This window comes from Adiantum capillus-veneris, chromosome 6 (assembly GCF_014529385.1).
Source record: "Adiantum capillus-veneris isolate H3 chromosome 6, ASM1452938v2, whole genome shotgun sequence".
Taxonomy (NCBI): domain Eukaryota; kingdom Viridiplantae; phylum Streptophyta; class Polypodiopsida; order Polypodiales; family Pteridaceae; genus Adiantum; species Adiantum capillus-veneris.
Window position 1 is genome coordinate 75,888,032 of NC_140936.1, and position 72,089 is coordinate 75,960,120.

General features: G+C 42.1%; 1 protein-coding gene across 2 annotated transcripts; it reads right to left on the reverse strand.

Moving 5' to 3' along the window:
- Window positions 1-8,367: 8,367 nt before the first annotated feature.
- LOC147455722 (histone acetyltransferase TAP1-like) lies at window positions 8,368-48,789 on the reverse strand. Of its 2 annotated transcripts, none has more exons than XM_086514420.1 (8): window positions 48,630-48,789; window positions 48,478-48,581; window positions 12,792-12,849; window positions 12,492-12,684; window positions 11,865-11,964; window positions 10,538-10,647; window positions 8,828-8,921; window positions 8,368-8,744 (listed from the first exon to the last, which is right to left on the reverse strand). In XM_086514420.1, the coding sequence occupies exons 1-8, from the start codon at window positions 48,671-48,673 to the stop codon at window positions 8,665-8,667; spliced, it is 783 nt and encodes a 260-aa protein (XP_086370546.1). In that variant the 5' UTR covers window positions 48,674-48,789; the 3' UTR covers window positions 8,368-8,664. The 2 variants fall into 2 exon arrangements, with proteins under 2 accessions (XP_086370546.1, XP_086370547.1); XM_086514421.1 differs by having other exon boundaries at window positions 48,478-48,563; window positions 48,630-48,787.
- Window positions 48,790-72,089: the final 23,300 nt, after the last annotated feature.

Consider the following 72,089-nt stretch of genomic DNA (forward strand, 5'->3'; position numbering starts at 1 on the left):
TAATCAGGCACATATTTTGAAATTCAAATTAAAATACATTAAGGGTACATCAAGTTATCCACAAAAGTGGTTCCTTAGTACATTGCCAATCACTATGTTACACACTCTTTGACTAGTTTGAATCAGTTAAATCATGTGAGACCTAAATTTTATATGTAAGATAGGGGTATGATGGTTTTCTTCATTGATTGTCATATAAGCGTAGAAAGGGGGGTCATATTCCCTAATATGAGTCGTATATAGGGGTTTTATCAAAGTTGTTTGCTCGAAGGTGGCGTCCCGTTTTGTATATAGAGTGAATCCCCTGGGATCGGGTGCTGAATGACCTACACGGCTAACGCGTTGGGGATTTTTCCTTGGCTTTGCCTAAACACCCGATGCTACGCATTGAAGAGACATGGTGCCTAAACTGGTATGGTTGGTGTTGATACCCTACCACCTACTACTACTTGGGATCCTTTCAGAGCTCGGGTTCATGGAGGGAGGCGAAGCGACCTCAGCTTAGGTAGGTTGGAGGTGTTCTGGCTCGCTCCCGACAAAGTGAAATTCTCTCTGTTCATAGTAGAGCGGATGTGGATGGGTGGACCGGTCGATCCCTACACAAGGTCCGGTGCTCTACTAGTTATTTTGTCATAAATTTTTGATGTTATGGTATACTCAGATTTTGTCATTGCATTAATACATGGTTGTGTGTTTCATTTAGATGGGGCATTTAAAGATTCTATGTTGTCATTCTCTCACGTCTCTATGCACTCTATTTCATCCTCCACTATACTCTCTCTCTCTCTCTCTCTCTCTCTCTCTCTCTCTCTCTCTTCGTATATATTCACCCTCCACAATGTTATATTTTCTTGAGTACGCTTTCATTCATAAAATCCATTCCAAGGGTAGCACTAGTCGCTAGGTGTCTCTGGATGCAGCTCAGCTCATGGCCTAAACTCCATGCTTGGTCAGGCGCTAAGAACTCCTCCCCTATGCAAACGCTTCCACAACTTTGATGTATATTCAAAATTGTATAAAGGTGTAAATTGTATATTTTATGCATAGACCCCCGGGGAGGGGTATCTTTGAGAGAGAGAGAGAGAGAGAGAGAGAGAGAGAGAGACCGAGGCCGATAGAGGATCAAAAGAGAGAAACAAGGAGCAAAAGCGATCATGAAGACAATGTGGGATCAAGGTGTGTTTGCCAAGGAAAAAATATGAGAGAGAGAGAGAGAGAGAGAGGGAGAGAGGGAGAGTGGGAGAGAGAGGCCGACTAACGATCAAGAGAGAGAATAAAGTTGAGAAGAGAGGAAAAGAATCTTTTTGAAACCTGCTCGCCAGATTCCAAAAAAGCGCTCGCCAAAAAAAAAAAACACCAAAAAATATTCCCCATCCTAACAGTTGTCTCTTCTGGACCATGAATTCTGACTTAAACAAATTCATACAAATCCTCCTCTCTACATCTCTCAAAATACCATTTCTAGAAATAGGAGATGTATATCTTCAGATGAGAAGATTGTGAAACCGTCCACAAATATTGCAAGAAACTTGTGTAAGAACTCAATGAAGATCTCTATCATACATCGTTGAAAGGTTGCTCGAGTGTTGTATTAACTAAATGGCATAACTAAAAACATGAAATCTCCCCACTCAATGATGTGAAATTTGTTTTCAAGCAATGTTATCTTCAATTGATTGTACCTATTTATTAAAGTGTACATTTCATGCTCAGCTACCTCATCAAACATCATGTCTGTGAATGGCAATGGAAATGGAACTTTAATTGCATTCAATTTCATGTAGTCCACATAAACCCTGAGTTTTTCATTCTTTTCCAAAAGTACACAATAGGAAACAACCGATCACTACTTGCTACTTCAGAGATTGTCGATGTCTTCTTAACCTTTTTTGCATAATTCAAATTGTACCTCTAGAGTCGTATTGGTCGTGCATCTTGTTTCAGTGGTATCCAATGCTAGCGCACCTCTGGGTCAATGCCTTTCACATCCGTATGTTCCCACGTGAAAACATCTCGACACTTCTAAAATAGTTACCTGAATTTATCTTTAATCTTTGATTTCACAATTTTATGGATCTTTACCATTTTAGGATCTGATCTTGAACCTAGATCTTAATCCTCTATTTCTTGATCCTTTGGTAATAACCTGTTGGGCGATCCACTCCCTGTTTGTCTTTCCATTGATTTAGCTTCTTCTTTTTTTTGTATACTTGTTGCATATTCATTATAAGAGTATCTATACTAGCTAAATATCCCTGTCAATATCAAGTGGTACCCTATTGCGCTTAGGTGTATGTCGATCATGTTGCCTATTTTCCATGTCTTCTTCCTCCGGTCTGGTTTCTCCAATAGTTTGGCTTTCATGTTCTCCTGAAGGCCTACCAATCAACTTCATTAGTCTTTCGTCCGTATTTCACACAGTGAAGTTGTCAAGGTATTGTTATCTTTGTTACTATGCCCTTTCTCAATCCAAAAGAACTGCATTTAGATCTATCATAGTTATGAGAAAGATGCTCATCGATGCCAATATCCTTTCAATCTTCAGTCCCATACTTTGTACATAAATCTTCTATGCGCTTTTGTCTTCTCCAGCTTCTGATATTGTTCGTTTTAATATGAATTCTTCTATTGAGTCCTTGTATTTTTAGTCTTTGGCCTGCATAATCATGCATGGTTCCTGCACTCTTGTGCCATTGCCTTCTTACGAGCATGTTGTATGCTGCTTGGAAATCCATGACCAAAAAAATGGTTTTAAACTTCTAAAATCCTACTTTGATGTGAAGATTCTCAATCAAACAATTGGCCTAAAAAATCCTCTGGTCTTACCGTTCTAAATCTGAAAGGAGGAGGTGTCATTTCTTACATTCCTACATTTCTTGAATTCTTCTATTGAGTCCTTATATTTTTAGTCTTTGGCCTGCATAATCATCCTGCACTCTTGTGCCATGGCCTTCTGGACATCTCGTAGTTGATGGATCCTTTTATGGGGAATAAGATTGTTACTGCTAAACATTTTCAGTCTCCAAATCCAATTTCTCAGCTTCGACCAAGTCCACCTCGACTTGCCGCATCTCTTTCTCCAGGTGCTTCTCTGAGCCTTTTGTTGGTTCCTTAATTTCTCTTCTAGCATTGTTCTTACCATTTTTGATATCTAGGATTTTCCTCTCTAGATCTTCTAAATGTTTTGGCAAAAGCCGTTGAATGGTTCTTGCATCTGAGTATTCTGACCTTTTTGGCATTCTCTTCTCCAGATGCTCAATGATCTAAGCCGCTAGTGCCCTCTACTCTTGCCACTCATCCTCTTATTTGGCCTTTCCCTTGGCCTTCCAGACAACTCTTTGTTTCTCCCATTTTTGAACCTCTTCACTTTGCTTCATTGTCCAAATGTAAGCGCGAAACATTTATGACCCGAAACATTTCACCTTAGAGACGTGGTGTCTCACCCCAAAATGTTTCACCCTCGGCTAAGGTCCCACTAAAACGTTTGATCGAAACATGAATTTTGTGTATGATGTATAGACAAACCACAGTAGTGCATATGTGCACACATTAATGCCCAATGATCAATCTCAATAAAGATATATGATATAAGCGTATATGAATGTCGGGTTTAACACGACTCTCTAAGTCTCTTGTCACATGTGACGAGAGAGAGAGAGAGAGAGAGAGAGAGAGAGAGAGAGAGAGAGAGAGAGAGGAGAGATACAAGAAATACTCTATTTTTGTTCACCCTCTTTATGACAAATGTATACGTGAATTCATGCGATGTGTGCACGAAAGAGAGCAAGTAAGGAAGAAAAGGACCAAGAATAGCCGCTAAGTAGAGACGCGTGCTATGTTAACCTTGAAATAGCATATACATAATAAATAAATGATTTTTTAATGGCCAAATTATTTTAAGAGAATTTTTTCAACTACAAGGTCAAAAATTGGGCAGATTAACCCGTTTCGCACTTCAGGCCTATTGAAACGCGTTTTGCGATAATGTTGTATTTGAGTGGATGGCTTAACTCTTTGATGACAAGTCCAACACTCCTAGTGATCATACACATTGGAACGGGCTCTGCCACCTTACCCTCGATCACTTCAGCTTTCTAATTATTTGGATAGTGAGATGCAAAGTGTCCGTATTTTCCACAGGTTTAGCAATTGAAGTTATGTCTATCAAAATCAACTCTACCTCTACCTCTATCAAAAAGATTCTGATATCGTCCTCTTCCAACCATGTTGGTACACTGACTTCATTGTCCATGTTCTCTGGCATCCTTTCTTGCTTAGTTGGCTCTAAATTCGTCAAAGCTATCATGGAAACATATTTTCCTTCCTTAAAATGATACACTCTGATTTTGTAATTATTCTATAAGTGCCCAAATTCTTTGCATTGAAAACACTCATCATACCTATGCTCTTTTGACTTAAATTTCGTGCATCATGTCTCTACCTTCCCTAAGAGGCCTTCCTATTGAAGGTCTGGTGTTGGATATCTCAAATACCTGCTTGACTATCGCCTCGATTTTTTTGGTCCATGGTCCTTTCTTCCTACTCTTGGACGTGTCCTCCAAATTAGCGTCCAAGGAGCTAGAGTTGATACTGGATCCTTCACTAGATGATTCACTATCACTGAAACTCTCCCTTCCTTTGCGGCCCTTCTCTTTGCCGGCCTATTGCTCTAACTGTAGAGCTCTTTGTACATATCATTAAACTTCCGAGTTGGTGTTGGTGTGTCTTGCTCTCTTAATTTCTTGCTTCTAAACCCACTCAAAAACCATGCACGCATTCATTTTTTTTATGGTTGTCCATTCAATTGCTTTATCAGTTCCTTAATCTTCTCCACATAACTCATGACATGCGGCTTACCCTGTTTGATTTTATCCGGTTTGCAAAGAATGTCTTCATCCCCACGGTTTTCACTATACTCTAGTAGTAATTCTTTCTTCAACGTATTATAAATTCGAAGCTTACATACTAGGTAGTGGTAGTGCCACTTCTTTATTGCGTCCTTCAGGGTTTATCGGAAGTATTATGCCCATTCATCTTCATCGACGTTCATATTAGCATATTTTCCAAAGGCTTGTATATGGAAACCTGGATCATCCCTTCTACTACCTTTGAAAGTTGAAAACGTAGTTTTCATATCATTGGATCGTTCACCATATTTGGATAATAATGATCTAGTTCTTTTTCTCTACGTCTGGACTTCTTGTGATTTGATTTCTTCTCTCGATGTATGTGCTTGCTATAATGATCTATGTTTGCTTCCATCTATCATGGTCATTATCATCAGTTAATGCAATCGTATCACATTGACTAGCTTTGATGTGTGACCCTACTCATCGACTATGCCTACTTATTGTAATCGTATCACATTGACTAGCATTTATGTGTGACCCTACTCGTCTACTATGCCTACTGGCATCACTAACATTAGTATGAACCTTCGCTTTGCCCCTTTGACCTAAATGCCGAGACCCATGTGGATGAGAAGGTCTCTCAACTCTCTCTGAATAGCACTTCACAGATGTACTGAATGTTGAGAAGCCCGATGCTCCTCACTCTCTCTTCTTCCTGAATGGCATCAATTTCTCATTCTAAGAGTGTGGTTGTCCATTAAAGCTTTGCTTTGATTCTTCCACGACTTTGCTGATGTGATCCTTGTTCTCAGCAAACGTTGTAATAGGTCTTCTTCCTCTCGCTAAACATTGTATCGCCATTGCGAATAGCTGATTAACTTTGAATTCCAAGTAGGAGAGTGATTCCTATCAAGAACTTTGGCTCACCACCGTGATCGCCAAAATGGAATGAGTTGGTCACTTGACAGCTATTCCAGATTTAGAACTTGAGAGTAGAATGTCAAATATCACATTAGATGGAATGAACAAATCAGACTTCAGACAACCAGATGGCAAAAGCGAGACAGACAACTTGACTGGACTAAAAGGATATAGTCAAATAATAAGAACTGAGACAAGTGGATATTAGATGGTCACAGTGATGAGTTCAAAAGTACAATCAATGTTGCTTGAGTGCCCAATTACAAGACAATACAAGAGTTCCAATGACTCATGAGTGATACAATCAAGCTCGATTAAAGACCTATAAGTCAGATCCCCAAAATGAGAGTAGTGGGTCACATTTACAAGCACCTTACTGGTTATGACTTACTATCTGATTGTACAATTACCGACTATGAATTACTGGAACTACTGATAAATCCACTATGTAGAAGCTATTGGTAAATCCACTATGTAGAAGCCACTCCCAAGGGCAAGTTTCCACTGTCTACAACATAATCCTTTTTTTTTGTCACATGACACCAAGTAGAGGCAAAAGTATGATAAGAATCTTGCAAAGCATCAAGAATTGTCTGCGCACAAGGAACTACTAAGAAAGAACTCACCGATGGTAGTTGATTTTTCCTTCAAATTTTTAATCTTCAAAAGAAATACACGCATCCTCCTTGTGCATAATGTTTAACTTCAACTCCTTTCTCAAGCACGCAATGTTTGCCTGATTAGGTCCAACATTCGAAGAAGCTAGTCTATTCCACGCCTGTTTTCCTAATGTGTGACGTAATGGAACACCTAATAAAACGTGTAATAAATCAATGAGCATGCACATCTTTAGCATCCCAACAAGTCTGCGCAATAGTATGAGCCATGGGCAAGCATCGGCCACCACAACTGTGTCAGCTACTGCATTGGCAACGTTGGTTGCTGATGCCATGGAGTCGACGTCAATTTGATGAGGTAGTGGCCATCATTGCAATAGAGGACTTGGGCAGTAGCAACCACCACCAGGAGGACGGAGCAACGCATATAGGAACTCTGGGCAGCCAGTTCAAACAGGTGCAGTTCCAATAGTAGGGTGACAAGTACAACAGTCAGAAGCATCCAAGACAACCTGAGGCAGCCGGTACAATGCACCTGCTACGCACATGCCGAACACGAACCAACTGAGAAAGAGCTACAGCGAGCTCATATCTGTTCTATTTCAGCATGTGCTATCAGTTTGACAGGGGTGAGGGTTCTCTCTCTCTCTCTCTCTCTCTCTCTCTCTCTCTCTACCCATGTCTTCCTGGTGTCTAGCTGAGTCAAGTCCTGGCAGATGAGCCTAGTGATCTCAGACTATGTAAGAGTCACAGAGGGTGCATCCAGTGAGTACTGGAAGGGAGGCAATTTGTCTATGCTGAACCCATGCGCCTAAAACCATGATGTCATCTCCCCATACCAGCATGTTGTATCTCCCTGCATGGCTAACTGTCGAGAGGTCAAGTGCAAGGCAGGCATATCTGTCTCTGGGAAGTTCCCACATGCGATGTATGAAGGAGACAGATCTGGTGAGCGCCTCAACCACTAGTGGGGGGGCAGCTAGCTTTGCTCGGACAATAGCACGTGGTACTGAAGCCTTGGCTCTAATGAGCCACGAGATCATAGAGACCAGAGGCTTCTCCATGTCCTCTCATCCATCATCACTACGGCCTGTCCTCCCATGATTATCCAATGAAGGTCCCCAAATCTCAGCTCCATAAAGCAATGCAAAAGCCACCAGAGTGTCAAAGAGCCAGAGCTTCGTCCGAGGCTCCTGAAACTGAACTTGTGAAGACATCCTTTCCAATCTACCCAATGCTGCATAGGCTCTGGTCAATCTAGTCTCTGCTGCCCTCCTCAATGAAAATGCTACCCACTAAAAACCACTCTGAGGTAAGTGTAAGCATCTGTATACTCCACTGTCTCCTGGCCGTATGTGAATGCTAGCACTAACCTCCTGATCCACTGTGGGGTGGTATTAAATACCATGACCTTGGTTTTACCAAGGTTGACGGACAAACTACTTTCCCGAGCAAACCTATGCAAAGCATCCAAGTGACGTTGCATCCCCCCCGGAGAGTCGGAGATCAACACAATATCATCAGCATATAACAATAGTGGAATCCATGTCCCTACCAATGACCGATGCTGGATCTCTTGTGATCTAGCTATCCCAACTAGTAGCTTAGTTCACACCTAGCAATTTAGGATTCCATAGTATTTTATTTTGTCATTCTGTCATTTCATTTTTGTCATCTTGTTACTCGGACTTTGTATCAAATCCACCACATTGTAACTTTTTGGTCTCATAGGTCACTTTGGCCTTTTGAAGACGTTAATATAACATTTCATTTCATTTCATCTCTCTCTCTCTCTCTCTCTCTCTCTCTCTCTCTCTCTGGCTATCTGGACAACCACAAAAGCCTAACTCTAAATAAAGAGTTTCCCATTATGCTTCCAAGTTCTTTTGTTACAAATGCCACCACTCCAATGTTAAGTAATTTGTTTAACAGCCATTAGCAAATACGACAACTGAAAAGCTGCACCCAAAAAAGGCCCAGGAACAATGGAAAACAATGCTAAACTGCACAATTACAGAAGAGAGTATTAATATACATGGAATAAGGAATGGCCTACACCTGAGCTCACGGAATGCCTCCATGCACACGCTTTGTGCAAGTATTTACAACAACAGACTCGACCTAAGCTCACGGTGATAGTTAAAAAGATCCTAGAGCGACCCTCAAACAAGCACTTCTGCTATTAAAGAATGATCTATCATGGTACACTGTCCCATTTGTCCTTCCTGCAGCAAAGTATGAACCTGAACACCTTGAAGATTCTTTGCTCCAACTTTTCAATATCTTGGATACCAAAACATGCCTTTGATGCCAAAAGGATCTGCTTCAAATCCTAGATTCTTGTAGAAATCCACTACTGCAAGACCACAGATTGCAGGGCAAGGTTAGAGCGAAAGGCATACATACTTCCAAAGATGGGGCATCTTCTGGACTTCCTACCTTTAGCATCTGCAAAAAGCGTTATGTTTCCAATGTCTCGTCTTAATAATGCACGTACCATCTGCTCTATGAGTGCCTTTCCAAGACCTTGTCCCTATGATACGACCAAAGTATGAAAAGTATTAGCTTAAACTGTCGCATTCGAAAAAAATTCTAAATGACTACCAGTGCGATGTTCAGAAGAGTTTAAACACAATCTTCTGGAAACTTCATGAAAAAAAGTTGAAGACAAAGTTCAAGGAAAATTCACTAGTTAATGGCAAAATAACTACAAACAAAGCCCCATACAGAGAAGGCCTTAGACCAAACCAAGTCCAGACAAAATAATCCAGAAAAAAATATATAGTACAATTGAAAAGGAGTCGTCACCTTCCTCACTCTTGGTTAGTTCACCAGCCTCCCAATCAGTAATGATAGGCTCTAGGTAATGTATGTCCTCATAAGCCTACTCCTAGGGCTTAGCCCCCCACGACAATACTACAGCGGAATCACTTAAGGCATCCTTTTCCTCTGATAATTGTAGCCCTTGCTCCTCACTATGTAGAAGGGTCTATCTTTTAAAGTTTAAGCACATTCCTGCAAAGAGTTTGCAAGTTAACGCTTCTTGTAAGCAATCTGGCTATATGCACTCCACATTGCTCCAAGCAAGAAAAGCTAACAGCCTAACTACAAATGTTTCATATCTCAAAATCCAAATGAACCTTATGATTCCTGTAAGCCTCTGGCAAGATCTTGATGGTGCATCAAGTCGCGAGTGGCTCCATACTGTTGTTGTGGTTGTTATTGTTGGCACTGCCTTTCGGCAGAAAGGGAGTGTAAATACAAGGGAATTTCAGCCCGTGTACAACGGAGCACCCTTCCAATTTTTGGAAGGTATGTTTTATTTTCTAGTCTCTCTTCTTCTTCGCTTCCTTCTCTCTCGCACGTCCTCACCTTCTCGCTCTCTTTCTTCAGTCGGAGTGAAAGGCAGTGCCAACGTCTGTCTTCAGACGCCTTGTTATCTTTGTCATCGTCCTCGTCATTCGTCGCCATCATCATCATCATATATTATTATGATGATGCCGATGATGGCAATGACAACGAGGACGTTGACATTATATTTTATCATGTTTACTAATATAAAATATACTGACATTGGATGGCCAATTTAAGGCGGAGGAACACGGAGATGGTAGCGTCTTCCCAGTTGCTCCTAAGCATGCTTGCAGCTCCAATTGCTCTAAACAGCCTCAGCCACAGAATACCCCAAGGACTTCACTTGCTGAGATGGTGGAGTTCAGCTTCAGATGCCAAACCCACTACTTAGCCTTTTCACTTCAGACATTGGAGTACCTAAGTTTTACACTCCTCTGAATTGTCATTTTGACATTTTTTCCACACTGTTCTCCTATGTTTTGAACATTTAAGCCGGTGAAAAAGATAATGTCATACCAGATCATAACATTTACCTGACTTGCGAGGCAGCTCAGCTCACCCTGTTGAATTATAACCTATCCTAGCTTAATACTGATTAACTTTGCTTGTAAGTTCTCATTCATGTTTACAGCCCCCTAACATCTTGACATTTCAATCAATCCTCCCAATATGCATGATCTAACGGCCTCGTTCTCATATTTAGCTACTAGTAAAGACATTACCTCTGATAATGACACACACAAATAGATGACTTAAAACAGAATAAACAAGCAGAAAAATTGGGCCTTCTCAAACCTGATAAAGTGGATCGACTATGACATCCCATATTGTTGCATTAAAGACATGGTCAGAGGTTGCACGAGCCATGCCAATAAGCTCCCTTTTGAGCATTTTTGTAGCCCCACCTGTTCCATCAACGACATGAACAAGGTAAAGAAACCTGATAAAGACCACCTACGATTAAAAATTCAGCTGCACAACTCTCCATCAAACACGGTATCTTCCTTGCTTGCTCTACATGAAGCACGAAAGTAAAAGTATTTTCTTAAGAAAGGATGTTAACATCTACAAAAGACACAGGAATTTGGAATAAAATGATATATCAAACAATGAATATAATATTATAGTGATAGCAAGACAGTTTGGTAAGTTTCCTCAGGTTTTGAAAGCAATGCTTCATTCTCTTTTCCAGAAGGAATATCCGAGCTATGCAGAAAACACGTCTACCCATCGAATGCAAACTCTCAGAAATCAAAAGAAGATTGGAGAGCCAGCAAGTTGGTTCATTAATGAGGAGAAAGGGACAATTCAATTTCTCAATTCTTTTCTGTTATTAGCTTTGTTGAGAAAAAGGGGGAAGAGTCCATGTGAGCCGTTGCGAGTAAGCAGAGCAGTAGTCAAAGAGAGCAAAATGAGCATTCAATATTCCACAAAGAGTTGAGATCAGAATTGCCGTTTGGGTTTGAATCCAGCAAGCTAAGCTCATAGATGAAGTCATTACAGACAGACAGACAGACAGGAGCATCTACAATTAGAGGTTGAGACTGGAACAGTGCCAAAAGTGCTGATGTGAGCTATCCCAAGAATGAATCATGGGAGCTAAAGCTTTCATGCTATGAGAAGTAGGAAAACACTCATGAATTACTAACCAGCGTTGCATCCCATGTCAACCCATACCATTCCATACCCACTATACCCAATTTGTTTTTGGAACCGTTGCACTCCTAAAAAAACACAAGAATTTTCAAAATATTCAAAAAAAGAACAAACCAAACAGTCCATCTTTGTCCCATTTGGCCTCCAAGTGCCTTCAAATAGCCGTAAAGTGCACACTATACTATTATTTTATTAATTGGCCGTACCAGTTCCTCTTTTTTGGTGCCTAGGAAACTTGTTACCTGGACATAAATAGTGCCATAGAAAATTTGTCCAACCTACACTGCTGTCACAGGCTGTGCAAACCTTGAATCAGCTCAACACATTTTGAATTCAATCTAATAGATGCTACAGTCAACTTTGGATATACTTCAAGCCACAAATTTACACGATAAGAAAAAGAAATGTGCTTTTACAATACCAGCAAGACATAGCAACAAAATCAGGTACAAAATGCAACCCAAACCTTCAAAAGGGACCTCTTTCTGCAGATGCAAAGAAGCCACCATGAAACTGTTTTTCAAAGCTGCTTCCACTTTCTCTGGAGGCCTCCTAGGCCATCCCACCTGCCCTAAGTGATCAAACAAAACACAAGCAATCACAACAATCAAAGTCACGACATGAGACCAACAAGGTACAGAGTGATTGATGAAAAGATGGGTGACCACATCTCTTGTAAAATGCAACGTGGTAGCCCTCAAGAAATATAAGATGCTTTACAGTTGTAGACATCAAGAAACATAGGTCAGTTTGCTCTCTTTCTCCAAAATTCCCTTACAATGCCAAAGTACACATTTAGGGGACTTGATTATTCTACCTGCTTTTGAAGGATTCATGAGGTAAGTGGCAACTTATTTAATTACAGCATGAACCTCAGCTCCTACCACCAAACAAAAACCGGTAGACTCAAAATCTTGAGTTCTAACCTCTCACATGCAGATTTCACTTCTCCTCGGATTTTTTTTAACTATTTGTAAGATAAGTTCACAAACATGAGTTTAGAAGCCAACATTCATGTACACTATAACACCCTGGTTTGGATAGAATGTATAGCATGACAATCTAAATTTTTCTGAGCTGAATCACATGGTACCTTGATGTAAAGAGCCTCTAGCTCATAAACATCTACTGCTTCACCTGAACCAAATATTATCTTCTCAACTGTGCCATCTGGCTGAGCTGTCTCCATCAGAACAACCGGTTCTTCATCATCAACATTTGGTTCTTCAACTCCATTCTCTTCTTGTATAGGTTCAGCAACTATGGTGGGAGGATCCTTCACAAAACTACACAAAATTTTTGAATTTTTTGGGAGAAGGCATAATATTCAGAAGTACTCATCCACATCCTTGCCATCTGGAAGCTATTCAAGTAAAGAGAAATGAACAATTACCCAGATTTCAAAGTGTCCCAAAACTTGACACTTGAAGTCAGCCTTCGTCTCGACTCACCTGTCATCAAGATGATAAGCCTATCTTAAGCAAAAATAAAAGATTAATTCAAAGAAGAAAAAGACACTGCTCAGAAACCTAACATTACATACACCAATGTTTGAAGTTTTTCCCATACGATGAATTTCATGAGGTACTTATTCATATGAAACACAATTATCTGGGCAGTTCAGCTGATGAGGAAAAGGAAACAAAGAAAATACATAATTCCAAACTAGGTGATGGGAGCTATGAAAACAATCATCTGGGCAGTTCAACAGGTGCAGAAGAGAAAACTAAATAAATAGATAAATCCAAACCAGATGATGCACCAGCTATAAAGTTCAAGACGACACAATGATTGGATGGCCATGAACTGCCAAACTCGAACCATTCTCCCTCACGACGTCTCTAGCAACTTTTGTTTGCTGGATTCTGCATAGATCCAAGATCAGAGAAGACGAGAGCTTCTTGATCACGGATACATCCCCAAGCCTTGCAAGGATCGGCAAAGGGATCATGTAATGGTGCTACAATCATGTCAGAAATGAGCCCAACTCAAGTGAAAAGGCCTCTTGTTGTTGTTGGGGTTCTTGGAAGTAGGTGGTCACTCCTTTCACCATCTTTTTCTAATAGTCATAGGATCTGCTTTTATCAATATGTGATAGACAGGAAAATATTTTATTTGTAAGCCAATAGTCCATACTTTTGTTTTGAGTGAATAAGATCCTTCTCTTACTTTTCTAAAACTGCTCAACCGGCTACAACTCCCCTCTCAAGAGAGTACGTGGTGCAAGAGCAAAAGGGGGGCGAGACTCCAATGATGAACAAATAAATAGAAAACGGCTAGATCACAAAATGGGAGAAGGAAAAAACCACGCAGGTCGGCCACTGAATGCCCTGGCCCACAGTGAAGAAAGGCCCAGACCGCCACAGCTCTATGAAAGCACAGCGCTCTCTCTCTCTACACTGTCATAGCTACCCGAAACCCCGTCATACTAGCCTTGGAGCATATGTATGAGCTCCAACCAGAAAGCATGCACCGTCCAAACCTCAAAATGCTGCCAAATTTGAATTTTCGACACCCAAAAGTGCCCTAGCTTGCAAATTTAAAGGAACGGAAGGCTCTCCTAAAAGGAACCCTTGAGCACAGTTCGGAGCACTCATCTTGAGCAAGTTCAACATTCACTTCCGATGCAACTTACATTGGTATCAGAGCTTTGGCACCAGAAATTTGTTTTGCTTGTTGCGGTCGCACGTAACCCAAGTTCACTTGGGCGTGTCGATTCCTAACCATGTTTTTGAAGAGTGACAGGAAACCCAAGAAAGAAGGGCTTGTCCAACCTCCCCTTGTTTCTCTTTTCACTCATTCAGAGCGGACCGTGCACTTAGCGGCCGGCCAATCGACGTGAGGTGGAAAAAAGCAACCTTGGTGTGAGCGCAAGGCCGCCAAGGGGTGCACCCGCGGGAAAGAGAAGAGCTCGGGTAAGAGAAGATCCTTCTCTGACACAGATTGCAAGCTAAAGAAGAACCTCAAGAACTCAAGACCCTCAAGAACCCAAGAACCCAAGAACCACAAGAACCCAAGTTCCTCGTTAACTTAAGAACCCAAGACATCAGTGTATGGTCATCACCCAAAGCGGAATGGATACTTCGCGTGGAAGTGATGAGCATGGAAGCGGCGAAGAAGAATTTTCCCCACCAGGAGGTTTTTCCGACCCTCCCCCTTCCCCATCTACGCCAAGGATTGCACGAAGTCCTATGGAGGCTTTGGTCAAGACGACGATGGACATGATGTTACAACAAGAAGCGCAACGCGCTGCCTTGGAGCGCGAGCGCAAAGAAAGAAAGGCAGACTTGGATCGCGAGCGCAAAGAAAGAAAAGCAGAATTGGATCGCGAGCGTAAAGAAAGAAAGGTCGACTTGGAGCGTGAACGCGAGCAAGCACGCTTGGTGGCCGAAGAGAAAAGGGTAGCCTTAGAGCGTGAGCATGAGCAAGCGCGCTTGACGGCCGAAGAAAGAAAGACAGCTATTGAGCTTGAGCATGAGCAAACACGTGAAGCTCAACAGGTAGCGGCCGAAGACAGACGAGCGGCCTTGGAGTTAGAGCGTGAGGCGCAAAGAGACCAACGCATGCAAGAGTTGGTCCTATAGGTACTTACCTCGGAACCCGAGCCGATCAAAGATGTTGGTAGTTCATCAAGTAGCAGAGCCTCGAACTCCAACCCCCCCGTCACAAAGAAGATCACATTCAGTGAGTATGATGGTAAGTTGGATGCTAGTGTTATTCATTCTTGGTTGCATCAATTTAATGCTTGTTTTGCGACAACTAAGAAGACAGGGAATAGCAAGGTTTTGACGGCAGCCATGTACCTTGCCGGTGATGCCATTAATTGGTACCACGCATGGCAAGAGGCACAGTTGGCCGTACACCTAGAGGAGCCCGACGAAGGCGCGCCCCTTTCCTTCAATTGGGCCGACTTCCAAGACAAGCTCAAGGCGCGGTTTATGCCACCACAATACCTAGCACGGTTAAAAAATGATTGGCACAGTCTCAAGCAAAACGGTTTGCCAGTTATGTCTTTTTCTAACCGTGTTTTGCAGCTCGGCACCCAATTACGCAAAATCGGATGATGAGCGCAAGGAGGCTTTCATTTTCGGGTTGGACGACTATATCAGGTTTGATGTCGAAGTCCTCAACCCCGTAGATCTCAACAAGGCGGTAGCGATTGCTCTCCCACAGGAGATGAAGCACAATAAGGGAAAGCCTAAGGAGAACAAGACTTCTCAAAGTACCTCTCAGACTTCTCAGAACCCTAAGAACGGTAAGAATGGTAAGAATGGTAACTCTTCTAACCAATCTTCCTCTAGTCTCTTGGAAAAGAACTCACACAATGAATCTAAGGGTAAAGCTAAACTTAAGCTCACCCCAGATGAAAAAGCAGCACAAGGAATTTTAGGAGGATACATCACTTCAGAAGAACAAAGCATTTATTATAAGGAAGGTCGATGTTATCATTGTCACGTCAAGGGTCACATAAAGAAAACATGTCCTAAGATTGAATCTAGCGAATCTAAAGAACCCACATCCTTTGTTAATGCCATAAATGAGAGTACGAGTGTGACCCAAGTTTCTCATGATCCTCCCATTGATGAGTCTCTCATTAAGTGTTATGGTCATGTGAAGGGTCAATGTTTTGTCATATTGTTTGATCCAAGCAATATGCATGATGTGATAAGTGACTCTCTTGTCGAAAGAGCCCGCTTGGAGGTTAGCAAGACATCTCCTTTCAAGGTGTCGGGCTTCGCTCCCGGTATGGACTCTCTCATCACGCAAGAGTGCCTTGATGTGTTGTTCACTGTTCAACAAGCGTCCTTCTGCAGAAAATTTGTAGTATCTCCTCTTTCAGGATGTGATATGCTTTTAGGCATTCGATGGTTTCGTGAGCATAACCCTCTCATTGATTGGGCAGCCAATACTTTCACTTTCAATGCCAAAAGTGACTCTCCCATTGTCATTCGTGGGGAGGAAGTTATTCATTCTTCATCTCTCATTTCTAATGTGCAGGAGAAGATTGAAAAGAATCAGGAGGAGGAGACTCTCTGAGTCTTGTCTTCTCAAAAGCATGACTCACACGATTTGCATGATAAAGATGTGATTATTCACAATAATGATGATTTGCAGGATAAAGATGTGATTGTTCACAAGGATGATGGTTTAGTTGATGCTTTTTCTAGTGAATCTAACCTCATTGCAGATTCGATCAATCACAAAGAACCGATCTTGGCTCTTGAGTCAAGATCTAAGGAACCCCCACAAGAAGTATTGTGTATGCACATGATTAGTCAGTACGCATTGTTCGAGACTAGAGTGTTTTATTCGTGACAGTTTCCTGTATTTTAGTCATTGTCTTTATGTGTTCCCTTTTCATAGGCATGCCATATTGTACGATGAACATGATTCACCCATGAGTGAGCACGGATATATACGGACTACTCATGAAAAGATGAAATGTTTGCATTCAAGGAATTCACATTCCATGTCTCTTCCTTGGCATGAACAGTATTCGACAGAGCACAAGAAGGATTGAGCATCAAGCATCGGCATTTCCATCGTAATTTGCCACAATTGTTAGATTTAGATCAAAAAGTCAAGATTCGATCTCATGGTTTGTGTGTGTTTGATGAACGGTTTGGCACTCCGTCACTTTGCTCATTTGCATTGCATGCACAATTTTTTTGAAAGAATAGTCTTTCTTCAGTCACTCTACATGGAATGGGTATGTTCATGTTTTTGTGTTGGAAGTGGTTTCAAGAATTTTCCTCCTCAGAGATTCTTGAAGAAGGTGAACCTACGTCCATAGACGCAGTTGCACCATTGAAGCAGCCTCAGATGACTTTGTGTCGCTTTCGGCGCGGCCCAAAGAAGCAAGCGTTGCAGACCTTTATGAAGTTCAAGTATCGAATGACCCACGCATCAGAGTGGGCCGGTGAAGAGTCCACAGGATTCCAGACACTGTTGGGGATCTCCCTCGACGCCATACATGTAAGGTGCAGCAAATGAATGCTGAACTTTGCTCAAGATGAGTGCTCCGAACTGTACTCAAGGTTCCTTTTACTTACGGAAGGGAGAGCCTTCCGTTCCTTTAGTGAGAGAGTGAAAAGGACACAAATAAAGTGGATAAACACTGTGAATGAAGGTGCATGAAACTGAGAGATAGAGAGAGAAGAATACGACACCAGAATGTTGTCAAACCCTCCTCCGAAGGCCCCCACTCTCTATGGCAAGAGCGGTCTACTTATGATTGCACAAATCTCTACAATGCTTGGACTTGCCGATGATGTCGACGACGATGAGGAGGACGACGAGACGGGCAGAAATCTGAAAACGCTAATGGCTGAAATCTGCAAATCTTTATCTGCTGAATTCTGACTCTATGTTGGTGAGCATGTCGATGACGACGATGCGACGATGACGCGCTGAAAACGCAGATGCTGAAATCTGCGTTTCCCGGGCTGAATCTGTAAACCTTGCGGAATCTGACCGTGCCACGAGGAACTGCTGCGAAAAGGTGAGATCTGCGAGGCTCGGGACTTGATCTGCAATGTTGAAGGGCTAAAACTGAAAACGCTGGTCCTATGGCCGATTCTGTCGCGATGATCTGCAAAAACGCTGAGGTTGTGCTGCAAACCAAAAACGCTAGGACTGAAATTGGTTCTGCTGTCGCCTTGTTCTGCAAATGCAAAACGTGCCAGGAATCAAGAAGAGTCTTCTTTCTGTTGGTCAGATAGATATGCATGGTTACAGCATCTTGTTTGAGAGAGGATCATGGAAAATGACTAAAGACTCAAGGCTGATTGTAAAGGGCACAAAGAAAGGGACACTTTACTGCATGCTTAGAAAGGCCCTGGTTGATGAGTGTGCAGCAATGTGTGCAAGTGATAGAGCACGAGGAGATGTGCAGGACTTGAGCCTTGGAGAGGAGGCGCTGTTATGCTGAGATGGGGCGTGAGAAATCGAAGTAGAAGAGAGAGAGAGAGAGAGAGAGAGAGAGAGAGAGAGAGAGAGAGAGTGCACGATTTCTTGAAAGGGGAATTAGTTGAGAGCAAATTGGGCTCTCATTCCCTTTATTAAAGTATAGGACCATTTTTAAGTTAGTGGCCAAGTTCAATGTGAACTAAGCCAAAGGTTAGTAACCTTTAAAAATATACACAAAAGGGGTCATTTGGGCTGGCCATTTGGGCCTTTAACCCAACAACCTCTCACTTAAAGGCATAAATGGCGCCTTTAAGCTACGTGACTCCCACCATCTGTATGCATAGCGGATGTTGTGCTTTGGGTAAGCACTTAGTGAGAGCATCTGCTGGATTTTGTGATATATGGACCTTAACCAATGTAATAAGGCCATCCTCAAGCACTTCTTGAATGAAGTGATACCGCACATCAATATGCTTTGTGCGTGCATGAAACATGGCATTCTTTGCCAGACATATGGCACTCTGGCTATCACAACCAAGCATAGGTGCCTTGTTAGGCAAACCAAAATCACTGCATAAACGTGCTAACCAAATGGCTTCTTTGGAAGCCTCAGTGGCTGAAATATATTCACCCTCTGTAGTAGACAATGCAACTATCTTTTGCAATCTAGAACACCATGAAACAGCTACTCCTGCAAGAGTACCCACATAACCACTTGTGGATTTCCGTGTATCCACATCAGCAGCCATGTCAGAGTCACAAAATCCCTTCAACTCCAATGGTCCTTTACCATAACAGAGGCATTTGTTTTTAGTCCCTTTCAAGTACCTCATAATGGACTTCACTGCATCCCAATGCAACCTGCCTGGATTAGACATAAATCGGCTCACAACTCCCACTGCATGGGCTATGTCAGGCCTAGTAGCAACCATAGCATACATAAGTGAACCACAAGCTGAAGCGTAAGGTACACTTTGCATGTCATTGGCTTCTTCCTTTGACTTGGGGCAATCATCCTTGGAGATTTTGACATATGGCTGTAATGGCACGCCAAGAGGCTTTGCTTCAGCCATGTTATATCTGTCCAGCACCTTTTCAATGTACTTTTCTTGCAACAAATACAATATGCGCTGGTCCCTTTGCCTTCTAACCCTCACTCCAAGTATATGTTCAGCTGCCCCAAGGCCTTTCATTGAAAATGCAGATTTCAGCTGCTCTCTAAGGGCATCAACAGTGCTTCTTTTCTTTGCAGCTATCAACATATCATCCACATAGAGCACAAGAATGATAGGGTTGCCATCCTCATCACGTTTTATATACAAACAATGGATTATGGTCTGCATGGCTTCTTTTGTAACCATGTTTGAGCATGAAGCGGTCAAACTTCTTGTACCATTGTCTACATGATTGTTTCAACCCATACAAGCTTCTATTGAGCATACATACCAAATGTTCCTTGCCAGGAATAACAAAACCCTCGGGTTGCTTCATGTAAAACTCTTCCTCCACATCACCATGCAAGAAAGCGGTATGTACATCCATTTGGTCCAATTCCAAATCAAGGACAGCCACTATGGCAAACAATACACGCAAAGTGGTCATCTTCACTACAAGAGAGAACACTTCTTGAAAGTCTATGCCCTTGGTTTGAACATATCCCTTTGCAACCAACCTTGACTTATACTTGGATTTTGCATCAACTGTCTTGAGTTTATACACCCATTTGTTAGGAATAGCCTTTGGGCAATTCCACCAAATCCCAAGTATGATTAGCATGCAAAGCTTTAATCTCTTCCTACATAGCAAGCTCCCACTTGTCGCTGTGCTCACATGTCTTTGCCTCTTTATACATAAGAGGCTCTCCCTCATATGTCAACATAAATCATATCTACTCACAGTCCGTCTTGGACGAATAGACCGCCTCACCCAATGATCCACATTATCCGGTAATGGGTCTACATCAGGTGGCATGATAAAATCATCAACAATGGGCTGTTGTACATCATTTTCAGCACCATTTTCAGCATTGTTTCGTGGCTGCAAATGCCCTTCAGGAGCCTCAATTTGCTACCCAACATCATCTGGCTCAAACACCACTGGATCATCTACATTTTCAGCCATATGTGGTGTATCCTGAGGGTCAAGAATATGCCTAACAGCTAGCTGGTCATGCTGAAATTTGACACTTTTATGGTCATGCTTTGAGGCAAAATTGTTTTGAAGCAGCCTTGCCTCATTAAAAACATCCCGACTGCGTACAACCCTTTTGAGCTGAGGTAACCAAATCCTGTAACCCATTTCGCCTTCTTCACCATATCCCATGAAGAGGCCTTTAATGGACTTGGTATCTAGTTTGCTTCTCAACTCAGGTCTTATATGCACAAAAGCATCGCAACAAAAAATGCGTAAGTGATCATATGAAGCAGGCTTGCCAAACCAAACCTCTTCAGGGATGTCACCTTTCAAAGACATGTGAGGGGATCGATTGCATATATACACTGCAGTTTTCAAAGCTTCTCCCCAAAATCCATGAGAGAGATTAGCTGTGGACAGCATGCATCTCACCCTCTCACAAAGTGTCCTATTGAATCTTTCAGCCACACCATTAGAAGAGGGACTGTATGGCACAGTAAGCTCCCTCTTAATGCCCAAATTTTCACAAAATTTGTTAAATTCAACACTTGTGAACTCCCCTCCATTGTCCGTACGCAAGCATTTCAGCTTTGTACATGTTTGGGTGGTCACAAATGCATGAAATTTCTTAAACGCAGCAAAGGCTTCATCCTTAGATTTAAGCAAATAAACCCAAATTTTCCTAGAATGATCATCAACAAAGAGGAAAAAATAGCATGCACCTCCGATAGACTAAGTAGGCATGCTACATATATCAGAATGTACAAGATCAAGCACACAAGATTTACGAGAGACATCGGAGTAATAATAACACTTTACTTGCTTGCCATATTGACATTCATTACAAAAGGCAAGCTTTGTGCCTTTAGCATCAAGCTTGTTCAAAGTACAAAGCTTAGAAAGGCCCTTTTGGCTCATATGGCCAAGCCTCTTGTGCCATAACTCCATGTGAGTTAATTTCAGCCAACGCAATAAACTTGCCCAACATGGCCTTTCCATGCATGCAGTAAAGTGTCCCTTTCTTTGTGCCCTTCACAATCAGCCTTGAGCCTTTAGTCATTTTCCATGATCCTCTCTCAAAAAAGATGCTGTAACCATGCATATCCATCTGACCAACAGAAAGCAAACTCTTCTTGATTCCTGGCACATATCTAACATCATGCAAGACAAGCTCATTTGTGCCATGTATGGAGAGATGCACAGTGCCAATACCCTCAATGGAACATGCATGATTGTTTCCAAGGTATACATGGCCATGCTTGCCTGCATCAAAAGTAGAGGAACACTCCTTGATAGGAGTCACATGAAATGAAGCACCAGAGTCAACTATCCAAGTCTGAGATAATGCACCATTGACAGTCAGCAAAGCATCAATAAGATCACCCTTGGTAATCTGCATGTCCTGTGAATGAACATTAAGAGAGGCATCAAGGTCATAAGCATCATCATCTGACAAAGTGGCACACAAGATGTCCTCTACATCTGACAGCTCCTCAATCACAACACTAGAAGACACATTGGCCTTCTCTTTGTCCTTTGAGCTGTCCTGTGCATCTGTCTTGACTTCCTTCTTCTCTTTCTTTTTGTCTCCGCCATTCTTTTTCCGTTCTAACTCGACTTTGTAGTACCTGCAATCGGGTTTCTTGTGACCTTTCCTGCCACACTGATAGCAAGTCACATCACCCTTGCCTTTGCTAGCATTTCCCCTTTCCTTACTCTTACTCTTACTCCTTTGTGCATAGACATTCTTCTTCTCTATCCTGCTTCTAACCATGTTGGTAGAGCTGCCTCCCTCTCCACCTGCTTTCCTTCTGATTTCCTCATTCAAGATAGAACCCCTAACACCATCAAAGGTCAAATTGGGGTTATTCGACAATGAAACCACCAATGTTTCCCATAAATCAGATAAGGTCATATGCAAGAAGAGAGCTTTCAGCTTATCATTGAAAGGAGGCAAACCTAAATCCTGTAACTGCGACAAAGTACCTGTAAACAACGACAAGTGCTCTGCAGCGCTCTTGGACTCATCTAGCTGCATGCCAACAAGTTTTCGCATCAAATGCACTTGGTTGACAGGCGTTGTATTCTCATACATCGCCTTTAACTTCTCCCACACATCAAAAGCATTTGTGAGACCTTTCAAATCAATGACTGTCTCATCTGTCATGGCCATTTTGATGTATGTAACTGCCTTCCTGTTCAGGCTAACCCATGCTTCATCCGTCATATTCTGTGGCTTTACCTGTTCAAGTGTCCCTTCACAATCCTTAAGAAATAGGATTCTCTGGATCCTGTCTTTCCAAAGGTCGAAACCTATTCCATCGAACCTCCTAATCTCGAAGAGATTCTTCACATCCGAAGAAGATGAGGCCATAGATGCACGAATAAGAGGGCTAACACGCTGAATTTTTGGGCAAAATGCACCAAAACCGAAGTATAACCTCACAAGAGTGTGCACTACAGCTCCAAATAGTCATAGGAGCAATTTGGGGCAAAATTGGTCAATTTAGGCGCAAAAAAACAATTTCTGAAATTTCTACGCAGGGAATTTCAGCGAGTGAATTTGTGCTCAAAAACAACAATTTTAGTTGTTTTTAGCCTCACAGGACATACATAAGGCTAATGCACAGCCTTTATAAGCATGTATGAGCAAAAGCCCCAATTTGTAGCATCAAATTGCAGAAAATTGAGCCACAAATGGTCATACATAGCCAAAACTTGTCAAATGTGTATAAATTGCATCAATTTGCACTTTCCTCAATGTAAATGCATAAAAAATACACTTGCAAAAACCTGCGTAAATCTAAAATTTGTTGAAAACACCTGTTTTGGGACTTGTTTTTCAGCAATTTCTTTGTTTTCGGGTAGCGGGGACCTAGTAAAGATGTTCCCTCACCTGAATACATGATTTGCAAAACCTGTATTTTCATGTTATAACCTGTAATTTGCTGATTTTGACCTAATTTCAGATTGTTTTAGGTCAATTTGACTAGCCAGGAGCCCTCTAGTGTCCGGGGACGAGTCCTTTGGCGATAAAATTGCAAAACCTCGCGTGAAAGTTGACCTCCTTGGCTGAAAATCAGCGTTTGCATGTTTGGAAGAAAACCCTAAATTTGCTCTGATACCAGTTGATGAGTGTGCAGCAATGTGTGCAAGTGATAGAGCACGAGGAGATGTGCAGGACTTGAGCCTTGGAGAGGAGGCGCTGTTATACTGAGATGGGACGTGAGAAATTGAAGTAGGAGATAGAGAGAGAGAGAGAGACTGCACGATTTCTTGAAAGGAGAATTAGTTTAATAAAAATAGTCGTATACTTTAATAAAGAGAATGAGAGCCCAATCTGCTGTCAACTATATTAAAATGGTCCTATACTTTAATAAAGGGAATGAGAGCCCAATCTGCTCTGAACTAATTCCCCTTTCAAGAAATCGTGCAGTCTCTCTCTCTCTCTCTATCTCCTACTTCGATTTCTCACGTCCCATCTCAGCATAACAGCACCTCCTCTCCAAGGCTCAAGTCCTGCACATCTCCTCATGCTCTACCACTTGCACACATTGCTACGCACTCATTAATTGGTATCAGAGCAAATTTAGGGTTTGCTTCCAAACCTGCAAACGCTGATTTTCAGCCAAGAAGGTCAACTCTCACGCGAGGTTTTGCAATTTTATCGCCAAAGGACTCGTCCCCGGACACTAGAGGGCTCCTGGCTAGTCAAATTGACCTAAAACAGACTGAAATTAGGTCAAAATCAGCAAATTACAGGTTATGATAGGAAAATACAGGTTTTGCAAATCATGTATTAAGGTGAGGGAACATCTTTACTAGGTCCCCGCTACCCGAAAACAAAGAAATTGCTGAAAAACAGGTCCCAAAACAGGTGTTTTCAGCAAATTTCAGATTTACGCAGGTTTTTGCAAGTATATTTTTTATGCATCTACATTGAGGAAAGTGCAAATTGATGCAATTTATGCACATTTGACAAGTTTTGGCTATGTATGACCATTTGTGGCTCAATTTTCTGCAATTTGATGCTACAAATTGGGGCTTTTGCTCATACATGCTTCTAAAGGCTGTGCATTAGCCTTATGCATGTCCTGTGAGGCTAAAAACAACTAAAATTGTTGTTTTTGAGCACAAATTCACTCGCTGAAATTCCCTGTGTAGAAATTTCAGAAATTGTTTTTTGTGTCTAAATTGACCCATTTTGCCCCAAATTGCTCCTGTGACTATTTGGAGCTGTAGTGCACACTTCTGTGAGGTTATACTCCGATTTTGGTGCATTTTGCCAAAAAAATTCAGCATGTTAGCCCTCTTATTCGTGCATCTATGGCCTCATCTTTTTCGGATGTGAAGAATCTCTTCGAGATTAGGAGGTTCGATGGAACAGGTTTCGACCTTTGAAAAGACAGGATCCAGGGAATCCTATTTCTTAAGGATTGTGAAGGGACACTTGAACAAGTAAAGCCACAAAATATGACGGATAAAGCATGGGTTAGCCTGAACAGAAAGGCAGTTACATACATCAAAATGGCCATGACAGATGAGACAGTCATTGATTTGAAAGGTCTCACAAATGCTTTTGATGTGTGGGAGAAGTTAAAGGCGATGTATGAGAATACAACGCCTGTCAACCAAGTGCATTTGATGCGAAAACTTGTTGGCATGCAGCTAGATGAGTCCAAGAGCGCTGCAGAGCACTTGTCGTTGTTTACAGGTACTTTGTCGCAGTTGCAGGATTTAGGTTTGTCTCCTTTTGATGATAAGCTGAAAACTATCTTCTTGCTTATGACCTTAACTGATTCATGGGAAACATTGGTGGTTTCATTGTCGAATAACCCCAATTTGACCTTTGATGGTGTTAGGGGTTCTATCTTGAATAAGGAAATCAGAAGGAAAGCAGGTGGAGAGGGAGGCAGCTCTGCCAACATGGTTAGAGGCAGGACAGAGAAGAAGAATGTCTATGCACAAAGGAGTAAGAGTAAGAGTAAGGAAAGGGGAAATGCCAGCAAAGGCAAGGGTGATGTAACTTGCTATCAGTATGGCAGGAAAGGTCACAAGAAACCCGATTGCAAGTACTACAAAGCCGAGTTAGAACGGAAAAAGAATAGCGGAGACAAAAAGAAAGAGAAGAAGGAAGTCAAGACAGGTGCACAGGACAGCTCAAAGGACAAAGAGAAGGCCAATGTGTCTTCTAGTGTTGTGATTGAGGAGCTGTCAGATGTAGAGGACATCTTGTGTGCCACTTTGTCAGATGATGATGCTTATGACCTTGATGCCTCTCTTAATGTTCATTCACAGGACATGCAGATCACCAAGGGTGATCTTATTGATGCTTTGTTGACTGTCAATGATGCATTATCCCAGACTTGGATAGTTGACTCCGGTGCTTCATTTCATGTGACTCCGTTTCTCTACTTTTGATGCAAGCAAGCATGGCCATGTATACCTTGGAAACAATCATGCATGTTCCATTGAGGGTATTAGCACTGTGCATCTCTCCATAGATGGCACAAATAAGCTTGTCTTGCATGATGTTAGATATGTGTCAAGAATCAAGAAGAGTCTGCTTTCTATTGGTCAGATGGATATACATGGTTATAGCATCTTGTTTGAGAGAGGATCATGGAAAATGACTAAAGGCTCAATGTCACGTGACACATCCCAACCCTATGTGTCCATGGACAAGCTACAGCAGAATCAAGGTTCAGTCAGTTCAATCAGTCTAGATTTAGAAGTGATCTGACACTTTTGTGAGTCTATTCGTAGACCGTGCATGCCCAGTCACTTAGTGTAGATGCATATCCTCTGGTTGCACACAGCATGATCATAAGCATTCCCATCAGAATCCATCAAAATCAGTTAGGAAAATTTTCCAGTGCATTTAGCCTATTTTTCCTATTTTTGGTATTTTTCACTTATTATTTTTAAGTGACTTTCCAACAAAAGTAGGTAGGGCAATTTTGCTAAGTTAATATATAAGCAAACCCAAGTTAGCACTAAAAGGCAGAAGAGACAGCAGGAGCTTCTCGCTCAACAGGCACCTTCTCAGCAGGAACCCCCATGAGTACCCCCCAGCGTTTTTGGTCCTCTTCATCGCCAAGACCTCACTCAGCCTACCGTTTCCAGTTTTGCTGTCATCGCCAGCTAGTTCCCAGTTTTGCATGGCGTTTTTGCATACCCTCAACACCCCCACAGCCCTGGCGTTTTCAGCCATCCCATGATCGCCAGCAAACCCCCAAAAACCAGTGTTTTTCACTAACGCTAGAAGGGCAGATCAGCGTTTTTCATTTCCAGCCATTGTTGCTGCAGATGTTCAGCGTTTTCAGCATTCCACAACAGCAGCAGATTCAGCCCTAGTTGGTTGCAAAAGATATCCATTTTCAGCCCTCGAAAACGCAGCCAAAACAGTCATTTTCAGCCACCCAAAACAGCCCAAAGATTAGCAGATAGAAGACCACAGATTTCAGCCCTAATGTCTTCGTCGTCATCCCCGTCGTCGTCATCGGCATAGTCCCAAGTTGCATCAGTCCATTGCATACGCATTGTACCACTTTGTGCAATCATAAGTGGACCACTCTCGCCGACGAGAGTGGGGCCTTCGGAGGAGGGTTTTACAACGTCTCTGGTGTCGTATCTCTCTTCTCTCTATCTCTCAGTCTCATACACTTGCACGCACAGTGTCCATTCATTTTGTTCGTGATCATAGCATTCTCTCATTAAGAACGGAAGGCTCTTCCTTCCATAAGAACTAAAAGGAACCTTGAACACGGTTCGGAGCACTCATCTTGAGCAAAGCGCAAACATTCATTCCGCTGCACCTAACACTCAAGGTTGATTGTGAAGGGCACAAAGAAAGGGACACTTTACTGCATGCATGGCAAGGCCATGTTGGGCAAGTTTATTGCGTTGGTTGAAATTAACTCTCACATGGAGTTATGGCACAAGAGGCTTGGCCATATGAGCCAAAAGGGCTTTTCTAAGCTTTGTACTTTAAACAAGCTTGATGCTAAAGACACAAAGCTTGACTTTTGTAATGGAAGTCAATATGGCAAGCAAGTAAAGCGTTCTTATTACTCCGGTGTCTCTCGTAAATCTTGTGTGCTTGATCTTGTACATTCTGATGTATGTAGCATGCCTACTAAGTCTATGGGAGGTGCATGCTATTTTGTCTCCTTTGTTGATGATCATTCTAGGAAAATTTGGGTTTATTTGCTTAAATCTAAGGATGAAGCCTTTGTTGCGTTTAAGAAATTTCATGCATTTGTGACCACCCAAACAGATAGAAAACTGAAATGCTTGCGTACGGACAATGGGGGGGGAGTTCACAAGTGCTGAATTTAACAAATTTTGTAAAAATTTGGGCATTAAGAGAGAGCTTATTGTGCCATACAGCCCCTCTTCTAATGGTGTGGCTGAAAGATTCAATAGGACACTTTGTGAGAGGGTGAGATGCATGCTGTCCACAGCTAATCTCTCTCATGGATTTTGGGAAGAAGCTTTGAAAACTGCAGTGCATATATGCAATCGATCCCCTCACATGTCTTTGAAAGGTGACATCCCTTTTTGTGCATGTAAGACCTGAGTTGAGAAGCAAACTAGATGCCAAGTCCATTAAAGGCCTCTTCATGGGATATGGTGAAGAAGGCGAAATGCGTTAAAGGATTTGGTTACCTCGGCTCAAAAGGGTTGTACGCAGTCAGGATGTTGTTTTTAATGAGGCAAGGCTGCTTCAAAACAATTGTGCCTCAAAGCATGACCATAAAAGTGTCAAATTTCAGCCTGACCAGCCACCTGTTAGGCCTATTCTTGACCCTCAGGATGCACCACATATGGCTGAAAATGTAGATAATCCAGTGGTATTTGAGCCAGATGATGTTGGGTAGCAAATTGAGGCTCCTGAAGGGCATTTGCAGCCACGAAACAATGTTGAAAATGGTGCTGAAAATGATGTACAGTAGCCCATTGTTGATGACTTTATCATGCCACTTGATGTAGACCCATTACCGGATAATGTGGATCATTGGGTGAGGCGGTCTACTCGTCCAAGACGGATTGTGAGTAGATATGATCCTTCTTTGCATTACATTATGTTGATAGATGAGAGAGAGCCTCTTACGTATAAAGAGGCAAGGACATGTGAGCACAGCGACAAGTGGGAGCTTGCTATGCAGGAAGAGATTAAAGCTTTGCATGCTAATCATACTTGGGATTTGGTGTAATTGCCCAAAGGAAGGAAGGCTATTCCTAACAAATGGGTGTATAAAATCAAGACAGTTGATACAAAACCCAAGTATAAGGCAAGGCTGGTTGCAAAGGGATATGTTCAAACCAAGGGCATAGACTTTCAAGAAGTGTTCTCTCCTGTAGTGAAGATGACCACTTTGCGTGTATTGTTTGCCATAGTGGCTGTCCTTGATTTGGAATTGGACCAAATGGATGTACATACCGCTTTCTTGCATGGTGATGTGGAGGAAGAGTTTTACATGAAGCAACCCGAGGGTTTTGTTATTCCTGGCAAGGAACATTTGGTATGTATGCTCAATAGAAGCTTGTATGGGTTGAAACAATCATGTAGACAATGGTACAAGAAGTTTGACCGCTTCATGCTCAAACATGGTTACAAAAGAAGCCATGCAGACCATTGTTTGTATATCAAACGTGATGAGGATGGCAGCCCTATCATTTTTGTGCTCTATGTGGATGATATGTTGATAGCTGCAAAGAAAAGAAGCACTGTTAATGCCCTTAAAGAGCAGCTAAAATCTGCATTTTCAATGAAAGACCTTGGGGCACCTGAACATATACTTGGAGTGAGGGTTAGAAGGCAAAGGACCAGCGCATATTGTATTTGTCGCAAGAAAAGTACATTGAAAAGGTGCTCGACAGATTTAACATGGCTGAAGCAAAGCCTCTTGGCATGCCATTACAGCCATATGTCAAAATCTCCAAGGATGATTGCCCCAAGTCAAAGGAAGAAGCCAATGACATGCAAAGTGTGCCTTACGCTTCAGCTTGTGGTTCACTTACGTATGCTATGGTTGCTACTAGGCCTGACATAGCCCATGCAGTGGGAGTTGTGAGCCGATTTATGGCTAATCCAAGCAGGTTGCATTGGGATGCAGTGAAGTCCATTATGAGGTACTTGAAAGGGACTAAAAACAAATGCCTCTGTTATGGTGAAAGACCATTGGAGTTGAAGGGATTTTGTGACTCTGACATGGTTGCTGATGTGGATACACGAAAATCCACAAGTGGTTATGTGTTTACTCTTGCAAGAGGTGTTGTTTCATGGTGTTCTAGATTGCAAAAGATAGTTGCATTGTCTACTATAGAGGCTGAATATATTTCAGCCACTGAGGCTTCCAAAGAAGCCATTTGGTTATGCAGTGAATTTGGTTTGCCTAACAAGACACCTATGCTTGGTTGTGATAGCCAGAGTGCCATATGTCTGGCAAAGAATGCCATGTTTCATGCACACACAAAGCATATTGATGTGCGGTATCACTTCATTCGAGAAGTGCTTGAGGATGGCCTTATTACATTGGTTAAAGCCCATACATCACAAAATCCAGCAGATGCTCACTAAGTGCTTACCCAAAGCACAACATCAACTATGCATCCAGATGGTGGGAGTCATGTAGCTTAAAGGCGCCATTTATGCCTTTAAGTGGGAGGTTGTTGGGTTAAAGGCCCAAATGGCTAACTCAAATGACCCCTTTTGTGTATATTTTTAAAAGTTACTAACCTTTAGCCAAGTTCACATTGAACTTGGCCACTAACTTAAAAATGGTCCTATACTTTAATAAAGGGAATGAGAGCCCAATCTACTCTCAACTAATTCCCCTTTCAAGAAATCGTGCAATCTCTCTCTCTCTCCTACTTCGATTTCTCACGCCCCATCTCAACATAACAGCGCCTCCTCTCCAAGGCTCAAGTCCTGCACATCTCCTCGTGCTCTATCACTTGCACACATTGTTGCGCACTCATCAAAACGCTAGGCTGATTTGCTGTGTCGTGATGATGTCAGGGCTGATCTGCTGTGCACAAAACGCCAAGGCTGATCTGATGCAAAAACGCTAGATCCTCATATGGCTGAAAACGCTAGGGCTACTGCAGGTGTTGGTCTTGCTGAGAAGTTGCCTGTTGAGCAAGGTGCTCTTGCTGCCTCTTCTGCCAGAAAGTGCTAACTTTGGTTTGCTTATATATTAACTTAGCAAAATTGCCCTACCTACTTTCCAACAAAAGTCACTTAAAAATAATAAGTAAAAAATGTCAAAAATAGGAAAAATGTGTCTATCTACTGTAAAAATGCTACTGATGGGATCTAACTGGTATCTGATGGTCATGCGATGTGCAACCAGAGGATATGCATCTAATCTAAGTGTCTGGTTGTTGGAATTAGGGTTGCAGAGAAACGCACACAGCTAAGAGAACACGAAGGAAGCTCAAGGCAGACAATAGAGATAGTGTGTTCACACACATCACTACCACATGTATATGGTAACAAATCCCCCCTGGAGTGATGCGGTGAATGAGAGCTGGCACACGAGTAAAGGGAAGTGCCATGCTCTGAGGACATGATCAGTCCACAAAGGGGAGTAAGCCCAAAGCTTTGTGGAAAGCTTCAAGCTTCTCACGAGACAATGCCTTTGTGAAAAGATCTGCAAGGTTGTCCTGTGTTGGCACATAAGCCAAGCTGATCTCTCCTACTGAGAGCCTCTCCCTGACATAGTGGTAATGCACCTCAATGTGCTTTGTGCGAGCATGAAAAACTGGGTTCCTCGCAACTGCCAATGCGCTCTGACTGTCAGTGTAGATAGTGTTGGCAGTGTCCTGTCCAACACCCAAATCAGCCATAAGGCGTCTGAGCCATACACACTCAACCGTAGCTACGAAGATTGCCCTGTACTCAACCTCACAACTCGAAGTGGCCACAGCAGGTTGCTTCTTGCTCAACCATGATATACATGAACTGCAAAGCATGAAACAAAAACCACTTGTGGACACTCGGGTGTCAAAACAACCAACCCACTTTGAGTCCGAAAAAGCAAGTCAGTCTGGAGGTAATGATCCCCCCTTGGGATAAAACAAGCCAAGATGTAAAGTGCCACTAAGGTAGCGGAAAATCCTCTTGACAGCATGCCAATGCTTAGACCCTGGGCTATGCATAAATCTGTTGACCTGTAAGACTGCAAATTGAATATCCGGCCTCGTGTTGCATACATAAATGAGGCAGCCAACGGCAGTTTGATAAAGAGTGACATCAGCAGGATCGCCAGCATCATGTAGACTCAACTTCAAACCTGTTTCCATGGGAGTGGCAATAGGTTTGCAATCCTCAAGTCCAAACTTACATAGCAATGTCTCTATGTAACTTTTCTGACACAAGGCAATACCACCATCGCACTGCTTAAACTGTATACCCAAGTAATGATGCAACAACCCCAAATCTTTCATCTTGAAAGTAGCATTCAAATCAGCCTTAAATTCAGCAATATGTCTCTCGTTTGGTCCAGTGATCAGCAAATCATCGACATAAAGAACCACAATGAGAAGTACATCACCCTCACGCTTTACATACAATGTGCTTTCTGTTGGGCTGTTATGAAAGCCTCGTTTGACCAAATGAGTGTCAGCTTTCTCATACCAAGCACGAGGAGATTGCTTTAACCCATACAAAGCCTTCTTACATCTACACACTTTGTCCTCGTCCTTTTATGACAAAACCGCGAGGCTGCGTTACATAAACTTCTAAACTTCCTCAAATATGTCACCATTCAAGAAAGCAGTAACAATGTCTGATTGATGTACATCCCAACCAAAATGAGCTGCCAATGCACATAGAAAATGCATAGTAGTCATACGACAAGTGGGAGCAAAAGTCTCTTCATAATCTATGCCTTTTTGCTGTGCATAACCCTTTACAACAAGTCGAGCCCTATGGCGATCGATCTCACCATCCGGTTTGTATTTCAACTTGTAAACCCACTTCGTACCAATGGCCTTTTTGCCAGGAGGCAAATCAGATAAAGTCCATGTGTTATTTTCTATAAGTGCATCATATTCTGATTGCATGGCAGCCATCTAATTTTCTAAATTATGTGCTTCATCAAAAGACAGAGGCTCCTCAACATCATGTAAGCTAGACATAGCCAAAGCATAACAATCTGATGCATAAGATGCATGGCGAGAGCCTGAACGAGTACGACTAGACAAAGGTGCATCCAATTTACTGTCACGCAAAGTGTGCACCAGCCATTTTGGCATACCTCTAGCTTGCTCATTTTCAACCTTTTCCTCATCAAGTACATCATGTACATCTGCATCAGTAATAGGCTGATCTGTAACATTTTCAGAAACCCCCATAGGCTGTACATTTGCCTCATTAGAACTTCCATTCGTATTTCCACCATCGAAAAGAGGCAACAAAGTGTCATAAATGTCCTATGAGCTTACATTACTATCTCTAGTACATGACAGCAAGGGCTGAACAGAATCTTCCACAAACACTACATCCCGTGAAACCAGAATACGTTTTGTTTGCGGATGATACAACTTGTAACCTTTGCTTTCAGCACTATAACCAACAAAAATACATTTAACAGCCTTATCATCCAATTTTCTGCGCTATGTTTGTGGCACCAAAGCATATGCCAAACAGCCAAAAATACGCATGTGCTCAATAGAAGGCTTTCTATCATGCCATGCTTCATATGGAGTAATAGACTACAAAGCTTTCATAGGACACCTGTTTAGTACATAAGTGGCACACATGATGGCCTCAAGCCAAAAAGAATGCGGCAAAGCTTAACTTTTGACTATACATCGTGCCATTTCCGTAAGTGACCTGTTTTTCCTCTCAGCAACACCATTTTGTTGAGGTGTATAAGGCACTGTACATTGGTGTTTTATCCCACGACTAGCTAGAAATGCATTGAATTCATGAGACATACACTCCCCCCTCAATCGGAACGGAGGGTGCCCATAGTACATTTCAAGACATTTTCAGCCATAGCCAGAAATTGTTTGAAGCACATAGAAACTTCGGACTTCGCTTTAAGCGGAAATATCCATGCATGCCTAGAGTAAGCATCAATGAAAGTCACGAAGTAAAGGTAATTGCCCAAGGACGGAGTTTGCATGGGCCCACAAACATCACTATGCACAAGCTGCAACTTGCATGTGGCCCGAACTGAACCATCCTTTGGAAACTTAGAACGTTGCATCTTACCCAAAATACAACCTTCACAAACATGTTTGACAGGTGCTTCAAGAGGCGGCAAAGAAGCAACCATATCATTTTTCTCCAAACGCAGGACGTGCATGCCAAAGTTTTGCATCTGAAATAGCTCTTGAATCTGTAACAGCATTTGCAAAATTTTGTCAACACTTGTCATACAAAGTGAGCTTCTACAACACACGGCACAAAAGGCCAGATGCGACAATTTCATCACCAAAACTGAGATCATGAACTGTAGATCTGTCATCCACAAATTTGACTACAAGTCCAAGTCTAGCAAGTGCGGATACAGACAAGAGATTCTTCTTGATCCCAGGTACATAAAGTACATCAACAAGTGTGAAGGAACTATCATTTGCAGCAGTAAGCACAATCCTTCCAACTCCCTGAACCGGATAAGAGGCATTGTTGGCACAAGTGACTGAATTCCCATGAGGGACAGACTCGAGAGAGGTGAACAATTCACGATGTGAGGTAATGTGCTTTGTAGCACCACTGTCAAAATACCACACATGTGAATATGCAACAAAACTGACAAGCATGCATCATGGACAGCAGGATTGTAAGTGCACTCTGCGCTAAAAGCCCATTCTGCATAAACATCAGCAACACAGTCTCCTTTCACAAAGGACTCAACAATGGCTGCATTTGTAGTGGAACCACCCTCTTTCTTCTTAGCCTCTTTGGCCTTCAACTTAGGACACAACTTAATCAAGTGATTATTAGCTTTACAATAATGGCAACCCATCTTCTTTTTTCCCTTATCACCAGAATTGCCTAACGAAGTGTTACCAGCAGCAGCATTGGGAACAGAAGTTTTGCCACTCGTAGCAGAACCATAAGAAGTGGGTGCATTGTTTTTTTTTTTTTTGAGAGAGTAGGAACTTGAAATTACAACTCACACACCCGACTCCGTGAGGTGGAGCATCCCAGCCGGTTAAGTGGCTGCATTGTTGTTACCACCCTTTCTTTGAGAAGCAATAAAAGCCTGTTCAACTGCACGCTGTCTAGTCCTGTTTTTTCTGGAAAGTGACTCTTGCAACAGCAATGTGCATAATGCATCAAACTTGACAACTTCTGGATTTCCTTGGGTCATAAGTCTCCAAGTACTAGCAAAAGTCTGGTAAGACTCTTGTAAGGCATCAAGAACAGTCTGCACAAGGGAACTGTCTGAAATGACTTCACCTGCAAAAATTAGTTGCTCATTGATATCCTTTACACTAGCAAGGAAAGTGTCCATATCATCTTCCTCATGCATAATCTTCAACTCCAGCTCTTTACGTAGCAAAGCAATTTTAGCCTCATTGCGACTTGCATGAAGACCAGCCAAAATATCCCAAGCCTGTTTTGCAGATTTTGCTGAACAGATGTGAGGAACAATGGTGCGCTTCACAGACAACGCAATCAATGCATGAGCCTGCGCATCCTTTACATCTCAACAAGCTTGTTCTGTCGTAGGCAAAACAACTCTAATAGCAGCAATCCTTGCAGCAAGACATGCAACATCCTCAACATCGCCTACATCCTCAGAACCAGGACGTACATCAATGCCCTGCACAATATTCCAAACGCCCTTTGACACAAGAACGTGTTGCATCATATAAGCCCACATAGGGTAATTGTCCTCATCCAACCTGTCCTCAGCAGCAAACATCTTGAAGACATCTATGTTGTTGTCAGTCATGGTAAATGTTGCACCTGATGTGAAAACTGCCTGAAAATAGGAGAAACGGAGTGGGAACAACACGTGCTAGATAGCACAAACCGTAGAAGTCGTAAGGCACCTGTTATGCAGAACTCGGCACTGACAGAAATGTTGCACAAAATGACAAAATTGCCTGTGCAGACCTGCCTGTAGTGGAAACGGAGGCCGAAATGAACCCGAATCAAAAATCTGAGCAGACTAAGCTCTATGAGCTCACCCGAAATATTTGTCGACCTGCGAACGTTCGCCAAACCTCACTGTAATCGGAGAAAGTGAGCAGGCGTGTGCTGGAGCAGCTGGCGACTAAGCCCGGGAGGACGTAACCAGCTCTGATACCAATTGTTGGAATTAGGGTTGCAGAGAAACGGACATAGCTTGGAGAAGACGAAGGAAGCTCAAGGCACACAATAGAGAGTGTGTTACTTGGTGTGCAATGGAAAGATAGATAGCCCTAGAGTGATGGGCGTATATACAATGCTCGGGGGAAAAAACCTCCTAAAGAGGAAAAAAAATGCCCCGGCGGTCCTAGTGTGTTCACACACATCACTACCACATGTATATGGTAACATTGGTCATGCACAGTCTGTGAACAGACTCACAAAAGTGCCAGATCACTTCTTATTCTAGACTGACTTGACTGAACTAAACCCTAATCATGATGTAGCTTGTCCATGGACACATAGGGTTGGATGTGTCACGTGACATCCCCTCCTTTTCAAAGTGAGGTACTGGTACCGAACTGTATGGCGTCGAGGGAGATCGCCAATGATCCGGAATCCTAGAAGGGCCTCTTCGCCGGTCCACTCTGATGTGGGGGACGTGCGGTACTTGAACTTCATAAAGGTCTGCAACACTTGCTTCTTTGGGCCGCGCCGAAAGCAACACAAAGTCTTATGAGGCTCCTTCGATGCTTCAACTTCGTCTATAGTCATGCTTCTTTCTTCTTCGAGAATCTCCATGGCTGAAAATTCCTAAAACCATTTCCAACACAAAACCATGAACATACCTTTTCCATGTAAAGGGACGGGAAAAAATATTGTCTTCCTCAAAGACTGTGCATGCAATGCAGATGAACCAATAGATGGAGTGCCAAACCGTTCAACACACACACGCAAACAATGAGATCAAATCTTTCTCTTCTGGTCTAAAGCAATCAACTGTGGCAATTCACAACGGAAATGCCCATGCTTGGTGCTCATACTTTCATGTGCTCTTTCTACAATTGTGTCGTGCCAAGGAAGAGACATAAAATGTGGCTTTCTTGAATGCATACTTTTCAGCTTTTCATGAACAATCCGCATACATTCGTGCTCATTCATGAGTGAAACGTGCTCAACGTACAATATGGCATGCATATGAAAAGGGATCACATAAAGACGCTGACTAAAATAAAGGAAACAATCACGAACGAAACACTCGAACAATGCGTGCTGATTAATCATTTGTACACAGAATACTTCCTGTGAGGGTTCTTTGGACCTAGGCTCGAGAGCCAAGATCGGTTCTTCCTGAAGGGGTTCTTTGGACCTAGGCTCGAGAGCCAAGATCGATCCTTCGTGATTGATGGTATCTGCAACGAGGTTAGCTTCGCTACAAAAAGCATCAACTAACACATCATCCTTGTGAACAATCACATCATCTTCATGCAAATCATCATGCTTGTGAGAAATCACATCTTGATCATGCAAATCATCACGCTTGTCATTATCATTCAAATCATCATGCCTATCATCATCATTCAAATCATGTGTGTCATGCTTGGGAGAAGAAGAGACTAAGAGAGTCTCCTTTTCCCGAATCTCTTGCATCTGTGCCTACACTTGAGAAAAGAGTCGCAACACCTCTTGCATTCTTGCTCTGTTCTCCCGATCAAATCTTGCTTGTCTTTCTTTGTTCTCTCGCTGCTCACGCTCTATGGCTTCCATTTTAGCGTCGTATTCACGATCTATGGCTGCCATACTTTCTTCATAGGCCTTTCTTTCTGCTTCTTGTGGTCTTGGGTTCTTAAGTTCACAAGGAACTTGGGTTCTTGGGGGTCTTGGTTCTAGGGGGTCTTGAGGTTCTTGAGGTTCTTTCTTCCCTTGCAATCTGTGTTAGAGAAGGATCTTCTCTTCACCCGAGTTTTGCTCTTTTCCGCGGGCGCACCCGTTGGCGGCCTTGCGCTCACACCAAGGTTGCTTTTTCCCACCTCACGTCGATTGGCCGGCCGCCAAGTGCACAGTCCGCTCTCAATGAGTGAAAAGAGGTACAAGGGGAGGCTAGACAACCCCTTCTTTCTTGGGATTCCTGTCACTCTTCAAAACACGATTAGGAATCGACACGCCCAAGCGAACTTGGGTTCGTGCAACCGCAACAAGCAAAAAAAATTCTCTAATTCTTGCACCATTGAAGCAGCCTCAGATGACTGTGTCGCTTTCGGCGCGGCCCAAAGAAGCAAGCGTTGCAGACCTTTATGAAGTTCAAGTATCGAATGACCCACGCATCAGAGTGGGCCGGTGAAGAGTCCACAGGATTCCAGACACTGTTGGGGATCTCCCTCGACGCCATACATGTAAGGTGCAGCAAATGAATGCTGAACTTTGCTCAAGATGAGTGCTCCGAACTGTACTCAAGGTTCCTTTTACTTACGGAAGGGAGAGCCTTCCGTTCCTTTAGTGAGAGAGTGAAAAGGACACAAATAAAGTGGATAAACACTGTGAATGAAGGTGCATGAAACTGAGAGATAGAGAGAGAAGAATACGACACCAGAATGTTGTCAAACCCTCCGAGAGCGGTCTACTTATGATTGCACAAATCTCTACAATGCTTGGACTTGCCAACGATGTCGACGACGATGAGGACGACGACGAGACAAGCTGAAATTTGAAAACGCTAATGGCTGAAATCTGCAAATCTTTATCTGCTGAATTCTGACTCTATGTCGGTGACGATGTCGATGACGACGATGCGACGACGACGCGCTGAAAACGCAGATGCTGAAATCGTCGTCGGAGACGGGCTGAAATCTGAAAACGCTAATGGCTGAAATCTGCAAATCTTTATCTGCTGAATTCTGACTCTATGTCGATGACGACGATGCGACGACGCCGCACTGAAAACGCAGATGCTGAAATCTGCGTTTTCCGGGCTGAATCTGTAAACCTTGCGGAATCTGACCGTGCCGCGAGGAACTGCTACGGGAAGGTGAGATCTGCGAGGCTCTGGACTTGATCTGCGATGTCTAAGGGCTGAAAACTAAAAACGTTGGTCCTATGGCTGATTCTGTCGCGATGATCTGCAAAAACGTTGAGGTTGTGCTGCAAACCAAAAACGCTAGGACTGAAATTGGTTCTGCTGTCGCCTTGTTCTGCAAATGCAAAACGCTAGGCTGATCTGCTGTGCCGTGATGACACCGGGGCTGATCTGCTGTGCACAAAATGCCAAGGCTGATCTGATGCAAAAACGCTAGGTCCTCAGATGGCTAAAAACGCTAGGGCTACTGTGGGTGTTGGTCTTGCTTAGAAGTTGCCTGTTGAGCAAGGTGCTCCTGCTGTCTCTTCTGTCAGAAAGTGCTAACTTTGGTTTGCTTATATATTAACTTAGCAAAATTGCCCTACCTACTTTCCAACAAAAGCCACTTAAAAATAATAAGTGAAACATGTCAAAAATAGGGAAAATGGGTCTATGCACTGTAAAAATGCTACTGTAGGATCTGACTGGAATCTGATGGTCATGCGGCGTGCAACCAGAGGATATGCATCTAATCTAAGTGTTTGGTCATGCACGGTCTGTGAACAGACTCACAAAAGTGCCAGATCACTTCCTATTCTAGACTGACTTGACTGAACTGAACCCTAATCATGCTGTAGCTTGTCCACGGACACATAGGGTTGGATGTGTCACGTGACAATACAGTTCGGTACCATTACCTCACTTTAAAAAGAAGGGGATGTCACGTGCACATCTAACCCTATGTGCATGTAGACAAGCTACTTCATGACTAGGGTTCAATTCAGCTTAGGAAGTGTTCTAGTGTCACGTGACACATCCAACCCTATGTGTCCGTGGACAAGCTACAGCATGATCAGGGTTCAGTCAGTCCGTCAATCTAGATTTAGCAGTGATCTAGCACTTTTGTGAAGTCTATTCGTAGACCGTGCATGCCCAGTCACTGAGTGTAGATGCATATCCTTCGATTGCACACAGCATGATCATCGGAATTCCCATCAAAATCCATTAGCATCAGTTAGGAAAATTTTCCAGTGCATTTAGCCTATCTTCCTATTTTTTGTTATTTTCACTTATTATTTTTAAGTGACTTTCCAACAAAAGTAGGTAGGGCAATTTTGCTAAGTTAATATATAAGCAAACCCAAGTTAGCACTTTCTGGCAGAAGAGGCAGCAGGAGCTTCCCGCTCAACAAGCAACTTCTCAGCAGTACCCCCCAGCACCCCCAGCGTTTTTGGATTCCATCCTCGTCGGGCAAGTTCCCATCCTCAGCATTTTCCTTCCACAGCATTAGCATCGCCATAAGCTTCTTCTCTGGAGTTTTTCCCGCGACCTACAAGCCTCAGTCCTAGCGTTTTCCTTGCAAAAACGCCAACAGTACTTGCAGATCTCAACGTTTTTCAGCCAGCGATCTCAGCAGCAAAAAAGCAGATTTCCAACAGATGAACAGTAGCAAATACATCCCAGATTAGTTGCAGAAGTTTCCCCATCTTTAGCCCACGAAAACGCAGCCAAAACAGTCATTTTCAGCCACCGAAACAGTCCCGAAAATCAGAAGTTAGAAGACCACAGATTTCAGCCACCAAGTCGTCGTCGTCATCACCGTCGTCGTCATCGGCATAGTCCCATTGCATCAATCCATTACATTCGCATTGTACACCTTTGTGCAATCAAAGTAGACCACTCTCGCCGACGAGAGTGGGGCCTTCGGAGGAGGGTTTTACACCCTCTCGGGTGTCGTATCTCTTCTCTCTCCTTCTCTCAGTCTCATTCACTTGCACGCACAATATCCACTCACTTTGTTCGTGATCATAGCACTCTCCACAAGACGGAAGGCTCTCTCCTTCCCTAAGAACTAAAAGGAACCTTGAGCATAAAGATCACTAATCTTGAGAAAATACAAGATTCATTCCGCTGCACCTTACATTGGTATCAGAGCTTTGGAAGTGTTCTGCATTACTCAAGGAAAGAACCACAAGAATTTTTTTTTGCTTGTTGCGATCGCACGAACCCAAGTTCGCTTGGGCGTGTCGATTCCTAATCGTGTTTTGTTGAAGAGTGACAGGAATCCCAAGAAAGAAGGGCTTGTCCAGCCTCCCCTTGTGTCTCTTTTCACTCATTGAGAGCGGTCCGTGCACTTAGCGGCCGGCCAATCGACGTGAGGTGGGAAAAAGCAACCTTGGTGTGAGCACAAGGCCGCCAAGGGGTGTGCCCGCAGAAAAGGGTAGAACTCGGGTGAAGAGAAGATCCTTCTCCAACGCGATTTGCAAGCGAAAGAAAACCTCAAGAACCTCAAGAACCCAAGAACCCAAGAACCAAGACCCTCAGAACCCAAGTTTCTCGCGAACTTAAGAACCCAAGATCATAGTGCATGGTCGTCACCTGAAGCGGAATGAATACTTCGCATACAGGTGATGAGCATAAGAGAGGCGACGAAGACTCGTCCCCACCCGGAGATGATTTCTTCAACCCTCCCCCTTCGCCATCTACACCACCAAGTGCACCAAACCCTATGGAGGTCAAGCAGATGATGGCCATGATGGATACACAAGAAGCAAATCGCCTTGCTCAGGAACGTGAGCGTCTTGCTCAGGACCGTGAGCGCGACGACAGAATTGCAAGAATGGCCACAGACCAAGCAGCCAAGGACCGCGAGCGCGACGACAGAAATGCCAGATTTGCCGCACAACAAGAAGAAAATCGCATTGCTTTAGAACGCGAACGCGACGCAAGAAAAGAAAGAAAAGAACTACGAAAGAAGAAAGCGGCAGCACGAGCCGCAACCTTAGAGGCCGAGCGTGAAGCTCGATGAGAGCTACGCACTCAAGAATTGCTTGCCCAAGTCCTAGCCTCAAAGACCGAACCACCCAAAGATCGTGGGAGTTCGTCAAGTGGCACAAGCCACGACGGGGATTCCAATCATCCAGTCACAGAAAAGTTGACTTTCAGTAAGTATGACGGTAAGATGGATGCTACAGTTATTCATTCTTGGTTGCATGAATTTAATGCTTATTTTGCGACAACTAAGAAGACAGGAAATAGCAAAGTTTTGACGGCAGCTATGTACCTTGCCGGTGATGCCATTAATTGGTACCACGCATGGCAAGAGGCACAGCTAGTCGTGCACCTAGAGGCAGCCGACAATTTCACGCCCCTCTTTTAGTTGGGCTGATTTCCAAGACAAGCTCAAGGCGCGGTTTATGCCACCTCAGTACCTCGCATGATTGAAGGACGATTGGCACGCTCTCAAGCAAAATGGTATGCCGGTTATGTCTTTCTCTAATCGTGTTTTGTAGCTAGACACTCAATTACTCATGTCGGATGATGAACGCAAAGAGGCTTTTCTCTTTGGATTGGACGAGTATATCAAGTACGATGTCGAGGTACTCGATCCAATCGATCTCAACAAGGCGGTAGCAATTGCTCTCGCACAAGAGATGAAGCACAACAAAGGGAAGCCTAAGGAGAACAAGACTTCCACAAGTACCTCACAGACTTCTCAAAACCCTCAGAACGGTAAGAACGGTAAGAATGGTAAGAATGATAACTCTTCTAACCAATCTACCAACAATATCTCATCCAAGAATTCTTCCAATGAATCTAAGGGTAAGGCTAACACAATTGCTAAACCTAAGCTTACTCCAGATGAAAAGGTAGCACAAGGAATTGTAGGAGGATACATCACTTCGGAAGAACAAAGCACTTATTCTAAGGAAGGTCGTTGTTTTCATCGTCACATTAAGGGTCACATAAAAAGAACATGTCCTAAGCTTGAATCAAATGAATCTAAAGAACCCATACCACCCACTACATCTGTCAATGCAATGAATGATAACACGATTGTGCCCAAAGTTTCTCAGGACCCTCCCATTGATGATTCTCTCATTAAATGTTATGGTCGTACGTGGGGGCACCGTTTTGTCATATTGTTTGACCCAGGTAGTATGCATGATGTAATCAGTTCCTCTTGTTAAGAGAGCCCGCCTCGAGGTTAGTCCGAGATCTCCTATCGAGGTCTCTGGCTTTCATCCCGGTATGGACGCTCTCATCACAGAGGAATGCCTTGATGTGTTGTTTGCAATTCAACAAACTGCCTTCACTAAAAGATTTGTTGTTTCTCCTCTCTCAGGATGTGATATGATTTTGGACATTCGATGGTTTCGTGAAACTGATGCTTTCATAAATTTTGCGGCTAACACTATAACTCTCAATGCCGACAGCGATTCTCCTATTGTCTTTCATGGAATGGACATTGCTCCTTCTCCATCTCTCGTTGCTAATATGCAGGACAAGAGTGGAAGGATTCAGAAGGAGGAGACTCTCTCAGTCTCTTTGTCTCCACAGCATGACACACAAAATTTGCATGATTATGAGAAGCATGATGAATTGAATGATAAAGACAAGCATGATGATTTGGATGATAAAGACAAGCATGATGACTTGCATGAAAAAGATGTGATTGTTCACCAGGATGCGGTGTTAGTGGATGCTTTTTCTAGCGACACTAACCTCGTTGCACATTCGATCAATCACGAAGGATCGATCTTGGCTCTCAAGCCTTGGTCCAAAGAACCCTCACAGGAAGTATTGTGTGTTCGCATAATTGATATGCACGCATTGTGCGAGTGTTTCATTCGTGAAGGTTTCCTGTATTTTAGTCAACATCGTTATGTGATCCCTTTTCCTAGGCATGACATATTGTATGTTGAGCACATTTCTCTCATGGATGAGCACGAATGTATACGGATCTTTCATGAAAAGCTGAAAAGTATGTATGTAAGGAAGTCACATTCCATGTCTCTTCCTTGGTATGACTCAGTTTCCGAAAGAGCCCATGATAGTATGAGCACCCAGCATGGGCATTTCCATTGTGATTTGCCACAGTTGATTGATTTCGATCAAACAGAAAAGATTCGATCTGATTGTTTGCATGTGTTTGATGAACGGGTTGTCACTCCGGCTCTGTGTTCATCTACATTGCATACACAGTCTTTAGAGAAGACAAGATTTTTTTCCTTCACTTTACATGGTATAGGTATGTTCATGGTTTTGTATTGGAAGTGGTTTCAGGAATTTTCAGCCATGGAGATTCTTGAAGACGAAAGAAGCAGGATACTCGACGAAGTTGAAGCATCAAAGGAGCCACAGAAGACTTTGTCGCTTTCGGCGCGGCCCAAAGAAGCAAGCGTTGCAGACCTTTATGAAGTTCAAGTACCGCTCGACCCACACATCAGAGTGGGCCGGCGAAGAGTCCCTTCCAGGATTCCGGATGCTGTTGGCGATCTCCATCGACGCCATACAGTTCGGTACCAGTACCTCACTTTGAAAAGGAGGGGATGTCACGTGACACATCCAACCCTATGTGTCCGTGGACAAGCTACAGCATGATCAGGGTTCAGTCAGTCCGTCAGTCTAGATTTAGTAGTGATCTGGCACTTTTGTGAGTCTATTCGTAGACCGTGCATGCCCAGTCACTGAGTGTAGATGCATATCCTCCGGTTGCACACAGCATGATCATCGGAATTCCCATCAAAATCCATTAGCATCAGTTAGGGGAATTTTCCAGTGCATTTAGCCTATCTTCCTATTTTTGGTTATTTTCATTTATTATTTTTTAATTGACTTTCCAACAAAAGTAGGTAGGGCAATTTTGCTAAGTTAATATATAAGCAAACCCAAGTTAGCACTTTTTGGCAGACGAGCTTCCCGCTCAACAGGCAACTTCTCAGCAGTACCCCCCAGCACCCCCAGCGTTTTTGGATCCCATCCTCGCCGGGCAAGTTCCCATCCTCAGCGTTTTCCTTCCACAGCATTAGCATCGCCATAAGCTTCTTCTCTGGCGTTTTTCCCGCGACCTACAAGCCTCAGCCCCAGCGTTTTCCTTGCAAAAACGCCAGCAGCACTTGCAGATCTCAGCGTTTTTCAGCGAGAGATCTCAGCAGCAAAAACGCAGATTTTCAGCCTTGACAAAACGCAGATTTCCAGCAGATGAAAAGTAGCAGATACATCCCAGATTAGTTGCAGAAGTTTCCCCATCTTTAGCCCAAGAAAACGCAGCCAAAACAGTCATTTTCAGCCACCGAAACAGTCCCGAAAATCAGCAATTAGAAGACCACGGATTTCAGCCACCAAGTCGTCGTCGTCATCATCGTCGTCGTCATCGGCATAGTCCCATTGCATCAATCCATTGCATTCGCATTGTACACCTTTGTGCAATCAAAGTAGACCACTCTCGTCGACGAGAGTGGGGCCTTCGGAGGAGGGTTTTACAACCTCTCGGGTGTCGTATCTCTTCTCTCTCCTTCTCTCAATCTCATTCACTTGCACGCACAATATCCACTCACTTTGTTCGTGATCATAGCACTCTCCACAAGACAAAAGGCTCTCTCCTTCCCTAGGAACTACAAGGAACCTTGAGCAATAAAGATCACTAATCTTGAGAAAATACAACATTCATTCCGCTGCACCTTACATCTAGCACCTTTGTGAGTCTGTTCACAGACCGTGCATGTCCAGACACTTAGAGTAGTTGCATTTCCTCTAGTTGCAGACAGCATGATCATTTGATTACAGTCAGAATTCATCATGAGCATTTTACAGTGCACAGAACCCATTTTCCCTATTTTAACTATATTTTCACTTATTATTATTAAGTGACTTTGTTCGGAAACTGGGTCGGGCAAATTGACTAAGGCAATATATAAGAAAAGCTAGCGCTAGCACTTTCTGGCAGAAGAGGCAACAAGGAACCAAGTTCTAGCATTGCACCTTCTCAGCAAGACCGGCAAGGGAACATAGCGTTTTCAACCAAGACGAAGAAGACCTGATCAACCCTAGCGTTTTTGCACATTGCAAGATCTGCTAGCGTTTTTCAGCAGCAGAGCCAAATCTGCCCTAGCGTTTTTGGATCAGCCTAAAGCCCTAGCATTTTGCAGATTTCAGCCTTACGACATCGCAACGTGTTCCTTGCGGTAGCAGGTCTTCACCGCATCGTTTCCCCCGCAGCTGATCAGCCCTAGCGTTAGCAGATTCTTGCAGATCTGCAACGATCAGTTTTCAGCCATACGACAGTCCATCGTTTTCAGATTTAGACCCCAGATCAGCCAGTGTTTTGCGTTTTCAACGCGTCGTCGTCGCATCCTCGTCACCGACATAGAGTCAAAATTCAACAATACAAGCTTTGCAGATTTCAGCCCTTAGCGTTTTCAGATTTCAGTCCGTCTTGTCGCCGTCCTCATCATCGTCGACATCGTCGGCAAGTCCATTGCACTTAGAGCATTGTACGAGATTTGTGCAATCAATAGCAAAGACTTCTCTCGCCATCGAGAGAGGGGCCCTTGGAGGAGGGTCTGACAACTTTTCTGGTGTCGTATTCTTCTCTCTCTATCTCTCAGTCTCAGCACCTTCATTCACAGTGTTTAACACTTGTTTCTGATCATTTGCACTCGCTCACTAAAGGAACGGAAGGCTCTCCCTTCTGTAAGTAAAAGGAACCCTTGAGCACAGTTCAGAGCACTCATCTTGAGCAAAGTTTTAACATTCACTTTTGTTAGACCTTACAAGTGGAGTTCCCAAATACTCTGGCCCCAAAGACTAGGACCCCTTCCGGTATTTCTTTATTATTGCTTCACAAGGTACAACTCCCAGAGGGTCCAAAGTGTTGGTCCAACTCTTTGAGACTCTTCATCCATATGCTTTCAGAGAGTGACCCTCAGGGCTCTTATAAACAATGCACGGAATGTCCAAAAAGCAAAGCCTCGAAAGCTGTCATCGAAAAGCACTATATGTAAGGTGCACCGGAAGTGAATGTTGAACTTTGCTCAAGATGAGTGCTCCGAACTGTGCTCAAGGGTTCCTTTCACTTACGGAAGGGAGAGCCTTCCGTTCCTTTAGTGAGAGAGTGCAAGTGGTCACAAACAAAGTGGAAAACATTGTGAAGGTGATGAGACTGAGAGATAGAGAGAGAAGAATACGACACCAGAATGTTGTCAAACCCTCCTCCGAAGGCCCCAGTCTCTATAGCGAGAGCGGTCTATTGCTATTGATAGCACAAATCTGATACAAGGTGTTGATGTTGTGAGTCTAAGTGATGTTATGTCGATGTCGACGGTGAGGACGATGATGACGATGCTAAGGCTGAAAACTGAATGCTGCGAATCGGTAATTGTTGCATCAAGTCGGGGGTTGATCTGCTAACTTGATGGCTGAGAAAAACACTGCTTCTTAGGGCTGAAAAACGCTGTTTCTTATGGCTGAAAACGCTGGACAGCAAGCTGAAAAAATTCTGGCGTGCTGAGGTTTTCCTTTGCGACAGCACCGTTGCGGTAGGGATCTGCAACAAGGCAATCACTAGCTAATCTTGGGGCTGATCTGCAGCGATCTGAAAACAAAACGCTAGCTGAATCTTGCTGTTTGCGGGCGTTAGTTGAAGGATCCAAAAACGCTAGGCTGAGGGCTGAATTTGCAGAAAACGTTGGGTTCTTGGGGAAGGTTCTTGCTTGAGAAGTCGCGCTAGAGGGCCTACTGCAAGAGATTGCATATGCTCTCCTTGCTTCTTCTGCCAGAAAGTGCTAGCGCTAGGTTTTCTTATATATTTGCTTAGCCAATTTGCCCTACCTAGTTTCCCAACAAAGTCACTTATTAATAATAAGTGAAAAATGGCTAAAATAGGGAAAATAGGTCTGTGCACTGAAAAAATGCTTCTAATGGGTTCTAATGGTAATCTGATGATCATGCTATGTGCAACCAAAGGATATGCATCTACTCTAAGTGTCTGGACATGCACGGTCTGCGAACAGACTCACAAAAGTGCCAGGACAGAGAGAGAAGAGCAATAACTCGGTAACAAAAGAGTGCTCATATTATTAGATAATGAGAATCAAGGGCAGAGTGTCCCCTTTGTATTGATAAAGGTAACCCAGAATCCTTAAAAAATAAGGGCACCTTCATTTTCACTGACTCAAGCTGCCACATCATCAAAAAGTGTGACAACGGCCAAAAAAACTAATAGATGTGCCACATCACCTTGGAACTACGCCACATCATCATCAAAGCTAACAAACACGCAAATGGACTAAAAAAAGTATATACACAGCCATTTTGGTCCTAGAACCATGACATGCAACCGAGAATGCCACCATCTAGTGATGACATATCTCCAACATAAACCCAGTATATGCACAGCTATTCTGGTCCTAGAACCATGACATGCAACCGAGAATGCCACCATCTAGTGATGACATATCTCCAACAGAAACCCAGCATTTCCTGGTCATCGCACGTTTTGTTTCAATGTTCAAGTTCAAGTTTGTCATTTCCTGCTGGGAAATGTTACATGCAACACAGCTACCAGCCATATAATTATCAGCTATGGTCCATACTCTCACATTCTCTCTGATGATAGTTTCTCTACAAATGATTCTGCTTTCTTTTGTCCAGTTATCCCAATCAAACTTTGAGCCGGAGGCCCCCTCATTGGGTCTTAGTATCAGGGAATTTGAATATCAGCGACACACCTAGCCGCACGTACTCTCACACCGTGCCACATTCTCTGTCAGATGGTAGTGCATCGTGATTATACAGTGATCTTGGGTCTTAGTATCAGGGAATTTAAAATTTAAATATCAGTGACACACCTAGTCGCACGTAATCTCACACCGTGCCACATTCTCTATCAGATGGTAGTGCATCGTGATTATACAGTGATCTGTGTTCCATATAAAGTCAACAAGATGATTCTTTCTTTCAAGTTAGTCCATTCAGATTTAAATCAAAGACCCTTGTAGTTGCCATGGATCTCTCTCTCTCTCTCTCTCTCTCTCTCTCTCTCTCTCTCTCTCTCTCTCTCTCTCTCTCTCTCTCAAACAGAGAAGACCATGCATAAACCTGAGCTTTGATGATAAGAATAGCCTGAGTGAGAGTGCCAAGGCAAAAGTGGAGCTGATTTTGGCTGCCATTGTAGACAGGTAAGCCTGCAGAAATCAAAAGACCTCATGAAAGACGTTCAAATTAGGGTAAAGATGCAGGAGAGAGCGTACTTGAGGTGGGGAGAGAGGCCCCGAGGGACGGTGCTGCTGAGCATGGCGCCACCCACGATGCTAACGCGCTTTCGTCATGCTCTTTTTGCGAGGCCCTCGTAGGGGGGGAGAGAGTGTGTTTAGACTGTGAGCTTAAATGATTAGTACACTGTGAGAGAGAGAGAGAGAGAGAACCTATAGACCATGGAAATGTTAGTGATTGCTCGAAACAAAACTAAATAGATAGTAAATTCAGGTGTTTAGACTGTGAGCTTAAATGAGTAGTACATTGAGAGAGAGAGAGAGAGAGAGAGAGAGAGAGACTAAAGACCATGGAAATGTTAGTGATTGCGCGAGCTAGAAACAAAACTAAATAGATAGTAAATTCAGGTGAAATACGAAGTGCCATTAGCCTTGTTGATAGGGATGATGACGTAGGGGAATTCGGATGTAGAGGTAACAATAATGATACACAATGGCACTTGAACCATTACAAAAATTTGGGAACTTTACTCTACTTTGCTAAAAAATGTACGTGGAAGAAAGCAGGATGAGATTTGAGTTGAAGTGAGACAAATGCCATGACTTCTATGATAACTCATTAATGCCATTAGACGGAGAGTAGTTGTAGGAATATATTGAGCAATTTCAATCTTACATAGAGGTGTAATCAATCTTACATAGAGGTGTGATTACGTTTGCGAACACAAACCCAAATCACTACAATCAATCAACTAGTAAGTCTCAAAACTTTATGGCTACCATCTGATTGGCAAGCTTGTGTCCATTGCTTTGGTGGCATCCATTCCAAAATCCAGTTATGAGCATTAGTGAAGGTCTGTAGCACGGAAAAATCTACCCCTAATGTTGGTCGTTGACGGTCGTTGTTTCCTCCAGGATCTGTTGGACTATCATGGGACTATGCAAAATATATCTTGAATGCATTGAAAGCATAGATTATATTTGGTAAATCACGATGTTGCACACGAACTTGCTTCATCACAGCTCATCTACCTTCACCCAATTGTGAGGCTTGTGATTGGAAATTGACCTTTCTGGTCGTAGATGCAAGATAGGGGGCTAGAACTTTGATTGAGGGCTATAGCTTGTGACACTACTGGCTATAATTATGGCGATAAGGTCCTGGTGGTGGTGGTGGTGGTGGTGGTGGTGGAGGCTAGCTCCCCTGCTACAATTGCACCTTGCTCTAGTTGTGCATCAATCCTTTGCCACTTGCTAGAGCTTCTAGCTTCTCTTTACCCTTCAATCATGTGTGCAGCTACTAGACAAGCTACATTCGTTTGTACATGTTAGGAAGGGCTTTCACTTTGGGATTTTGTAGTGCATCAAAGAAAACCATGATTTGTTGGATATTTTTTCGAATGCCCCATGTATTTATCATCATGTTCTAAGTCATAAACAAACTTACAGTGTGGGAAAATCTAAAAATTTTGAATCCTATGCTAAATGCTATAGTGTGAGGCAGGCCTCTACATAACAAGTATTAGTTACTATATCTTAACTCATCTTTAGAGTGTGAGGTAAGCCTCTACACAACAAGAATAATTTTTTATACTCCCCAAGCCCTCCCTAGAGTGTGTTCATAAGCTCTACACAACCACGGGTCTAGGTCCATAACTCTCTGAAGCGTTTGTGGAGTGTTTTTGTGAGATTAACATAACCACGGAATGCACCTACATACTTTCAAACTGACCCTAAATTGTGCTATGAGTCTCTACATAACAGGGGCTAGCAACAAAAGCACAAGTCGTGTTAGTTTTTTTTAAAGGACAAAAACAAGTTACCTCTAGCTCTATGTAACTCCTCATTGTAATTCTCTATATGCAAACTCTACAATGGATGGTCAATGAGCTACAACCAATAGCTCCAACAGCACAAGCTGCAAGCTGCACAATAAGAAATTGGATCAAGATTTTGTAATAGATATAAAGTAGTTTTTTGATTGAAAATATATTGATTAGGGAATATTTTGATCCCAAGATGTTTTTGCATATGGGTAGTACAATATATAAGAGCGTGTTTAATGTGTAAATATATTTATAGATGTGTTTAAATGCAACTTAGGTCTATGCTAATGTGTGGAAGAGAAGAACATTGGGAAAAAATCATCTTCATAAGGTACAAACACTTCTGAATAGATCTTCTACAACAATAGAGGTAGATGTAGAGGATGAGGTGTAAGTCAAGGAGTCCATGGTTGAAGTAACCATAATCAGAGATAGAAAACAAATGTAGGATAATTAGAGGTATAATACATGTGGCATAGGAAATTTCAAGGTAGGGAGAGTCAAAATGATCGTGGAATTTCTAGCAAAAATAATACAGTGGCAAGACCGTGTTGAGAATGGCTACCAAGAGCATAGATTTCCCTTGTGCATCCCTCTACATAAATATATCCTCTAAAAATGATTGAAAGTGATTCTAAATCAAAGTCTCTAGGGGTCACTTGCACGACAAGGATATATTTCCATACTAATTTGTCCCATCTTAAAGTGTTTAAAGTATTGACACAAGGTTCATGAGTTGTTACACATATTGACATTTGGCATAAGCATATTGGGCATCCTAATTTGTCCCATCTTAAAGTGTTTGAATGTATTGCCTATGTTTAGCGATCGAGCATGACTCCCACTTTGACAATGATCAAGTTCTGACTTATTTGATAAGTCTTATCAGTTTGGACGCGGATTTAGTGTTCTTGTATCCACTCTTGCAAGAGTGAGAGTTGCATATGCTCGTGTGGCTACAAATTACATGTAGTCACACGCTTTATAGGTTCTACAAGTTTTTTGGATCATTGTCAAATATTTGCATGCAGTTTCTTATGGGATGTGTTTTGAGCATTGTTTGCTCACTACTTGCATATATGGTTATGCACTTTATGCTTTGCTGAGCTGATTGTCCCAAGTTGGGCTCACTAGGTTTAGTGATGTTGTTTATGCATGTAGATTGTAGATTTGTTTATGCACATGTGAGCATCGGTTTTGATGTGGTTGATCATGGTTATGATTGTGTAGTGGTTGAGTGATCTCCCACTTTGTTGCCATTTTGGCATGGTTTATGGTTGAGATTTTGCTTGAGTTTTTTGCTTAGTTTATAGGAGATACTTTGACAATTTTCTCCCAAGGTTTTCAACCATAGTTTTGGTTTCTTGGCACTCATATAGTAGACATGTGTGACAGTTAAGAGTCGATAGAGATGACTCATGAAAAACGGTGGTCTTGTAGTTGTAAATTAATGCAATGTTAGCATTGTGGTCACAAAGTGCACACTAGGGGTTGGTGCTTTAGACGTATGAGGCAGTGGCAACAATGTATGAGAGATGTAAAGATGGTTTTGATACATGCTAGAGCAGTGGCTTTATATGCCATTGACGGTGATGTCACATTTACCTTTAGCGTTTATCCTACTTACATGTCTTTGAGAGGTGAAACTTCTCCCTATTGGTTGCTAGATGAGGATGCACGTCACAAAACATCGTGAGTTGTTTAGCACTTTCTCTAGTGGAATCTTTGGTTGTGTACACTTGACCAATGATACGGCTCTTGACATTGCACGTGTAGGAGATGATTGTTTGTCATTGCCCAGTGTGCATCCGATACACTACGACACTTGTGCTATGTTCCTCAATTGAGACAAAGTTTGATCTTAATGAGTTAGTTAGTAGATTGTGATGTCAAATATTTCTTACAGAGCAGTCTTTCTAAAAGCATTGTGGATCACTAGTAATTTCCAAGGGAGCCCGAAGTGGCTTCATATATCATATGCATGTATCTGAGGTACTAGATGGCCTAGTCTTGATTTTATTTGCTAGCATGTGACGAGCAAGAAACGAGACATATCTCCTTCACTAGTGAGCTCCAATATGATTAGGAGAGAACATGCAGTTATATAAGACATGTTAATAGACTCTGTAGAGACAGAGGTAGAGTGGCAATGCTCTAGTGAGACACAACAGGTGTTGTTAGAGTCTGTGGAGGTGGAGGTAGAATAGGCCTGGTCCTTAAATATACAAGCAAAGATGATGGACATGGAGTTCTTTGATATGCTCATGCTAGAGGCTGATGACTTAATGCCATGACACATAGTTATACCTATGGATGAGAGGGATGTATCCATCACAATGTGAAGCTATGCAGACCAAATAGTGATGTCTGTGAAATTTATATATAGGCTCTCACACGGATATGCACACTCCTTATCACTAGAGCCAAAACGCTCGCATGTAGATCGAGTGAGCAAGACAATGGGCGTAGCTTGAGAGAGTCTCTTACCTGTTTTCTTGTACATACTATTAGTTTAGCTAGTAGGACCCACTTATTGCCACATTTGATTGGTGGGAGGTTTTTGGGGTAAAGGCAAAGTGCCAATGTTTGGTCACCCACTTCATAGACTTTCCTTATCGTTATACATATACAAAGAATAAGGAGCTCCTCATTTGAGAGGCTTGCTCCACCCACATAGCACTATGCTCTCCTCTCCCCCCTCACATGCACACTCACGCATGCATCCATGCACTTTCACGATCAGGCTATGTTTAAGGAGCTAGTTGTCCTTGATGCTAATGAGACACAAGATTTAGTGTCATTGGCAAAAGGAAAGAATGTGATTGGTCGTAATTGAGTTTACAAGGTGAAACACAATGCAAACCTCAAGGAGCTAGATTGGCACTGACTTATATCATTGAATATGAGAAGAAATTCAATCCTCTTTCAGCCCAGTGGATAATATGGCTACAATTGCACCATTGTTGCAGTGATTGCACTAAAAGGTTGGGTTTTGCATCATAATGGATGTGAAGAAATGCATTCTTGTATAGTGACTTGCAAGAAGAGGTATTGGCAAGCACCTACCTAGATCTTGGCATGAGATCGTTGCACCATACTTGATGATCATTGGGTTTCGTATGGCTCATGTTGATTACTCCTTGTATGTGCACGATCAAAATGAGGTGGGTATTGTGCTCATATGCATCTACGTGAATGGTTTGATTGTTGGACGCAATCATGAGGCTAAATTTGAGCTTGCAAAGAGTATCGTAAAGTAAAATTTGACACGAAGGATTTGGAAGAGCTTCAGTTTTTCTTGTGCATTGAGATTATACTCATGAAAGAGGGCATATGGCTATCACAAAGGGAATATGCATTGGATGCATTGTCAAAGCATGGTGATTGTAAGCCTATTTCTATGCTCTTATATTAAAATTTGAAGGTGTGTGAGCTAATATGAAGGATTGTAAGCCTATTTCTATACTCTTGTATTGAAATTTGACTGGATTGTGATCAGTGGCTTGGAGGTGTGCAACTTGTGAGCGAACCTATCGACACATTGCAAACTTAGCACTGACATTAGTGGCATCTTTCATTGAAATGTACTAGGTGTAGAGTTCTTATTGTTAGATGGTGTAGCTGCGGTGGCGTGTCGAGCGGTGGACCACTTAGCATTGGCCATCAAGGAGGCTCGTGTGTGCAAATTTTTCCATCTTTGTATCATCTTCCTCTGAATCTGGCATGTATCAGTGAATCTACATGAATTGAGAAGCTTTATAGGAATGTATGCATACCACGTATGCTTTATAGAAAAATTCTCATTCATAGCAGGACCATCATATGATTTAAATAAAAAGAACATTAAATATGTATGGACTACAAAAGAGAATGATTTTTTTGGAAATCTCAAAGCAAAGCTCCACTGTGAGAGAGGGATCCCACCAAATGACGAATCACTCAGAGGGTCCTCTCATGCATAAGACCATGCATAAGAAGATTGACCAACAACTTCAAAATAGAAATTCGATACTAAAGCATCATGAACTCACTTAAGACTGCTTTTTGGGTGCATAAGCACACTTTTGTACATGTTCTACATTAGCAAGAACTACCAGATGTATGGGAACCAATCCAGTAGTCCCAATTTTTGCATGTCCATGTCTGAGTGTGTCAAGACTATTTCACATCGAAATGTAATCATTTGTTGGGAACCAATTTCATTAAAACATCATGCATTGACTTCTAGTTGTGTTTTTTTAACCTAGTAGAAAGAAAGCAAGTGGTTTGGAAGGCCTCGTTGAAGGTGGGTGCTTGTCCTCACTTTGCCCAGTAGCGATGGATGTGGTGCACATAGTCACCATGCTCATAATATCAACTGTCACCTTCACATCCAACTTTACTTCATATTCTCCCATGTAGGAGGGTAACATTCTCAGCGAATGGGGTTAATTGTCCATAGACTGTATACATCCTTTGTCTCCCTAATATGGTTTCACTTTTCAATTCATTAGAGATCTAGCCTTTCTAGCTTTCCAACTTTTTTGTTTGCTCTTGGTTTTTTGACTAGGTTCATCGGTCTTTGGTTCATCGTCTGTCTCTGCTCTCACGTCAATTTTTGTTTTCTCTATCTCTGAGTTCTCATCAACTTTCTTTTGAGCTTGCACTCTCATAACTACTTGAACTAGTACTTTGTTTTTTGAGCTACTGGGGAGCTGAATGATACCTAAGACATTCGTTATGATCTTTTTGAATTGGTTTGGGTTTTTTGGACAGTCGAGGATCAAGTGAATGACACCACAGTAAAAAAAATAAGCATTTACTTTAGTGATCTCCATCTGGGGACATTGTTTGACCAAGTGGTTGTCACAGCTTTTGTGACAATCTATCTTTGGCTGAGGAGCTTCTTCTTGCATTTCCTCTTGGTTGTAAACAGGCTCTGACCTCGCTAAGCCGCTATTCACAATGAACCGCAATGTCTTTTTGTCCATCTCATACCTTCCTTCTTCAGGTCGAAATACAGGAGGTGGAGGTTGTGCCGGCCTCACCGCTCCATATGTTTCTCTCATCTTTTGTCGCTTTGAAGGGCGGTATCCACTTTGGTTGTTATAATACATCGTAGTTGGTACAAGCTCTTGTTTATTAGATGCTTTCATCATCAGTGTGTATCTCATGCCTACATGCATTCTAGCACTTGGTACCAGAGGTTGTTGTCCTAAGACATGATGTGGCCTTGAAACTCCTACTGGACCTGGCAGCGTATCAAGGTGGGGTAGGTGCTACTGGAATAGGTTGTACATACCTCTCCCTAGCACTCTTCTCTCATAAGCTTAGTCTATTTTCTCTCAATTTTGCACCACTCAACCTCCTTTGAATCAGATTTTACAAGAGGAGTTAGCCTCTTGACCATTTTGTCGATAAACTTTTCTTGATCGATAAGTGCCGTTGGTTTTGCAATGGACTCGGTCATTTGTGAATCACTGTGCTGAGAGGATATGTCGTCCTCTTGACTCTTACAACCTTTTTCTTTATATTCCTTACAATTATCCATCGATAAAGAGCTTCTTTGATCAATTCATTTAGTGTCAGTCTTCGTATCATATGCAGATCCTTCTGAAGACCTGCACGTCTCATTAATTGGATAAAGATCAACATCAATTATGATTGCGCAGGTAGTTCCGCTCTCAGACAGAACTTGACATATCTCTTGAGCCGTAATGTCGCTTTGCGTACTAGTTCACCCTCTTTCTACTTGAATCTATGAATTTGTGAGAGTATATTGTGAGCTATGCCTTTCTGCAAGAATTCTCTGATGAATTCTTCAAGCAGCTCGTCGTGTAGAGTCATTCTTGTCATTCAACTGAGTCAAACCATGTAGCCGCGTCCTCTTTCAGAGTCAGCCCAAATCACACAAATTATGTCGTAATATCCGAAACTTCCTCTACTCTAATTACTCTTTTGAAAGCCACTACGTGATCTCTTGAATCTTTATCTCTAGAGTATTTCCTATTTACCCATTTTTGAACTTGGGATGGTCTAACTCGCTGATTGTCTACAAGTCTAGCCATAGACTCTCCCAATCCTTCTCTTGTTATCGCTCTAAGAGGGAATCTAGGTGGCTCCCTTTTCAAAATTCTCGTAGGAATTTTCATGTTTGGTGGAGGTAGATGTGGTCCGTCATTGACCAAATATCCACCTATTTCTAATGTAGTTGATGGGTTTGTGCTTTCTACAACTTTGTATTCTCGTCCATACTTGTCAAAAACTATAGATTTCCATTGACAATCGACTTCGTATATATAGATATATAAGATCTTGTAATCCGTCAACTCTTCTGGGTATGGCTCTGAGCACCTATAAAAAATTGACCTCACTATCATCGATGTATTTATACAGTCCTTCACTTTCATGATTAGTCATTGTAACTCTCTTAACAAAATTGGTCTTTATCAATTGCAAGTTTGGAAGATCCATTATGGGCGGATGCTCCTCTATCGCTGGGATCCCAAGGCTTGTGTAAGTTGAGTTTGAATATGAAGTAGAAATGATTTTTGGGCTTAACATCTCTAGCTTGATGTAAGGATTCTGATTCCAATGTGTTCAAGTGCTTTGGATAGGAAAAAGTCAAAATTATGTCCAAAATCACGATCGTTTCCTCACAACTCTCTCAAATTGTCACTTTTAGACACCCCTAACTTCTGGATGCATTTTTGAGGCCTTAAACGACGTTTTTTTGAACACTGACCAATAATAAAAGACCCAAAGGGTCTTTCATAATTGGGTCATCCATTTTTGTTCAACGATTGCACTAAATGTTGTAGAGCTACTATGGAGCTTCGTTTTGATAAACAAAGTTTGTGAATCCGATATCGAGAGCTAAAGTTAAGGCTTAAACAATCTTTTATCACATTCAGTCTTCCTGTAGATCAATTCTGGTGATTTTTGAGTGTCAAATTGGATACATGATTTGGTCGACTTTTTGGAATGATATTTGGGATTCTAGGGTCAAAAGTATGTCCTTTGACTAGTCAAAGTACCTGTTTGGCCTCAACCTGTGCATGGAGTCTTCATATGCGTGTTACCATATACATGTGGTAGTGATGTGTGTGAACACACTAGGACTGCCGGGGCATTTTTTCCCTCTTTAGGAGGTTTTTTCCCCCGTGCATTGTATATACGCCCATCACTCTAGGGCTATCTATCTTTCCATTGCACACTAAGTAATACACTCTCTATTGTGTGCCTTGTGCTTCCTTCGTCTTCTCCAAGCTGTGTGCGTTTCTCTGCAACCCTAATTCCAACAATTGGTATCAGAGCAGGTTGCGTCCTCCCGGCCTCAGTCGCCAGCTGCTCCAGTACACGCCTGCTCACTTTCTCCGATTTCAGTGAGCTTTGGCAAGCGTTCGTAGGTCGCCAAATATTTCGGGAAAACTCATAGAGCTTGATCTGCTCAGATTTTTGATTTGGGCTCATTTCGGTCTTCGTTTTCACTACAGGCAGTATTGCACATGCTATTTCGTCATTTTGTGTAGAATTACTGTCAAGGCCATTTTTTGCATAACAGGTGCCTTATAGTCTTCTACGGTTTGTGCTATATAGCACGTGTTGTTCCCGTTCCGTTTCTCCTATTTTTGGGCAGATTTCACATCAGGTGCAACATTTACCATGGCTGACAACAACAACACAGATGTGTTCAAGATGTTTGCTGCTGAGGACAGGTTGGATGGGGATAACTACCCTATGTGGGCTTATATGATGCAACACGTTCTTGTGTCAAAGGGCGTTTGGAATATTGTGCAGGGCATTGATGTACGTCCTGGTTCTGAGGATGTAGGCGATGTTGAGGATGTTCCAGGTCTTGCTGCAAGGATTGCTGTTGTTAGAGTTGTTTTGCCTGCGGCAGAACAAGCTCATTGGGATGTTAAGGATGCGCAGGCTCATGCATTGATTGCGTTGTCTGTGAAGTGCACCATTGTTCCTCACATCCGTTCAGCAAAATCTACAAAACAGGTTTGGGATATTTTGGCTGGTCTTTATGCAAGTCGCAATGAGGCTAAAATTGCTTTGTTGCGTAAAGAGCTGGAGTCGAAGATTATGCATGAGGAAGATGATATGGACACTTTCCTTGCTAGTGTCAAGGATATCAATGAGAAACTTATTTCTGTAGGTGCAATCATTTCAGACAGCTCCCTTGTGCAGACTATTCTTGATGCCTTGCCAGATTCTAACCAGACTTTTGCTAGTACTTGGAGACTTATGACCCAAGGAAATCCAGAAGTTGTCAAGTTTGATGCATTATGCACATTACTGTTGCAAGAGTCACTTTCCAAAAAAAACAGGACTAGACAGCGTGCAGTTGAACAGGCTTTTATTGCTTCTCAAAGAAAGGGTGGTAACAGCAATGCAACCACTTCTTATGGTTCTGCTGCGAGTGGCAAAACTTCTGTTCCCAATGCTGCTGTTGGCAGCACTTCGTCTGGCAATTCTGGTGATAAGGCAAAAGAAGATGCGTTGCCATTATTGTAAAGTTAATAATCACTTGATTAAGTTGTGTCCTAAGTTGAAGGCCAAAGAGGCTAAGAAGAAAGAGGGTGGTTCCACTGCAAATGCTGGTTCCACTACAAATGCAACCATTGTTGAGTCTTATGTGAAAGGAGACTGTAATGCTGATGTTGATGCAGAATGGGCTTTTAGCGCAGAGTGCACTTACAATCCTGCTGTCCATGATGCATGCTTGTCAGTTTTATTGCATATATCACATGTGTGGTATTTTGACAGTGGTGCTACAAAGCACATTACCTCACATCGTGAATTGTTCACCTCTCTCGAGTCTGTCCCTCATGGGAATTCAGTCACTTGTGCCAACAATGCCTCTTATCCGGTTCAGGGAGTTGGAAAGATTGTGCTTATTGCTGCTAATGGCAGTTCCTTCACACTTGTTGATGCACTTTATGTACCTGGGATCAAGAAGAATCTCTTGTCTGTATCCGCACTTGCTAGACTTGGACTTGTAGTCAAATTTGTGGATGACAGATGTACAGTTCATGATCTCAGTTTTGGTGATGAAATTGTTGCATCAGGCCTTTTGTGCCGTGGGATGTATAAGTTCACTTTGTATGACAAGTGTGGACAAAATTTTGCAAATGCTGTTGCAGATTCAAGGGCTATTTCAGATACAAAACTTTGGCATGCACGTTTTGGTCATCTGAATTTTGCCAGTTTGCTGCGTTTGCAAAAATCTGATATGGTTGCTTCTTTGCCGCCTCTTGAAGCACCTGTCAAACATGTTTGTGAAGGCTGTATTTTGGGTAAGATGAAGCGTTCTAAGTTCCCAAGGATGGTTCACTTCGGACCACATGCATGTTGCAGCTTGTGCATAGTGATGTTTTTGGGCCCATGCAAAATCCGTCCTTGGGCAATTACCTTTACTTCGTGACTTTCATTGATGATTACTCTAGGGATGCATGGGTATTTCCACTTAAAGCGAAGTCTGAAGTTTTTATGTGCTTCAAACAATTTTTGGCTATGGCTGAAAATGTCTCGAAATGTACTATGGGCACCCTCCGTTTTGATCGAAGGGGGAGTATATGTCTCATGAATTCAATGCATTTTTTGCTAGTCGTGGGATAAAACACCAATGTACAGTGCCTTATACACCTCAGCAAAATGGTGTTGCTGAGAGGAAAAACAGGTCACTGACGGAAATGGCACGATGTATGGTCAAAAGTCAAGCTTTGCCGCATTCTTTTTGGCTTGAGGCCATCATGTGTGCCACTTACGTACTTAACAGGTGTCCTATGAAAGCTTTGCAGTCTATTACTCCATATGAAGCATGGCATGATAGAAAGCCTTCTATTGAGCACATGCGTGTTTTTTGGTTGTTTGGCATATGCTTTGGTGCCACAAACACAACGCAAAAAATTGGATGATAAGGCTGTCAAATGTATTTTTGTTGGTTATAGTGCTGAAAGCAAAGGTTATAGGTTGTATCATCCGCAACCAAAACGTATTCTAGTTTCACGGGATGTAGTGTTTGTGGAAGATTCTGTTCAACCCTTACTGTCATGTACTAGAGACAATAATGTAAGCTCACAGGACATTTATGACACTCTGTTGCCTCTTTTCAGTGGTGGAAATACGAATGTAAGTTCCAATGAGGCAAATGTATAGCCTATGGGGGTTTCTGAAAATGTTACAGATCAGCGTATAACTGATGCAGATGTACATAATGTACTTCATGAGGAAAGGGCTGAAAATGAGCAGGCTAGAGGAATGCCAAAATGGCTGGTGCACACTTTGCGTGATAGTAAATTGGAAGCACCTTTGTCTAGTCGTACTCGTTCAGGCTCTCGCCATGCATCCGATGCATCACATTGTTATGCTTTGACTGTGTCTAGTTTACATGATGTTGAGGAGCCTCTATCTTTTGATGAAGCACGTTTTTGATTTAGGCTCATTTCGGCCTCTGTTTCCACTACAGGCAATATTGCACAGGCTATTTCGTCATTTTGTGAAAATTTTTTGTCAGTGCCGTTTTCTGCATAACAAGTGCCTGATAGTCTCTACGGTTTGTGCTATATCGCACATGTTGTTCCCGTTTCGTTTCTCCTATTTTTGGGCAGTTTTCACATCAGGTGCAACATTTACCATGGCTGACAACAACAACACAGATGTGTTCAAGATGTTTGCTGCTGAGGACAGGTTGGATGGGGATAATTACCCTATGTGGGCTTATATGATGCAACACGTTCTTGTGTCAAAGGGCGTCTAAATTATTGTGCAGCGCATTGATGTACGTCCTGGTTCTAAGGATGTAGGCGATGTTGAGGATGTTGCAGGTGTTGCTGCAAGGATTGCTGTTGTTAGAGTTGTTTTGTTTGTGGCAGAACAAGCTCATTGGGATGTTAAGGATGCGCAGGCTCATGCATTGATTGCGTTGTCTGTGAAGCGCACCATTGCTCCTCACATCCGTTCAGCAAAATCTGCAAAACAGGCTTGGGATATTTTGACTGGTCTTTATGCAAGTCGCAATGAGGCTAAAATTGCTTTGCTGCGTAAAGAGCTGGATTCGAAGATTATGCAAGAGGAAGATGATATGGACACTTTCCTTGCTAGTGTCAAGGATATCAATGAGCAACTTTTTTCTGCAGGTTAAGTCATTTCAGACAGTTCCCTTGTGCAGACTGTTCTTGATGCCTTACAAGATTCTTACCATACTTTTGCTAGTACTTGGAGACTTATGACCCAAGGAAATCCAGAAGTTGTCAAGTTTGATGCATTATGCACATTGCTGTTGCAAGAGTCACTTTCTAGAAAAAACAGGACTAGACAGCGTGCAGTTGAACAGGCTTTTATTGCTTCTCAAAGAAAGGGTGGTAACAGCAATGCAACCACTTCTTATGGTTCTACTGCGAGTGACAAAACTTCTGTTCCTAATGCTTTTGCTGGCAGCACTTCGTCTGGCAATTCTGGTGATAAGGGCAAAAAGAAGATGCGTTGCCATTATTGTAAAGCTAATGATCGCTTGATCAAGTCGTGTCCTAAGTTGAAGGCCAAAAAGGCTAAGAAGAAAGAGGGTGGTTCCATTGCAAATGCTGGTTCCACTACAAATGCAGCCATTATTGAGTCTTATGTGAAAGGAGACTGTGATGTTGATGTTGATGCAAAATGGGCTTTTAGCGTAGAGTGCACTTACAATCCTGCTGTCCATGATGCATGCTTGTCAGTTGCTGTAGATTCACATGTGTGGTATTTCGATAGTGGTGCTACAAAGCACATTACCTCACATCGTGAATTTTTTACCTCTCTCGAATCTCTCCCTCATGGGAATTCAGTCACTTGTGTCAACAATGCCTCTTATCCAGTTCAGGGAGTTGGAAAGATTGTGCTTACTGCTGCTAATAACAGTTCCTTCACACTTGTTGATGCACTTTATGTACCCGGGATCAAGAAGAATCTCTTGTCTGTATCCGCGCTTGCTAGACTTGGACTTGTAGTCAAATTTGTGGATGACAGATGTATAGTTCATGATCTCAGTTTTGGTGATGAAATTGTTGCATCAGGCCTTTTGTGCCGTGGGATGTATAAGTTCACTTTGTATGACAAGTGTGGACAAAATTTCGCAAATGCTGTTGCAGATTCAAGGGCTATTTCAGATGCAAAACTTTGGCATGCACGTTTTGGTCATCTGAATTTTGCGACTTTGTTGCGTTTGCAAAAATTTGATATGGTTGCTTCTTTGCCGCCTCTTGAAGCACCTGCCAAACATGTTTGTGAAGGCTGTATTTTGGGTAAGATGTAGCGTTCTAAGTTTCCAAAGGATGGTTCAGTTCGGGCCACATGCAGGTTGTAGCTTGTGCATAGTGATGTTTGTGGACCCATGCAAACTCCGTCCTTGGGAAATTACCTTTACTTCGCGACTTTCATTCATTATTACTCTAGGGATGCATGGGTATTCCGCTTAAAGCGAAGTCCAAAGTTTTTATGTGCTTCAAACAATTTCTGGCTATGGCTGAAAATGTCTCGAAATGTACTATGGGCACCCTCCGTTCCGATTGAGGGGGGGAGTATATGTCTCATGAATTCAATGCATTTCTGGCTAGTCGTGGGATAAAACACCAATGTACAGTGCCTTATACACCTCAGCAAAATGGTGTTACTGAGAGGAAAAACAGGTCACTGATGGAAATGGCACGATGTATGGTCAAAATTCAAGCCTTGCCGCATTCTTTTTGGGTTGAGGCCATCATGTGTGCCACTTATGTAGTTAACAGGTGTCCTACGAAAGCTTTGCAGTCTATTACTCCATATGAAGCATGGCATGATAGAAAGCCTTTTATTGAGCACATGCATGTTTTTGGTTGTTTGGCATATGCTTCGGTGCCACAAACACAGCACAGAAAATTGGATGATAATGCTGTCAAATGTATTTTTGTTGGTTATAGTGCTGAAAGCAAAGGTTACAGGTTGTATCATCCGTAAACAAAACGTATTCTGGTTTCACGGGATGTAGTGTTTGTGGAAGATTCTGTTCAGCCCCTTGCTGTCATGTACTAGAGACAGTAATGTAAGCTCACAGGACATTTATGACACTTTGTTGCCTCTTTTCAATGGTGGAAATACGAATGTAAGTTCCAATGAGGCAAATGTACAGCCTATGGGGGTTTCTGAAAATGTTACAAATCAGCCTATTACTGATGCAAATGTACATGATGTACTTGATGAGGAAAGGGCTGAAAATGAGCAGGCTAGAGGTATGCCAAAATGGCTGGTGCACACTTTGCGTGACAGTAAATTGGATGCACCTTTGTCGAGTCGTACTCGTTCAGGCTCTCTCCATGCATCTTATGCATCAGATTGTTATGCTTTGGCTGTGTCTAGTTTACATGATGTTGAGGAGCCTCTATCTTTTGATGAATCACAGAATTCAGAAAATTGGATGGCTGCCATGCAATCAGAATATGATGCACTTATAGAAAATGACACATGGGCTTCATGTGATTTGCCTCCTGGCAAAAAGGCCATTGGTACGAAGTGGGTTTACAAGTTTAAACGCAAACCGGATGGTGAGATCGATCGCCATAAGGCTCGACTTGTTGCAAAGGGTTATGCACAACAAAAGGCATAGATTATGAAGAGACTTTTGCTCCCACTTGTCGTATGACTACTGTGCATTTTCTATGTGCATTGGCAGCTCATTTTGGTTGGGATGTACATCAATCAGACATTGTTACCGATTTCTTGAATGGTGACATATTTGAGGAAGTTTATGTAATGCAGCCTCGCGGTTTTGTCATAAACGGACAAGAGGACAAAGTGTGCAAATGTAAGAAGGCTTTGTATGGGTTGAAGCAATCTCCTCGTGCTTGGTATGAGAAAGCTGACACTCATTCGGTTAAACGAGGCTTTTGTAACAGTCCAACAGAAAGCACATTGTATGTAAAGCGTGAGGGTGATGTACTTCTCATTGTGGTTCTTTATGTTGATGATTTGCTCATCATTGGACCAAATGAGAGGCATATTGCTGAATTTAAGGCTGATTTGAATGCTACTTTCAAGATGAAAGATTTGGGGTTGTTGCATCATTACTTGGGTATACAGTTTAAGCAGTGTGATGGGTGGTATTGCCTTGTGTCAGAAAAGTTACATAGAGACATTGCTATGTAAGTTTGGACTTGAGGATTGCAAACCTATTACCACTCCCATGGAAACAGGTTTGAAGTTGAGTCTACATGATGCTGGCGATCCTGCTGATGTCACTCTTTATCAAACTGTTGTTGGCTGCCTCATTTATGTATGCAACACGAGGCTAGATATTCGGTTTGCAGTCTCACAGGTCAACAGATTTATGCATAGCCCAGGTGTAAGCATTGGCATGCTGTCAAGAGGATTTTCTGCTACCTTAGTGGCACTTTACATCTTGGCTTGTTTTATCCCAAGGGGGGATCATTGCCGCCATACTTACATGCTTTTTCAGACTCAGATTGGGCTGGTTGTTTTGACACGCGAGTGTCTACAAGTGGTTTTTGTTTCATGCTTGGCAGTTCATGTATATCATGGTTGAGCAAGAAGCAACCTACTGTGGCCACTTCGAGTTGTGAGGCTGAGTACAGGGCAGGCTTCACAGCTACAGTTTAGTGTGTATGGCTCAGACGCCTTATGGCTGATTTGGGTGTTGGACAGGACACTGCCAACACTATCTACACTAGCAGTCGGAGTGCATTGACAGTTGCAAGGAACCCAGTTTTTCATGCTCGCACAAAGCAGATTGAGGTGCATTATCACTATGTCAGGGAGAGGCTCTCAACAGGAGAGATCAGCTTGGCTTAAGTGCCAACACATGACAACCTTGCAGATCTTTTCACAAAGGCATTGTCTCGTGAGAATCTTGAAGCTTTCTGCAAAGATGTGGGCTTACTCCCCTTTGTGGAATGATCATGTCCTTAGGGCATGGCACTTCCCTTTACTCATGTGCCAGCTGTCGTTCACCGCATCACTCCAAGGGGGATTTGTTACCATATACATGTGGTAGTGATGTGTGTGAACACACTAGGACCGCCGGGGTATTTTTTCCCTCTTTAGGAGGTTTTTTCCCCCGTGCATTGTATATATGCCCATCATGCTAGGGCTATCTATCTTTCCATTGCACACTAAGTAATACACTCTTTATTGTGTGCCTTGAGCTTCCGTCGTCTTCTCCAAGCTGTGTGCGTTTCTCTGCAACCCTAATTCCAACAGTACGTATGATGTCTCCTGACTTAGAATTGTTCCAAACTTAAACTGTAGACTCTCCTTGATGTACTCCAACCACCCCAAGTCTCAATTTGTGATTCTGACACTTTTAGTTAGGCCTATCACTCCTTTTTCTGTTTGGTTGGTTGCCACTTCCCTTGGAGGTTAGCTAAGCCAAAAGTGATCCAAATAGAATGAAATTTGGTCTCTAGGCCTATTTTGTGATGGCAAACACTTCTGTGAGCTTGGAAGGGAGATGGGGAGAACGATTGCTTCCAATTCCCAATCTTGCTTGCACACATGCTTGTCAACCTTACACCATCTTTTCCAATTACCAAGTACTCACACAAACCTAGACTATGACACACACACACACACACACACACACACACACACACACACACACACACACACACACACGAGAGAGAGAGAATAAATTGACAAGGAAAGAGTGTAAGAGAGTGTAAGAGGGATTTTAAGAGATGTATACATATTCATGGAGTACACAGACTAACACAACATAGCATAAGAGAGAGGTAAGGAAAAATTTAGGGCATCTACACAAGAAAGGCCTAAAGATTGTAGCCTCAAACTCCACAACACCTCATGTGGAGTTGGTATTTGATATTTGATATTATTGTTGGTGCCAAAAGTTGGTGGCCCCTCTTTTACACTTTAGTCCCACTTTAGTTATGAGTGGAACACACTACTTATTGCATGACCTTCTTAGGGTGAGTTCTCACTGTCCTATTTACAAAGCAGCCATAGTGGCTTATTGATAAAAGATCTAAAATACTGTGCTAGAATAAAATGACCGAGATGATTATTATTTGTCGGCGCCTCCTCGTCAACTCCCAAAATTCCAATCTATAAATCATCATGCACTCATTTTTAGTAAAATCAAATAGATAGCACATAATTAACCATTAAACCAGCTATCCCAATTACAGTTAACCACATGCAATAGGAGGGTGTCCAGTTTTGTAACATCCCTCCTACCAAGGATAACAACTAATCAACTGGACCCTGAGTGATGAAAAGTGTGGAGAAGGTCTTGGAAGTTGCGAAGAAAAAATGCAGGCATCTATTTGGCATCCTCTCCAGGATGGCCTTTAAAGGTCAAAAGATAGCGGCTATAAACCATGCCAATGCGTGTGGTGGTGGTCTTGTGATCAACTATTCGTGCAGGGATGCGTTGTTCTTCTTAGTCCACAAGTGAAGGTGGATCTTCATAAATTTGATGTGTAGGTAGGGGTCCTCTAAAAGGGTTGTAATATACTAATGTAAAATAAATTGTGAATGTCTCAATGTGAAGGTAATTAACTATTAAAATACATTACAAGGTTAGTTATCCTGTTTAAATATGCTTGGGCATTACACCATAATCCAAAATATAGTGAGCATCCAAGCATGAGATGAGGACACAAAGAATGCACAAGATGTTAAGAGTATTCGTGCCAGACATATCCTGCATTAAAACCATAGAAGGGGCACAAAGAGTGTCCACAAATGGGAATATTTGAAAAGAAAACTTCACTAAAAATTTAGTACCTCATAGGCTAGTAAGCCCAATGTTGCAATGTAAGTAATTGCTGGATATAATACCCTATCGACTTTGTTGAATTGCATTTCTCAATGAAGTATTGAAATATTGTTGTTGAGAAAGTGGTGTATTTCATGATACAGATATGTTTCTATATAGAAATGGAGTTAGCATACTAGTAATAAATAAAGTAATGACGTTATTTTACTAGCAACTGAACAACTTGGCATTCATTTTGTTCATAGATAGTGCAAACCATTATAAATTGGATACTTATTTGAGTTTGGAGCTCACAATTCTTGAGAGAATTTGTATTGAAGAGTGATGGCCTTGGTGATCTGTTAGCATTAAAAGTAAAAGTGGACTTTGTGCCTTTATTAGTATCATGAAGATTAAAAAACATATAGCATGGAGTTAGCAATGATAAACCACAAATGTCAAGTAATTATTCATTGCTCTAAAGAATTAGAAGGGAGACAACCTACAAATGTGAACAATTATACTCACAAACACACACTCAACATGTGATGTGACCAAAACAACCCTATAATTGCAAGGTTAAAATAAATACTTATTAATTTATTTGATATGTGACGATCCATGGCCTGGCATGATTAGTACATCAAGAGAGACACAAAGTTTCTCATGGTGAGCTTTAAGTATGTTTCGTGCATGACATTACCTGAAAAAAAAGCACATTTTTTTCCATGGATAGAAGTTAGTAATCAAATGCTGAAATTGATACTAAAAGACTAAAATGTAGAAAATAATATAATAAAGATAGAAAATACTTATCATTTGTCTGTGGGTAATATTGTGGTCGGTAAATGCATCCAGACTCAAAAGTTGCAATGAGACAATATTGCCACCTATTAAGTTAAGCTTGAAATAGAGCTTTCAATGTAGTATTAGAGAAGTACCTTCGGATAAGCAATGGTTGTTAATCTCCTTTGAGGATGATGAGGACAAGGTAATCAAAATAAATGTGCAGAAGTTTTGACTTCTGTCCAAACTAGAGAAATGAGAGGCCCTTTGTCCTGGTCAGTTACTTTAAACCAGTATTGAACTCTTGTAGGAGAGTTTGAATTTACGTTAAAACTTGAAATAAATTAAAAAGACTTTATTAGGTAACTTTGCTTTAATTATTTTAACTTTGTTGGCATGCACTTATTATAATTAATTTCTCTATGGCTTTGCTTCATTATGCCATGATATTACTTTATGCTGATTTGTAATGATTGAGATGATTCTTTCATGATGTTGTTTCTTGATATTTGTTATGTTTGAGATATTTTTTTTAAAATGGATTTTATTCATGATGACATGATGTTATTCCACAATACTTCATTTATGTAAGTGAATTTTTTTATTTCATGGTGTTGTTTTGTGATAATTTGTTATCATGGTGCTATTTTTAATGATTCATTATCTATTATGATGTCATGGATTTTATTTTATTTAGATGGTTTATGATGCCATGGTATTATTCCATGATGATTTGTTATGATTGAAAGAGGTATTACTCTATGGAATTTCTCATTGTACCATAATAATATTTCATATTGATTCACAATTATTTAGATGCTTGTTGCATGATGTCATGGCATTGTTTTATGATATATTGAGTTTGAGATATTTATTATTTTATGAGTTTGTTCCATGATGCTTTGATGTTATTCCATGCTGATTTGTTATCATTCATTGTGACTACCATAACTATTATTCCGATGTGTTTTTGTTACATTTAATGGCCTAGTAACTTCTGTGTAGCGAAAGATAGCATGAACATAGTGAGCATTTCCTTAGGATAGATTCCTAATGAGCATAACAAGAGTGCTTGGGTGGAGAGAGCAACAAAAAGCATAACACCTAGTTAGATAGGCATGAACAATACTTTGAAAGAGATAGAAATTAAGCTATTGACAACAGTTGAGGACCGGATTTACATGGAGCTGGTCCCCCCTCCAAAAGGCTTTGTATTATAGGTTACCCCCATCAAGACAGACATTTTACAATACAATTCTTTGTGTTCCTTCAATAACTAGCTAGTGCAATGAAGATATAAGCTTCAAGCACTAAGCAAAACACTCATAAAACACAACATCAATTCCCTCACAGTCTCAGACCCAAGAGCTCACACACCTTCAAAGATGGTGAGAGCTAGTGGGGTATGAGAGTAGATTGAGAGGAAGGAATAGTCTTACGAGAAAGATGTACATCTCCTCACATAATCACTCATATTAGCTTAGCATAGCTTAGTAATTAGCATGGTAGAGGATATGAGCATGCATTGAAGCTTGGCTCTTGGTTGGACTTGCATCACAAAGCCAAGAGTTGTTGGTGTAGGCCTCCCTTCTCACAAGCTTGGAGTAGGTGATAAGCTTTCCATTAAAGCTTGAGAAGGAGAGAGAGAGTTTTCTTGCTTCCCATGTGAGCTTGTGTGAGTGTGTATGTGTGTTAATGACTTGACAAATTTAGCCCCCTCTCTCTCTTGGTCGACCCCTCTTGCAATTTACTCTTGTTGACACCCCATTGGCCCATGCCAGGCTTAGCTAGTAAGAATTAAGTAGCATAAGTGATAGCCTTCTGACATGTGTCTCCCTTTCCCCTTTTGTGAAAACTTTAGGTAATTTAATAATGCAACTAAACTCTCATTGGACCCGTTTGCCTTCTGGCCAATAGGAATTAGGTAAACCATTGGGCGGTTGAATGCTCATTGGACCCTTGGGAGACTGTCCAATAGTCTTCTAGAGAGCTTAATTCTTATTGCTTCTTTTATCAAGTGTTTTTGAATGAATTAAACTAGATTTACTCTCGCCTAATTCTCATTGGTCCACCTCCATGGCCATCCAATAGGATTTGAGTGCACCTTGTGGGCAATTGGCCTAGGGAGCTGACATGTGTCCATTATGCCCTTTGTGTAAGGGAGCTTGTGAGTGAGTGTGTGTGTGTGTGTGTGTTTCTCCCTCATCCCTTACTTGCAAGGCTCGCCCCCTCCTTTATAGGAGTTTTGAAGACTTTTTGGTACACACACAAAGCATCCAATTTCCCTAGTGTTTGACCTTTGGACACAACCTTTGAATTTTGGAACCTTAGCATTTTGGAAGTCTTAATGAGCTGAACCTTAGGGTATTTAAAGCCCATTGTTGCACATTGCTCTTTTGCAGATGCTCCCCCCTTTGGATCCCTATTGTGGCAAGTCTTCCAGCTTAACCAATGTTCTTGCTTTTTCTCTCTCGGTACTTCCCCATATTAAATGATCAATTTAACATGAGAAGGTCATTTGGGAGAATTATATATTAGTTATTATGAAATTACCTCTCTCTTGAAATCATAGTCGTCCTCGACTATGGGGTAGATAAGATAAAGCCTATTCATTAATCCTTTTTCTAGCGGGTAGAGGATCCCTATCTTACCCTACGACATCGTTCTAGAATGGATGACTAATCCATTTGGTGCTTGAGAGCCTAAGGATACCGCAAGGATGTTTGCGCGTTAGTCCTATCAATCTTCCGTAGTAGAGTGACAAGCTCTACTTGGTGTTTGGGAGACGTCGTCTCCGCAAACTTGATGCATACTACTTAACATTTGTGCACAATAAAGAAAAAGAGAGTCTTATAAGGAAAAAAAATTGTTCATTTTAAACATTTATACATTTGCTTACTCTAGGGAAGCATTTTAAGCATTCACAAGGTTTAGGTTATCCTTTAATTGTATGCCTTGCATCCATCTAGCATCTTCAAAAGCATAATTCTTAAACTTAATAAGATATCGTTGGATAGTCTTACCACCTCTTAATCCCTTGTCTTCATGTCGGATGATGGACTCGGGCTGCAACACCTCTTCTTGGTCCTCGATCTCCGGTGGGTCTTCAATAGTTGGTTCTTGAGGTGGCTCTCCTTTGTAAGGTTTTAGTAGGCTCACATTAAAAGCATTGTGTATGAGCCAATGGCTGGGCAACTTGATTTGGTAGGCCATCTCATTGATTGATCTAAGAATCCGAAAGAGACCATAGTACCTTTTTGCTAACTTAGCATAGTAATTTTGGTGTCCCATAGGATTCTTGCCCGTCGTGTGCCTTAATCGAGCCTTGGGAAATTTAAGTAATACCCAATCATTTTCTTTAAAGGCTTGGGATCTTCTGTGCTTATCAGCAGCAGCCTTTTGCCTTTGCTGTGAGATATAGATAGCATCCTTAATCTTTTGGAAAGATTCTTGTAGGTCTCGGCTATACTCATCTGCAGTGAAGATCTTCCATGTATCTTAAGTAGCAAGCGACTTTTTGATCTTCCCTCAATTACCTCGAAGGGTGCTTTTCCCATGGAAGTATGTACAATGTTATTGTAGGTATACTCCACTAAGGGTAAGTACTTCTCTCATTGGGACCTTTGATCTACTTCCGTTACATAGGCTTTTAGTAGATCAATAATTGTTAGGTTAGCTATTTCACTTTGGCCATCCGTTTGCGAGTGATAGGTCGAAGAGAAATTTAGCCTTGTCCCTAAATTCTCAAAGAGACCCTTCCAAAAATTATTGGCCATTCTAGGATCTCTATCTGACACTATGAACATTGGAAAGCCATGGTACTTGAAGATTTGTGAAATGAAGAGGGTTACCATTTGATGGGATTTGATAGTCTTTTTGATAGGTATAAAATGAGCTCGTTTACTGAACCTGTCTACTATCGTCCATATTCCTGTATTCCCATGGATAGACTTAGGCAATCCAAAGATAAAATCCATGGATATGCTCTCCCATGGTGAATTAGGGATTGACAAAGGTTGAAGCAATCTAGGTTGCTTCCCTCTGTCAAACGTCGTCTTTTGGCATACCACACATTTAGAAACACACTCTTGTATGTTTGCTTTCAGTGTAGGCCAATAGAAATATGTTTCAATCAAATTAAGGTAGACTGAATCC

Coding starts and splice junctions, on each gene's coding strand:
- LOC147455722 (XM_086514420.1), bottom strand. CDS start 48,673: ATGCTCAGCAGCACCGTCCCTCGGGGCCTCTCTCCCCACCTCAA. Junction 12,850..48,477: donor TTCTTATCATCAAAGCTCAG/GTTTATGCATGG, acceptor TCTTGATGACAG/GTGAGTCGAGACGAAGGCTG. Junction 8,745..8,827: donor GCTTTTTGCAGATGCTAAAG/GTAGGAAGTCCA, acceptor GTGGTCTTGCAG/TAGTGGATTTCTACAAGAAT.